The sequence below is a fragment of the Lotus japonicus genome, chromosome 1 (assembly GCF_012489685.1).
Source record: "Lotus japonicus ecotype B-129 chromosome 1, LjGifu_v1.2".
NCBI lineage: Eukaryota > Viridiplantae > Streptophyta > Magnoliopsida > Fabales > Fabaceae > Lotus > Lotus japonicus.
The window spans coordinates 61,650,023-61,722,111 of NC_080041.1; the positions used below are offsets into that span (position 1 = coordinate 61,650,023).

At 36.3% G+C, this 72,089-nt stretch overlaps 6 protein-coding genes across 7 annotated transcripts in view; 2 read left to right on the forward strand and 4 right to left on the reverse strand.

Annotated features, from left to right (window-relative positions):
- Positions 1-4,487: 4,487 nt before the first annotated feature.
- LOC130736289 (pentatricopeptide repeat-containing protein At4g08210) lies at positions 4,488-7,878 on the reverse strand. Of its 2 annotated transcripts, XM_057588133.1 has the most exons (3): positions 5,176-7,878; positions 4,921-4,990; positions 4,488-4,805 (listed from the first exon to the last, which is right to left on the reverse strand). In XM_057588133.1, exon 1 carries the CDS (start codon positions 7,585-7,587, stop codon positions 5,518-5,520), a length of 2,070 nt encoding a protein of 689 aa, XP_057444116.1. In that variant the 5' UTR covers positions 7,588-7,878; the 3' UTR covers positions 4,488-4,805; positions 4,921-4,990; positions 5,176-5,517. The 2 variants fall into 2 exon arrangements, with proteins under 2 accessions (XP_057444116.1, XP_057444122.1); XM_057588139.1 differs by lacking the exon at positions 4,921-4,990.
- An 11,829-nt stretch (positions 7,879-19,707) lies between these two features.
- Positions 19,708-23,203, forward strand: LOC130736308 (auxin transporter-like protein 3). Its single transcript, XM_057588153.1, has 8 exons — positions 19,708-20,011; positions 20,116-20,301; positions 20,516-20,628; positions 20,718-20,901; positions 20,995-21,092; positions 21,431-21,638; positions 21,758-22,015; positions 22,740-23,203. The coding sequence occupies exons 1-8, from the start codon at positions 19,856-19,858 to the stop codon at positions 22,932-22,934; spliced, it is 1,398 nt and encodes a 465-aa protein (XP_057444136.1). The 5' UTR covers positions 19,708-19,855; the 3' UTR covers positions 22,935-23,203.
- A 3,070-nt stretch (positions 23,204-26,273) lies between these two features.
- On the forward strand, positions 26,274-29,100 carry LOC130741148 (uncharacterized). Its single transcript, XM_057593960.1, has 6 exons — positions 26,274-27,087; positions 27,249-27,484; positions 27,581-27,808; positions 28,006-28,495; positions 28,570-28,981; positions 29,070-29,100. The coding sequence occupies exons 1-6, from the start codon at positions 26,274-26,276 to the stop codon at positions 29,098-29,100; spliced, it is 2,211 nt and encodes a 736-aa protein (XP_057449943.1).
- Positions 29,101-46,733: 17,633 nt separating this feature from the next.
- Positions 46,734-47,232, reverse strand: LOC130741177 (uncharacterized). Its single transcript, XM_057593995.1, has one exon. It carries the CDS (start codon positions 47,230-47,232, stop codon positions 46,915-46,917), a length of 318 nt encoding a protein of 105 aa, XP_057449978.1. The 3' UTR covers positions 46,734-46,914.
- Positions 47,233-55,860: 8,628 nt separating this feature from the next.
- LOC130741184 (ATP-dependent DNA helicase RRM3-like) lies at positions 55,861-60,080 on the reverse strand. Its single transcript, XM_057594006.1, has 4 exons — positions 59,684-60,080; positions 58,375-59,592; positions 56,582-58,246; positions 55,861-56,407 (listed from the first exon to the last, which is right to left on the reverse strand). Exons 1-3 carry the CDS (start codon positions 60,078-60,080, stop codon positions 56,583-56,585), a joined length of 3,279 nt encoding a protein of 1,092 aa, XP_057449989.1. The 3' UTR covers positions 55,861-56,407; position 56,582.
- An 11,390-nt stretch (positions 60,081-71,470) lies between these two features.
- LOC130741192 (uncharacterized) overlaps positions 71,471-72,089 on the reverse strand; it is a 1,304-nt gene continuing 685 nt past the window's right edge. The window contains exons 4-5 of the mRNA XM_057594014.1: positions 71,811-72,002; positions 71,471-71,710 (exon numbers count right to left, since the gene is read on the reverse strand). Coding sequence (XP_057449997.1) covers positions 71,471-71,710; positions 71,811-72,002 — 432 coding nt within the window. The remainder of the gene's footprint in view (positions 71,711-71,810; positions 72,003-72,089) is intronic.

The following is a 72,089-nucleotide window of genomic DNA, read 5'->3' on the forward strand; positions in this document are numbered from 1 at the left end:
TCTTCATTTGTCCTAGTCAAAAACATGACAGAAAAAATCATTTTAGGAACTCCATTCATTTGTCTTCTATACCCTATTGATAAAATAGATGAAAAAGGAATAGTCACAACAGTCTTAGGAAAAACTATTACTTTTCCTTTTGTAAAACCTCCTCAGGTAAAAGAATTAAATCTATTAAAGGAAATCTCCACCTCCAAAATAAATATAATCTCTAGAAAAAAGAATCATATCAATTCTTTACAAAAAGAAATAAAATATTATAAATTAGAAGAACAGCTCAAGAGATCTAATATTCAAAAGATTATTGAGGATTTTCAAGATCGGATAGAAAAGGATCTATGTGATTTAAATCCCATGGCCTTTCATCATAGAAAAATACATACCATAACATTACCATACATAGACGGGTTTAATGAGAAAGACATCCCTACCAAAGCCCGGCCCATTCAAATGAATGAACAATATTTAAAATATTGTAGAGAAGAAATAGGAGAATATCTCAACAAGGGTCTGATTCGCCACTCCAAATCTCCTTGGAGTTGCACAGGGTTTTATGTCATGAATGCTTCTGAGTTAGAAAGAGGAGCCCCTAGATTAGTCATTAATTACAAACCCTTAAACAAAGTATTAAAATGGATAAGATATCCATTGCCTAATAAAACAGATCTCATTAAAAGATTACATAAAGCAACAATATTCTCAAAATTTGATATGAAGTCAGGATATTATCAAATTTCGGTCAAGGAGGAGGATCGTTATAAAACCGCCTTCGTTGTCCCTTTTGGTCATTATGAATGGAATGTAATGCCACAAGGTTTGAAAAATGCCCCTAGTGAATATCAAAACATCATGAATGATATATTCTATCCGTACATGGACTTTACCATTGTATATCTAGATGATATCTTAGTGTTCTCAAAAGGCATAGATCAGCATGTTCAACATTTAGAAAAATTTATAGAAATCATTAAGAAAAATGGATTAGTAGTTTCAGCAAAAAAGATGAAAATCTTTGAAACCAAAACCAGATTTTTAGGATATGAAATTCATCAGGGACAAATTACCCCAATACAAAGATCGTTAGAATTTGCCAAAAACTTTCCAAATGAATTAAAAGAGAAAACTCAATTACAGAGATTTCTAGGTTGTGTTAATTATGTAGCAGATTTTATCCCCAACATAAGGATAATTTGTGCCCCTTTGTTCAAAAGACTTAGGAAAAACTCTCCGCCATGGTCTAAAGAAATGAGCCATAGTGTTAGAGAAGTCAAAAGATTAGTTCAAAGTCTACCTTGTTTAGGAATACCAGATCCAGATGCTTCATTAATTATAGAAACCGATGCATCAGAATTAGGATATGGTGGGATACTTAAGCAGGTAAAACCTCAGTCTTCAAAAGAACAAATAGTTAGGTACCATTCAGGTATTTGGCACCCAGCTCAACAGAAATATTCCACAGTCAAAAAAGAAGTTCTTTCAATAGTCCTATGTGTTCAAAAATTTCAAGATGATGTTTTTAATAAAATTTTTTTGATAAAAACTGATTGCAAAGCAGCACCTTCAGTTTTACAAAAGGATGTTCAAAACCTAGTTTCAAAACACATTTTTGCCAGATGGCAATCTTTACTTTCTTGCTTTGATTTTGAAATAACTCATATTAAAGGAGATAGTAACTCCCTTCCAGATTTTCTAACCAGAGAATTTTTACAGGGAAAACATGAGTGATACAAAACCCAAATCAAAGGATCAATATGGACCCCCACTGGGTTCATCAGCATCATCATCACCATCAGGATCAAAAGCAATAGTAGTAACCCCTATCAAGGTTGCTGGATCTTCAATACCAACCACCCCTTCAAAGCCTTCTCAAATACTCACCACAGCTCAAATTGTCAAAACACCTCACCAAAAAACCTCATTAGTCCCATTAACCAATAAATATACAGTATTAGCTCAAAGCCCTTCAAAACCCCCTGCCAAACCCGAGCCAACTGAATATCTGGAAAAACCAGAAGGTGAGCCATCTCTCATTATAGAAAGAGAACATTTCTCTCTAAGTCCTAGAGAAATAGCCACTCAATTATTCCCTACCAACTTTCATTATGTCCCTGGACACCCCAAGAAGACCAGATTATTTTATGAATTCATTCTAGTAGACTCTGACTCCATAGAAGTCACACATAACCAAGATAAACAAGGAGAAATAGCGTTCTCCAAGATCAAAATCCTTAAAGTCCTTACACCCCAGGATTGGAATGCTCCTCTTCATTATTTTAAGCAGTTTTCTAGGCAGTTCGACCCTCCTAGTTATAACTACTTTGATTATACAGATGCCTGGTATTACGCCTTGTATCTTTATCCTTATCAACACTCCTGGTTCATTTGGTTCAAAAAGGGAATCTCTTTAAAGTTCCCTCAATGGTTTAAAGTTTGGTTTTGCAAGGTAGGTCTCGATGAGTCTATCTTTCCTGAAGAAGTAAAACCATTATTCAAGTACTTTGCTCAAAAGTCAAATTTCATTATGGAAGACAAACTCCTCATGTTCACAGCTTCGCAAGCCATATCTTGGATTTTAACCTGGGATTGGAGAACTGTAGAAATTTATGAGGATACAGAACTCTATCAGCTCTATCGCATTTTTAAAATAAAATGGTGGGCAAAATTCAATATCTCTCTAATTCAACAGACAAAACTTGAAGCTTGGATAAAGACTTATCAGCTTACTCAACAAAGCAAGAAACAGCTGTCAACTAACCCTGTTTCTAGTCTCAATCAAGAAAGTTCATTTCTTCAAGAAAGATCAAGGCTCATAGCCGAATTAGCCGCAGCAAGCTCTCCCCAAGAATTTCAAAAGAAGATAGATATGATGAGTCAGAAGTCTGGCTCCGATACTTCATCAGTCAACAGCCAGAACTACCTTCAAGAAAATGAAGATGACTGTTTGGGCATCAACTATCATCCATACACTTAAGGACAAAAGGTCATTATCAGCCCTTCTCATCATGATCAAGAAAGAATCTGCTTTCTAATATTGGCCGACAAGGAATCCACTTTCATTATTGAAGTTACTTTTCATTAACTATAGTTACTTTTATGTAAACCTGAGTTACTTTCGAAAGTAACCATGGTCAAAGCTTGTATAAAAAGGTAGCTTAGTAAGAGTAAGAGGCATCGGGTTTTGACCTACCTCTCTCTCTCTTACCTACCTCTCTCTATGTGTGTAAACCCTGCAGTTCTTTGAATAAAAGCTTTTCTGTAAGTACTTTTCCATCATGTTTTTTAGCTTCCGTAGAACCTGGTATCAGAGCCTTCTCCCGTGAGGGAAGGGTTCTAGAATCAGTAGTTAGTTTTTGTTGGATTCAATCTTTTTTTTTTTTTTTTTTTTTTTTTATAGTAGCTTTGTTTTGGCTCTATTAATCCTTCTAGCTTTTGAACTAGGAGCTTGTAAAGGTTCTACTCCATATTGTTCACAAAAGCTACCTACTTCTTTTCTTGAGATTTGCATATCTCTTTGCATTTTGTTTTGAAGTTTGAAGTCAGTACAAACTTGTATTCCTGTGTGTACTATAGTGTTATGCAATTGTCCAAATGATAGCGAACCAAAATTTACTGGATTTCCTTGATTAAAAAGTGATAAATTATCTAATACCTTTGATTGCATTAATCTAGGTAATCCTGCAATAAAGCGCTCCTTCCAGAAGGCGCTGTTGCCATCTTCTCTTAAGGTTACCTTTGAGAAGAAGGTGTCCTTATACCATCTGTAATCAGACATGGTAGGACAATAGAGATTAGCGAGCTGGCTTGAAGCTCTCTCTCTAAATATGCTAGGATCTCCTATGAAATGAAGTATAATAGTATATATTAATGTTGCTACAGCATCTATATATATATATATATATATATATAAAAGAGTTTAGGGATAGCTAAATAAGGAAAAGATTTATCCTAATAAAAGATAAAATATACTAAATATATTTATCCCTATTTATTTTATCTACATATCTCAACATATACAAACTGGCCCTACTCATTCCTAACAGTATGGCATGGAAATGCCAAAGATGTCGCCGGGTGCAGTTCTAATCACGGCCAAGCCTAATGTATAACATTTAACTCCTGGCATAAATGACATTTTTTTCTTGCTTTTCATACAAATCAGTTCAAGTAAAAACGTAATAAAAGATTTTCGCTTATGAAAAAATTGTTGCAAATCAAACTATTAGGGGTGTTCAATCCTTGTTTGCTTCTGACCAGATAGTCAACATCCTCTCTGGTCAAATATTAAAAAAAGTGGTAGACAGCTCAAGAAAGGTTTATGCCCAACCCAACATAACCCCGTGCAGCCTAGTGGTGTCTCAATCTGTTCTTCCACCTTGGGCAATTGGACAGAGCAACGAAAGGCAAAAAGAGGGTGAAAAGTATCATCACTTCACTGTTAGGTCCAGTTATAAAAAAAATAACAAAAGACAGAACAAGTTCAGAAAGAAGAACCTGGAAACTGAACATTTGGAATTAAAACCAAGGCAATTATTATGTTATATACATCAAAAGCCTAACTATTTTTTCTGTCATCATAGATTAACTATTGTAATTATCATAACATTTTTCAATAAGTCTACATTATTATCATATCTCAAACCCCTTTTAGAAAATTTTATTGACAGAATTCACTATACAAAGGTGAAAGGAAAGAAAAAAAGCTGATCTCACCACATGTGCATCAGAATGAAGCTTGTCAAATAAAAGCTGAAAATGTTAAAAGCTGCTCAACCATGCTAAAAGATGAGCTGAGACCCGATGACTTTCTGCAAACAGCAATGAATACAGCATAAAAAATTCATAAAGAGTAACTTTGTTTAATTACAATACTTGAGCACAAAAAAGCCGAAAATAATTTAGAAGGATAGGGAATTAATATACCTGTTTAAAAATGACATGATCTGAGATGCATTTGCAAGTGGTAAAAAAGCCACCTCTGATTTTAATATACCTATTAGAGTTAACCTCTGGCAATGAGTGCTTAATACAAAAAGTTGCTAATTGGATTAGTTAGTGGTATAAGTTTAATTGTGATGTTATCAATATGAAACTGAAAGTGATTAATTGATGTTTAAAATTAAAACTAGTTCAATTTACAAAAGGGATAAATAGTATTAAAAGTAAAATTGAATTTACCTTTTTAGTTTCTAACTTTATTTGGAGGGAAAGCAAACAATGGATGTGAGAAACCTCGTGACAATTGTAGGCATGGAAAGCTTATTAGATTGAACTGCTGCATTCATTGTACGTAATGTTGTAGTCTTTGATGCAGTTTCTCCTATCTAAAATTCGTTGAAAAATTGACACTTCCACGCTTTTACCTTCTAATTGAGCTGATGCAATCACCATAACCTGAGACGGCCTTTCACAATTCAGATTTCAGTCACATACCAGTCCTTATATGCTAGAAAATGAGTGACTCATCCGGAAATGCCTTATGTATGACGATTAACCTAGCCATTCACAAGTTTAGCATTCTCAACTAGAGATCTCAATCCAGCTTTTTCCAGCTTGTTTTATGCCTACTCTTTTGACAGCTTCTCTTACCTTACTCAAACTATCCCACATTCCAAGGGCTGCATAAACATTTGACAGCATTATATGTACAGAAACATCTTCTGGTGAGGTAGCAAGAAGATGCTCAGCAACAATATTTGCAAGATATCGGTTCTTGTGAATTTCACAGGCACCAAGCAAGGAGCACCATATAGTTTTGTCAGGCTTAAATGGCATGTCAGTGATCAGTTTTTGTGCTTCTTTCAGATGTCCTGCTTGACCAAGTAAATCAACCATACAATTGTAATGTTCTGGGCCTGGTGTCAATCCATACTCTGTTTCAATAGAACTAAATATAGCACATGCCTCTTCAACTAGACCAGCATGTCTGCATGCAGTAAGGACACCTAGAATGGTGACTTCGTTTGGCTGCGTACCAGATTCTACCATCTTATGCAGAAGACTAACTGCCTCAACTGCTCTTCCATTTTGTGCACATCCCACAATAATTCCTGTCCAACACATGGTATCTATTTCCGAAAGACAATGAACCAAAGCCAAGGCGTCCTCAATTTGACCACATTTTGCATACATATCAATAAGAGCAGTTGTAATAACTGTCTCAGATTCATACCCTTTCTTAAGACATAAAGCATGAATTTGCTTGCCACTTTGATGTGATGCCAATCTTGAAGAAACTTTCAGAACAATTGAAAGGACAAAATGGTCTATCTCAAGACCCAAATGAACCATATCCATAAAGAGGGAAAAAGCTAATGTTTCTGACCCAAATCTAGCACAACCAGCAATCAAACTGGACCAGGCCACAACATCTTTATCCGGAAGCCTTTCAAACAATCTTAATGCATTGTTAATATTACCCTGTATCGCATATAGATCAATAAGAATGCTTCCAACAACACAATCTAACTCATGACCACTGGTGATGACCAATCCATGCACTTGAGATGCCAATTTCAAGTAATGGAAGTAGATGCAGACCTTTAAAGCAACACTGAAGGTATGAAAATCAAATTGTACACCAGAATAATGCATACGAGCAATCAGACTGAGAGCATTTGCATAATCCTCATTGGCAACATACCCAGTGATCATAGAATTCCACAGTGCCAAGCTTTCAGAAACACGAGAGTTCCTAAAGAATTGATCAAATATCTTCCTTGCTTCATCCAATAGCTTGCAATTCGAATACATATTAATTAACGCCGATATACAGTAACAGCAAGACTCAAACCCCGACTTGATAATATAACAATGAATCTGTCTCCCTAAGGTTGACTCACCACAAAGACCACAGGCTTTAAGGGCACAGGGGAATGTGAACTCATCTAGTTTAAGGCCCTTCAGGTGCATCATAGAAACAAACTGCAATGCATGGTGACTAGCATTATCTGCCAGACCAGCAATCATGCTATTCCAAGATACAAGATCTGGTTCCAGCATTTGATCAAACAGTTTCAGCGCATCACCCATCAACCCTTGTTTGGCATGCCCCAGAATGAGGGTGTTCCATGAGGTGGAATTTTTACGCGGGATTTCATAGAAAACTCGTTCGGCATCACTCAAGCTCCCACATTTGATGTACATGTCCAACAGGGCATTCATCAAAACAGTGTCAAACTCTAGCTTATCTTCAGATATATGGAGGTGAACCAACTTGCCCAATTCAACATCTCCCACGATACCACACGCCTTGAGAACCGCAGAGTACAAGAATTGATTGGGATGCTCAGTTCTGGATTCCAGCATCTCGTTGTAGAGTGTAAGAGCCTCATGGGGCTTCCCAGAATTGGTGAGTGTAGAGACCATTGTTGTCCAAGAAACAATGTTCCTGTGAGGCATTTCGTCGAACAGGGCTCGTGCATCATGGAAACTTGAACACTTTGCATAGACAGAGATCATGTTGTTTAGGAGAAAAACATGGTTGAAAAGTCCAGATTTTATCATATACGAATGGAGTGATTTGGCATGTTTGATAGCTCTAAAGCGTCTGCAATAGCGTAAAGCAAACTGGATATGATTCAAATCCATTGCACAACCATTGCCGTTGAATTACCAAACTCTGAGCATTGTTGAGAGGACAACCTTCAAAACAGTTAGTGGTATACCGTATACACTTGTTTTTGCCGCGTGATAATTTTGTTGGGCTTAATTTTTGATGGAAAATGCTGAATGGTACGACAAGTTTTTCGTGAAATGTGCACGAGACAGTTTCTGGCGGTTTTAAACTACGAGAAACTTGTAACGTTTGCCGTTTTTTCTGGCACCTAATGTTAGTGGCGGTTTTAAACCGCAAGAATTGTTACAATTTGTGTTTTTTTCCTGGCACCGAAAATTAATGGCGGTTTGAAACCGTCACTAAATGATGCTCGTGCACTCTCGTGCACAATTCTCTCGTGCTCAATAGCACTGCTCGTTTTTTATCCCCCTACTCCCATCGTTATGTGATATTAGTCAGCCACTTTATTTTTCACAATTATGGTCCTCCTAGTTTAGTGGCTATGCTGTTTTTATCCCCATCATTTTGGTCGATAAAGTTTATTGAATCCACAATTTTTGGTTCCCTTCATTTTTTCAATTTTGTAAATATGATATGTTCGAGCCTGAGTATCTGATGTCATCGAATCTCCCTCGACTGTGATGGTGGTTCAGGATGGAATGGTGCAACGGTGATCGTAGAAGGCATGATAGAGCTCCATGTTCCACGACGAGGGGATACCTGTAGAAGACACTCTAACGCTCAAGTCAGTGTTTTAGCTGAGAGAGAATCTCAGAAACTCAGTAAGAACTCAAATGTAAATGTAAAGAATGAATAGCAAGTAATATAAATGAGCGATAGAACTTATATATATAGGGTCATAGACATAGTCATTGGTGGTTGTCATTGCTAGTGCGAGGAAAGCTCTTTAAGCTGCGCGTCTCGAACATGCAAGTGGTCCTTAGCTGCCCTGCCTTGATTCATTAGTCTCAGACCTTTGATGGCCAAGCGGATACTACCGAGCATGAATTTTCTTCCTGAGTCATTCAGCTCGGCCTTATGGCGAATGCTTTGTTGCATGTCTTTTGGTTGGCTGAAATGTCCATAGAGACATACGAGACTCCCCTATTTAATCTTTCCCAATGTACGTGCATAATTTTTTAGCAATCCTTTGCTTGTAATGTTATAGTGGGCAAATTGAGATGAGGGTTAATCCCATCAACCAATACAGTAAGGAGGAAGAGATTGATGAAGGTATGAAAAATGATAAAGGGGGGGGGGGGGTTTGAATAACGTTTTAAAACTAAAAACTCGACCCACTTGAGATTTAAATAAATCTCTTCAACCACCAAAGATAAAAGTGCTAAGATAAGAGTTGAGGAAAGCACACAAATGATTTTATCCTGGTTCACTTGATAAATCCCTCAAGCTAATCCAGTCCACCCGTTAAGGTGATTTCTTCCTTCTTAGAATGAAGGCAATCCACTAATCAGAGTTTGTTACAACTGCACTTGTTACCTGCAAAGTGACTAACAATACACTGACTTAAAAATCACTAAGATTCACTCTCTTAGTCTTCTCTAGGATCCGATCAACCTTGATCTCCTAAAGGAAAATCAAAGAACTGTTTGCAGGTTTTTGGTTTACAAATAAATGCTTCTTGGAAAGCTAATAGTAAACACACTTAGTTCTATTTGAAGAAAGATTGCTAAGAAAATATTTGAAAATTGCTTGCGCGTGAACAAGTTTCTTAGGCGGCAACTTTCAATCTTCAGCCTCTTTATATACTCCAAGGATTAGGGTTTGAACGTTGCATGGAGATGCTACTGTTGGAGGGCAGATCTGGAATTTCCAGGTTCTGCTATGGCTGAATCAGTTAGGTAAGGTCGTCAGGAATGGTACAATTGCTTTTGTACTTTGGATAGCGTCATGACCTTTATCCTTGTTGACTTTTGATCAGAGTGATGCTTCATCTTGGAACTTGTGAAGCTTGATGATCAGAGTCAGAGGGAAGCTTGGATCCTCTGACCTTTGTACCTTCTGCTTCTGGACTCAGAGGAGAAGTACTTGGTCTTCAGAGCCAGCTTACTCTTGGACTTCAGAATCTTCATTACTTAGCTTCTAGACTTTCAGAGCTTCTGATCCTTCAGAGCATCTGATCCTTCAGAGCTTCTAGTGAGCTGAATCCATATCAGAGCTTTATATTCTGCAGATCTTCTGAAGCTTGATCTACTGTTCAGATTGAACATAGTACGTGCGAAAGCGATGCAGAGGTTACTCTTTTAGCATTGTGCTTCTGAATCATGTGAAATAGGACCAGAGTCTTGGCCTGTCATTTGAACACTCAGAAAACAACGTTAGAGTACCATAATTGTTCATACTTAATAGTTAACTTGTAATCATCAAAACATAGAGTTGTACTACTAGATCAAAACTTGATCTTACAATCTCCCCCTTTTTGATGATCTCAAAACCAAGTATTTTGATGAACAATTCTTAAACAATAAACTGAATTCACTCAGAGTTTAGAGAATAGAAGTAAACTTATTATGAGGTGAATGGTTTATGTTGCTCATTCTGAATCCAAGTCACAGCTTGATTCTAAGCTTAGCCCCCCCTGAATCTAGGACTTAATTAAAATATTAGTAATATCTAGATTCTGAGCTAAATAATAAAAGAGTTCAGAGTAAGAATGTATGATATAGATAGAATGAGATAATCAGAGTGCATAAGTATTCAGAGTCATGAGCAGAGTAAAGGTATCAGAGTCAACTAGTATCACTTCAGAGAAAGTGAAGATGTATTCCTTGTATTTGCCCAGTGACACATCTATGGTCATAAAGGTGGAACTCTTAAATTCTCCAAAAGCAATAGAAATCACACTAACACAGCTTACACATCAAAAACTGGGTTATATACTCCCCCGTTTTGTCATAAGCAAAAAGCATGGGGTGTGAAAAACCTAGCTTGAAGTACAAAGTACGCCCCCTTAGAAAGGGTCTAAGTGTAAAAAGGATGGAGAAAAGAAAAAGAAATTAAGGAAAACGTTTTTAATTAATGCATATGCAGAAGATTAAATGAAAGAGTTGAACGTTTACCACCGACCAAGAAGTTAAAGGTAAACATCTGTTACCAATAAACAATCCTTGAGAAACTGCTTCAGCAATAACTTCTGTAGACTGAACTTAGCTTATAAATAGCGGTTAAACCATATCAGTCTTCACGTCTCGTTTTCACTTGAACTTGAAATTGCAATGGCATCCTTCATAGCATGCATCTAGCAGTTGAGGAAGAAGGCCTTTGATGAAGATCTCTTCATCAATGTACGCCATCCAGAGGAACTGAGCGTCTATAGTCTGACAAACCGGCTATTAGGCATGAGCCTGAGTCCGAAAATGGACAACATCCTCAGAAGCTTCCTCAGATTCGTGGAGGAAATGCAAGTTTTCTTCCAGAAGGAGCTGGAGCTTTATGAAGAAATCAGAGCAACAGAGGCGGCTCTGGAGACGGTGGCGGAGGATCCTGAGAGGCAGGAGCTGCGCCAGAGCTTAGTCCTCTTAGAGCATAGGCAGCATCGTCTGGAGCTTGAGAAAGCAGCGATGCGTAGGCAATGTAGAAAGTTGAGGAAAAATCCTCCCTTTTAATTGTAGCAATGCATTGTATGAAGTTTCTTATTAATAAATAAACAGTTTGTTTGTTATTAATAGATAAAGGAACATAGTTCAAGAAGAAGACAAATAAACATAGATAAAGAAAGACAAAAGAAAAGAGAGTTCCTAAAGCTAGGGTTTAGGTGTCCTCCTTAGAAGTTCTGTGCACATCTCTTTCAGACTCTAAAGAAGAACTTCATGAGAATCAAGTCTCTGTTCAATAAGATCAATTCTTGAATCTGACTGAGGTTGAGCAGACGTTGCAGCTTGATCAGAGTGAGGAACTTGAGCAGATGTGAAGGCAACATCAGTAACTGGAACAATTCTAAGTGCTTGATTTCTTAGTGTCTCAGCTTCAGCTTGTAATTTAGCTGCTTGTTCCAGAGCTTGCAGCCTTGCAGCTTCAAGCTGTTCTGCTTCAATCCTTGCAGCTTCTTCTTCTTGTTCTTTCTTCTTTCTTGCTTCTTCAATAGCAGTATAGAGCTGTTCTCTCATCAGCTGTTCATTCAAAACTTTCCTTCTTCTGAGTCGTTTACCAGCATCTTCAACACACTTATTCTTTTCAGCATTTAGAAACCCCACCATCACTGGAATTTGATCAACCATCCAAGAACACAGATGATCCCAGTCCTCAACAACCATGTCTGGATTCTCACTGAGGTCAGTGCGACCATGCACATTGCGAACCGTTAAAGATGCTTCATGATTAAATGAGTTGATGCAATCAAGGAGGGTGTTTGGTCCAGAATAGGTGTAGGGAACAAGAGAGAGGTTTGGTTCAGGGGATGAAGCGTGATTGCTACTAGCAACCTCAGAGGGAGAACCAATCTGCATAGTCTGATGTGCAGATATATTGGTCTCAAGGTTTTGATGAGAGGTTTCAGTCTCAGGGTTTTGTGATTTTTCTGGGGAATGGTTTGAGACTGACTCATCATTCTCTGGAAGAGGAGAATGAGGAGGAGGAGGTGGAGGAGGCATAGCAGCCAGAGGGACCGCTCGAATTAGGGAACCAGGAGCAACCAGAGGTTCTGGCCTCGGTCCAGAGTGGCGGTTTGGACTTGGAACATTTAGAAAATGTTCAAGAATTTCTGAAACTCTTTCTCTAGCAAGTTGAAAGAATCGGCGAGAGGCTTCAGATTTATTGGAAGGAGAAGAAAAAAGAACATTGGTACATAAAGAAATAGTGGGAGAAGGAGAGAGATCTTCTCTTTCAGAGGTTTCCTCATTTGAGTGATCAGAGGGTTGAGACTCAGAGTTGGATTTTTCAGGGTTTGGTATCTCTTGAGCTTGTGTCTCAGAAATTATTGGTTCAGAGAGTTGTGGATTGTATGGAAGAATAATAGGTGAGGTGCAAGCAGAATGTTTACCAGCTTGAAGCATTTTCCAGAGGGGTTCTTCCTCAATAGAAGGTTGGAAGAATGAGGCCCTAGGGGGTGAAGGGTGAGAGGTTGGTTGATTAACTGGTGTGGGTTCAGGATTGGTTTCATCTTGAATTGCATCAAGCAAATTTAAATCATCATCTGAAAGAATAACAAACTTACTTGAAGCTCTAGCTGTAGATCTTGTGACTCTGGTAGAATGTGCGGTTCTAGTAGGCCTCTGAGTTGGTTGTAGATGAGTGACTTGAGTTGCAATCCTGACCTTCTTGACCTTCTTCTGAGGCGGTGGTTCATCATCATCATCGTCATCACCATCAGAGGGGTCCTGCTTCTCAGAGGCTTCAACTTGCTTTCTCTTAGTCTTCATTTTCCTGGGAGACTCAAAGTCTGGAGGATCTTGAAGATTTCTGAAGAATTCATCCACATCAATCTCATAGCCTTGCTGCTTCAGATCATCAAGGTAGATTCTGATTGCCTCTGGATCATCAGCCTTGGACCAGAGAGGGTAGTCCTTCATATGGGTTCTTCTTCTTGGTCTTGCATCAGCAATTTTAACTTCAGCCTTTGATTCTATCAAGCCCATTCTCTTCATAGATGTAGGGGTGAAGACATCCCCAGCAATTATTGTCAAGTCCTCAGTGCATCCTAATTTTTGTAGAGCCTTTATCAGTTTGCTCTCCATGAAGAAGTCAGAAAGCAGTCTGCCAAAAGGTATGTATTTGATTGCAGACTTGGGTGAAGCAGTAGTTCTTGACTTCTTGATGCACTCCTTTAGATAGGAGAAGAGAAAGTAGGGCATGCAGACTTTGCGGTGCTCCTTGATGAAAAAGAGCAACACCTTCTAGGTGAAGTTGATGTAATCTGGAGAGCTTCCCTTTGGTCTTTGATTTATGCAGTTGAGCAGAATCTTGTGCCAGATTCTCAAATCAAGATGAAGATCCTTGGTCTTGTAGTCACTTTTCCCTGGCTTCCATGTAGAAATAAAGAGCCATGTTGACCTTCTCCTTGGTGCTTGGTTTGACTTTTGATTCCTGCAACTGGAATCTGTAGCCATTGCTTGTCTCTGCACCCAGAAGCCTTACAAACGACTTCTCAGAAATGATGATCCTCTTTCCCAGAACAAACGACACCACTTGATGCTCATTGCAGTCAGCGTGCTTCCAGAATTCCTTCACGAGTTTATCATAAACTGGACCATGGAGTCTTTGGAAATACCCTTCCTAGCCTTGAGCTTGAACTTCAGGACGAAGATCGACCCCATTATCAACAATGTTGTCAAGGTCAAATCTCCATTCAGCAAGAACTTGGAGATCTTCTGGAGGGAAAACGCATGTAACTGCACATCTTCTCTGAGATAGGGGAAGAACATCCTCAGCATCTTGGACTTGTTCTTGAGCACCCTCTGTCAATCTAGGACGCAGAACAGGACCCACTTGCCCTGTTGGAAGACCCACAACCATTCTAGGAAATACTCTTCCATCAGCGGAATCGGACCTTTCACCGGAGTCAGCTCTTTCAGAATTCGCCATTGTTGAAGGTAGGAGGTTTGGGTAGAAGAGAGATGAGTGAAAGCGAGAGAGAATCGAAGAGGATGAGGGTTTTACAAACAGGAGAGAGAAGCAAAAGACGTGAATGATGGAAAATGTGTATGCGTAGTGGTTTTAGAAAGTAACCGTTGTTGATTGTAAAAGCCAAAGTAAAATCAACGGTTAAAAATTAAGAACATCATTATGAACAGTTAATACACATATCACACGGTGGAGAAAAAGCACATCAACACTCATTACAACAGATTGTCAGCACGGGCACAAGAAACGATGTATCAAAGTAACTGACACACGCTTACTGTCTCGTCTCAGAGTAAGCACCAATGGGTACTTATCTTCTGACTGAGTTACCTTCTGAACTAGACATCTTCTGATGAGGAAGCATCATAGTCAGAGGTTCTGATCCATCTACATACTGGACAAAAGTCCATATTCAGATTTTTCAGTAGAGCTTCTAGTGAGCTGAATCCATATCAGAGCTTTATATTCTTCAGATCTTCTGAAGTTTGATCTACTGTTCAGATTGAACATAGTACGTGCGAAAGCGATGCAGAGGTTACTCTTTTAGCATTGTGCTTCTGAATCATGTGAAATAGGACCAGAGTCTTGGCCTGTCATTTGAACACTCAGAAAACAACGTTAGAGTACCATAATTGTTCATACTTAATAGTTAACTTGTAATCATCAAAACATAGAGTTGTACTACTAGATCAAAACTTGATCTTACAATTGAAACCAACACAGTTCCAATTTCCTTAAAGATAAGGGAAAGGTTCTACATACAAAAGCATATTTTTGTTTTGGAAGGCCAAATAATTATGCTTTAAAACGAAGTACAAGGGGTACTTCAATCCTAATACAAATGAGTAAATAAAAAGAACAAGAGAAAGAGAAAGAAGAACAAACAAACAACAAACAGATTCCCAAACATACAAACGTATATGTTGCTCCAAGAAATGACATGGACGTGAAAAAAGCATCCAAATGCTTTGTAGAATTAGTTTCTCGAATGTATGACTCTATTTCTATTGGCTTCTTTAAGCCCTTATGCTATGTTTGGTTGCAATGAGATATAGAAGAGATTGAGGGAAGAGAAAGAGATAGGAGAGAGATGGAGTATGTATGTGTGTTTGGTTGTAATTTACTCTAGATGAGAGAGAGATAGAGAGTGGGAAAATCCCATTTTTTTCATCTCTTCGCGTTTTGCGAAGAGATTCAGGTGCAGCATCTTTTTTTTTTTTTTTTTTTCTGATTCGTGTGCAGTTAGTGGTGGTTAGAACCGCCACTGTTATCTTGTTTTGTCCTTTTATTTGCATTTAGTGGCGGTTTAGAACCGCCACCATTTTCAGTCTTTACTTTTTCGTTTTAAAAAATATTATTTTAATCAAAAAGTTGTTTTTTCGCTCTCTTCCACCTCATTATTTCTCACCTCTCTCTTCTCTATCTCTCTCTTCACAACCAAACATAGTGTTAGGGATATCTACTGACTTGATTTCGTCGGAGAAAAGATTTCGTATCTTAGCCAAAATTCCTACCATCAAGCTTAAAGTTGATTCATTACGAGTAATAATTTTTGCATGACTATACTTGCCTTCTTCTTGTCTTTTACGATTTGTTGCTCGCTCATGGTGAACGAATTTATTAATGTGGCGACTTGAGAATCTTCGCCTCTATGTGTACATGTGTGAAACATGGACAAACCTTTCTAGCTCGTGAAGACGATGCTCCAATTGCTAGACAAAATCATCAGGAACTGGGATGTGATTCTCAATTTCCTCTTCTTGGTGAGAAGGACCTTCCACATGTTTTGACTGTGGAATTCAAAGAATTTGTTTTTTAAAATTGAATCTCCATGAGAAATCTCCAATTTTTTCTTCTAGAATCTGAATGTGAAGCAACTCTGAACCAATGTGGTGGTGCAAGGTTGTGAATGCAGTTGTGAGCACTATGAAACAATGAAAATCCACTCAAGGGAAGTATCTTCAAAATGCACTGCGACGTTCAAGTCAAGTCAAGAGAAATAGGAAGCTTAGAAAAATAATATAAGAGAAAATGAAATCACGAATGATAAGGAAATTCTTAATTATGCACACAAAAAAATTACAACGCACCAACCCCATCTTCAGTGTCCCCAAGATCACCACCCTCAACCCATCTTGATCGTCTAATTCTTCACAGCACGCCACCACCCCCATCCCCAACCACATTTTCACTCTCTGGAAATGAGGAAGAAGAAGGTTGGGTTCTGGGTTTGCTGAAGATGAAAGCGTGAGGGAGGAGATGAAGAAGAAAAGAGAAAGGGGAGGGGGGGGGGGGCGGAAGCGTGAGGGAGATTGAGTTTTTTTTTAAAAAAAAAAAGTTATGTTTTATTATTTTTTAATAAATTAAATTAATTTTCTAAATTAGTACGTGATATTTTGTTGGAGTGCCAACTCAATTAATGATGGTCACATCACTCACTTCTTTTACATTTTAGACAGAATATTAACAGATGAATTAAAACTGTTGACGACACAAATATGAGGGATGCTCGTTTTAAAAGAGTGAAATCGAAATCGCACAATGGTATCAGTACTCTTTGTTTGGGAGAGATTATTCCCAAGCTTTTTACCTCTTTCAATATAATGACTTTTGTTTTAAAAAAAATAAATCAAGGATAAAAAGTGGAATTAAGCTAAATTAAAATGTCTATCTATATCAAAGGTGCAATCCCATGCAAATCATTACCAAAGGGAGTTGAAAATCTTTTTCCGTATACGCACTTCTAGCTTCCCTTCGGATCTAGCAACTACAGTGCATGAGCATGCTACATTGAGTGTTGCTTGGTTGGAGGACCCGTAGCTCCAAGCATCGATGTCCATGTCTAAGCCACCAAGAATACTAATTTGATGATTAGCCTTGAAAATTCATCATGCCAAGTTTAAAATTTTCAGATCTCAATGAGTGAGTGTATTTTGCAAACTAAATAAGCTAGGTTTTCACATTTGAAAAGAACTGCTTCTGAAATGAGCTACTTATAGTAACCTTTATGAAATAATAAATGATTTTAAAATATTTCAAACGTGAAATTGAGAAACTTGTGTGAGTAGTTTCTTATTACCAGAATTTGTTCTAAGACATAAACCCCTACAAACATGGTCTTAATTATCATTACATGCTTGGCAATTTTAAAATTACACATGTTATCATCTAGTGAGCAGTGCCTCCTGCCTTGAGGCTGACACTGGCTTTTTTTTTTTTTTTTTTAATTTTTTCCGCGTGCAATCAAAAGAAAATAATCCGATTGAAGATAACATAGAATTGAAGGAAGGAAAAGTTGATGTGTGCATTGCAATTTGCAGACACTTAAGTCAAAGTGGGGTATTTCATTGCTTTTTAACCTTTTGGTATTGGTCCTTAATCGATGTAATCTGAGTCATCAAGCAAGAAGCCAGCGACCTTCTCATGCCTCTCCCATATGCAATGTATGGTAGAACCTGACTATCATTCAATGCCATCACCATCAAAATCAAGTTTCATTCACTGAAAATGACCATCCAATCTTTGTTCACTTCTTTTATAGATTTCTTTTGGTACAAAGTTTTTTTTGTTAAATGGAGGGGCTGAACCCCATCTTTTTGGTAGAGTTGGATTGTTTTACCGTAATTAGGATTATAAAAGAAATTATGATACGAAAGAAGTAACTAATAGACCATGGACATAATAACATATAACAGAACCACAAATAATCCTAGAGGTCATGAATATAAAAAGGACAAGAGGAATTAAGAGAAATACATCTTCACTTTAACCCTAATTCAAGGTATGTGCTTGATAATTTATTTAACCACCGAGCTTGAGTACCCCAGTGTTTAAGGAGAACGATAATGCATAATAACTGATATAATCATATATATTATCACTTATTATGTTGATATTTTAATATTTTTTAATTCTAATTAAATTAGAATTTGATAAGATGTTAAAATATTATGAACATATGTGTTTAGTTCATAAATGTTTTTAAATTTCCCAAAATATCAATTTTGTTCTTAGCATGTGACTGATTAACTAAATTATTAATTATGAAATAAATTAACATTTTATTTTAATTACCTCCAATAAGTATCAACAACAAGCTAGACCTCTTAAAAACAATAACACAAGTTTAATTCCAAAAAAGTTATTTAGTGGAACTACAATTTGACAAACAGATGAAGATGAGGACACATGCCAAATTAAAAGAAACTCCCATAAGTCTTTTCAACTTTGGATAAAAGGTTCTTTAATTTATTTTGGAAGAAAGGCTCTGATATAAAGTTAATTAACTCCAGCAACAAATTATGCATTCTTTGAGCTTTTAACATGAGAAAAAGGAAAGGAAAAGGCTTTTTTTTTAACTAAAAGAGGTCATACCATTCAATGATCCAACAAGTCTCTTAGACTGGGCCTAATGGGTTGGAACTTGGTAGGGCGTTGGGTCATTCTGAACCTGAAATTACTAATCAAATCTGATATAACGCCCATGTCAGGATGCTTTCTGCTTTCCATTTCTCTTTTTATCATATCTTTTTTGACCAGAAGATGAAGATATCTCACCTAACCTAAATATTAAAAGAAATTCCTTTATTATTCATGATTTCATGCAAAAACTTATCAAAATACTCATTGGAAATTCATGTTGAAATATAAAAACCAAGTGTTTTATTACATGCTTGAAAACTTCCAATCAAAGAGTCTTACCTAATGGCAGAATTTCCTTTCAAGTAGAAGCAGTAAAATTGAATTTTCTTTTGGTCCATAAATTTAAATTTTCAAATGCTTGTTTGTAACACATCACACATACCACTACATCCATGGCCGAAATAACTTTATATATACACCTCATTTCTACTTACAGTTAGAGTAAGAAAGAAAGAAAAGAAAGAGAGAGACAAATGAGAGATATGAAGACAATATGAAAAAAAAAAAAGTGAAATTGAGATGATAGACAAAATGAATGTAAATATATCATATTTGATAACTCTTACCAATAAGTGCTTGATTCAAGCGTGACATGTTTAATTTCACTTAAACATATTTTCATATTCGAGTTCTGTAAATAAAGAAAAGTTCCATATGAAGAGATAGCTTGTTCTCGGATCCAACTCTTCACATAAAAAAGTTGATAATGTTTATAATCTAAAATAGCTAAGCTAATGGAAAAAAGTGAATGAAAAGAGGGAGCTAGGGATTTGCCAGAATTTTCTTTTGGTAAAGCCAGTTGGAACTCGTGTGGTAATAATCATGATTAGCACTAAGCCCCTCTTGAGAGCAATGATTCACTCCATGATCTTAGTCTCCCCCACAAAGACACCTTCAACACTCACACATACTCTAAATTTTTTCCTAATTTCCCTCTGCATAAAACTTCTCTCTTTTTCCACCTTCATGATCAATCAATGTGCATGGGCTCTTTCTGATTAAAGAAATGAACAGTCAAATGGTGGGCCAGCCGCTCGTGCATTACTGCAGCTAACTATGGCCCATCACTGCCCAAAAAACTGATGGTGAGGTTGAACCTTCACATTGGTGATTGGTGAGAGAGAATTATTATTCACATTTTCTGCTGACACATAAAAGTTTATATAAGGAAAGGGAAGCTGCATAAGAAGAATGAACTTGAAAGAGTGAAGGAGAGGGTAGTGAAAAGAAGCACTCCTCATTCCTATATCTTTGGCCACTTAGTCTCTTGTCTTCTTCCTCCAAAGGCCTAGCTAAATAACAATGGCTTCTGAGAAGGTTGAGACTGTGGTTGCAGGAAATTACTTAGAAATGGAGAGGGAAGAGGAGGATTCTAAGTCTGCTGCTAGCAAACTATCAAAGTTTTTCTGGCATGGTGGCTCTGTCTATGATGCATGGTTTAGCTGTGCTTCTAATCAGGTACTAATTACTCATGAATGAATCTTAATCATCACTGCTTTGATCATATATGGAATTAACATGATTGATTTACTTGCTTAATATTGTTGGAATATTTAATGCAGGTTGCACAAGTGCTTCTAACATTACCATATTCCTTTTCACAACTGGGGATGTTGTCTGGGATTCTGTTTCAACTTTTTTATGGACTCATGGGAAGCTGGACTGCTTACCTTATCAGTGTCCTCTATGTTGAGTACAGAACCAGAAAGGAGAGGGAAAAAGTTGATTTTAGAAACCATGTTATTCAGGTGATCATACTTTCTTCTCTACTTGCCATTATATCATGTTAAAGTCTCACATGACTAGAAATATGGCCTAATAAATTCTTATAAATGAGAGAGGAATCCTCAACTGTAAGCTAGTTGTTGAGGAAGATTTAGACTTAATCAAAATTATAAGATATCAATCAATTTCTTACTTTAGATTCTTCTAATCTTGTTTCTTTTCACTGTTTGCATGCAGTGGTTTGAAGTTCTTGATGGACTTTTAGGCAAACACTGGAGGAATCTTGGTCTCTTCTTCAACTGTACTTTCCTTCTATTTGGATCAGTAATTCAGTTAATTGCCTGTGCAAGGTAGGTAGTAGATCACTATTTTGAATAAATAATCTGTTTATATATACATTATGAGCTAACATATTCTTTGAATACAATAAATGTTTCAGTAACATATACTACATAAATGACAATTTGGACAAGAGAACTTGGACTTACATATTTGGAGCCTGCTGTGCCACAACAGTATTCATTCCTTCTTTCCACAATTACAGAATCTGGTCATTCTTGGGACTCGTGATGACCACTTACACTGCATGGTACATGACCATAGCCTCCCTTGCCCATGGACAGGTAAAAGAAAAGTAAATCATATATATTGAATGCAACAAGTAAATATGAAATATTTCATGGCTTATGTGTTTTTTAATCTCTATGGTTCTGAAGATTGAGGGGGTGAAGCACTCAGGGCCCACCAAATTGGTACTCTACTTCACTGGGGCTACCAACATTCTCTACACTTTTGGTGGACATGCTGTTACAGTGTGAGGACTCTAAAGCCAATTCAATTGCATTGCATTTATTTTAGCTACATAAAAAGGGTTTCTTTTCCTTACTATTAACATGATTTTATAAAAATTAATATAGAGCTGTGTAATGATTATCAGTGCATCTTTGGAAATCTCTCAATATTACCAAAATCGATTATTGAGATAAATTTTTCTGGGTAGCTTCTAGGTGTTTGAATTGATTATGGGAACAAAGAAGCTAATCCAAACTCTATTTGAGATTATAAAATTGACAACATGCTCAGTAAAAAGTTCAATATATCTTCCTGTGCTATATATGCATCTGACAAGCCTGTAATGATTTTACATTGCAGGGAAATTATGCATGCAATGTGGAAGCCACAAAAGTTTAAGATGATATATCTGATAGCAACACTATACGTGCTGACTCTGACTTTGCCATCAGCAGCAGCAGTTTATTGGGCATTTGGAGACATGCTTCTCACACATTCTAATGCACTCTCATTGCTCCCTAAGACAAGGTTCAGAGATTCTGCTGTCGTTCTCATGCTCATTCACCAGGTAAATTATCTATAATTAAGTCTTCTAGTTGTGCATATATTATTTTATCATGTAGAAACTTAGGCAAATTGTAATTGACACCATATCTAAAATTACTTGCTTGTTGGTGCTTTTTGCAGTTCATAACATTTGGATTTGCTTGCACTCCTTTATACTTTGTGTGGGAGAAATTCCTTGGGGTGCATGAAACCAAGAGTTTGTTGAAAAGAGCTTTGACTAGACTCCCTGTGGTGATTCCAATATGGTTCTTAGCAATCATATTCCCTTTCTTTGGCCCCATTAACTCAACTGTTGGATCTCTCCTTGTCAGCTTCACCGTTTACATTATCCCTGCCTTGGCACACATGGTCACCTTTGCTTCAGCACCAGCTAGAGAGGTTAGACACCCAGAACTACTACTTGTTTCAGAAATTTATATCAATTTCGATTCTTAAACACCTTAAAAGTATGTTCATAACAAACACCTCATTTTTAAATTTGGATTTGGTTCTAGTGCACTTGAATTTTCCTAAATTCACTAGATCAGAATTTTATAACTGTTAGATTAAAGACCTAGCGATTTTGGTTTAAAGAGAAGATTCTATACTTAAAATCATACATTTAAATTTGAGTCGTCCATTTTTATCAGACAATTAGGAAACCTTGATTGTAGTGAATTTCAGAAAAATTCAATGACCAAAAAGATGCATCCCCCCATTTTTTCAAATTTGGATTTAGTACAGTTGAACTTTCCTAAGTTCACTACAGTCCCCGAATTCTGTAAGCGTCAGATTAAGATCGTCGTCAGATTAACATCCGGTGACTTAAGTTTGAAGAGATGATTGTAAAAAATATCAAACATTTAAATCTGAGTCATCCAATTTTGACAGGGTACTTACGTACCTTTTACTTTAGAAATCTGAATTTTTTTTTTCTATCTCTATTTTTCTCTTGATATTACATCACATTATAAATAACATTCATGACTAAATTATCTTCTCTTCCTCTCTCATTCGAATTTGGGAGTCCACTAAGCATTTTCCAATTTCTGTATGCTTGTGTGTATTCATATGGTTACATGTACCAACCTAGTTACATCTTTCTTTTTCTGTTTCTTGACAGAATGCTGTGGAGAGACCACCATCAATTGTAGGAGGGTGGGTAGGATTATACTCCATGAACGTGTTTGTGGTGGTATGGGTTTTGGTGGTGGGATTTGGGTTGGGAGGATGGGCGAGCATGGTTAATTTCATACGCCAAGTTAACACATTTGGGCTGTTTGCCAAGTGCTATCAGTGTCCCCCTCACAAGGCCTAATGAAGTATCTCCCTAGTTTCTTAAGGTCTTACATGTGTGTAAAGAGATTGGCATTTGACAAAAAAATGACTAAAGAGATTGGCATTTGTATTTTTTCGGAGTTCTTTTTTCTATTTATCCCCCTTTATCCCATTTTATATTTTTTTAATGTAACGAGCCTAGTGCTGTTGATTGTGTCAGCTAAAGGTGTGATGGCAATCACAGCCACCCCCAATACCAACTTATAGTTAGAATTTCGTGTGCTGATTAATCATTTCCTCTTGTGCAACTACCTTCCATATGCTGGACTTGCTTTGTGTTCCCTCCTTTTTTCTGAAAAATACTTTTGCTGAGACTCTCTAAGTTTGCTATATGTAGCTTAATCTAACAAAAACAACTAAGGTCATTTTTGAATACTGGTTGGTATTGGTGTAAATTGATATTATTCTTCACTTCCAAATGAAAAATAAACGAAACCCTTTTTTTTAAATGAAAATCTTTTCATATTACACTAATTTAATATTCAAACATACATTACACGAGTGGTGTAAAATTGGCTGATCGTATTTTGCTTGCACTAAAATTTGTTGAGTATATTTAAAAGGGAAAGATTGAAAAGATGAGGTTCAATTTATACATTATTACATTATTATAACTATGGCAAGACAAATTATAGGATTTTCAATACCGACCTCATCTATTATTCACCAGAATTTCAGTGCTTATTCCTTTATCAATTTTCTAAATTTGAAAAAAGTTTTAAGAATGAAATTTTAAAACCGTTTTTCACAAAAGAAAAGAAAAACTGTTTGAACGATATACTTTTCAACATGAAAGATTTACAACTTAAGAACTAAAAATAGAGAGACAGAAAACATCTTTAGAATATATTTTTTTTTCCAATCTTTTTCTATTTTTAAAAACTGAATTTTTTTATACATATTCATAAAATGACATATTCATATGTTGCAACCAAAAAAAAAATACAACTATTATGAGATATTTGTTAATGATGGAAAAGTCATGTTAGAAGATGGAGAATGACAATGACTTACATGGAAGTCTCATGCATGGTGTTGGAAAAGCTAAGCTAGCTTCAAGCTCAAATTTGAAATTTCACACTGATTATGGTATCATCTCATCATCTAATGTCCGAATCTTATCCCAAATCCTTTGCTTGTGAAATTTACAAATGTCCTTTAGTTTCTCTCTTGGTAGGTTTCTTCAAATAGATTGCCTAGCTGTTATGAAAGGTGAAAGTACTGTGAGAAATTAGGCAAATGAAAAATGCAAAATCTAAATAGTACTTTAGGTATGGACCACAAGCTATGCCGTCATACCAATCCCTACCCTTCCACAGTACAATTCAGGCACTTATCTCATAAATTGGCTTTTGCCTAAGTTGATATGCATATCTTCCTTGTGCGTTATGCCAGATGACAACCATAATAAACAAAACAGCTGTTTCTAATTTCGCCAACTAGTGATTGTCTTCTCCTTTTGGGCCCTTTATAAGGGACCTAGTGTTTGTTTGAATGTTTGAGATTATCTTTAGGCATGTGTAAATTGGTAACAAAGATATTTGAATGGATCCTTACCATTTTCAAGGTTGACGTAGGACGTCTAATTTATTGTATAAGCTATGAAAACTAAATCGTGAATTTTAATCATGGATTTTTAAAAATGAAATCCATCAATTAATAAGAATGAATATTCGGAGGGATCTACCCAACCCAAACAGAGTCGCAGAATATTCGGAGGGGCCTATTCAACACCAACAGAGTTGCAGGAGGAAAAAATTTCATAACACGAAAACCTACGACACTATTATCACTTCTATAAACAAAAGAAATACCAATATCTATTGCAAGATCACATAAATATTCCCGCACAATAGTGCTAAGGTAAGAACTATCACTAGAAGACTTCCTCAACACCTAAAATAACTATAAGCAATCCATCTCAAAATTAACACACCGAAAGGAAGCAAAGATCAATAGCCAATGATAACGCCCACCGGAGTTCAAGAGCATCAACTAACATTGGTGGCAAAACCTTTAGCGGAGAAGATGTGGGAGCTACCAACACTGTGCCCAGATGGTCACGCACGACCAACTTAAAGCATGCTATCTTTACGCCATCAAAAGAAGCGTCAAAATTAACTTTAATGACCCCAAGAGATGGCGATCCAAGAAGCAGGAAGCATGACACTTGGCCTAGTAGGATCCCGCAAAATCCATGGAGGAGGTCAAAAGGAAGCAGTTCGCAGTAAAACCTCTTCCATCGTAATGCATCGTTGTTGATAAACAACCTTAGTATACCGCTCCTACAAGCAATATAAAATCGTGAGGAATGTTTGAATTGCATACGCATTAGCCATCAACAGAAAAGATCCCATAAATTCCACAAATTGTTGTTTTTGATTAAGTCGTAGCCCTACAGAAGAAGTGAACCAGATTCTCTTGGCTGGCAGACAAAAAATAAGAGTGCGTTGGACTAATTCAGGATCTTCAGAACAAACCCAACACAAAGGGTCCACCTTCATGCCACGAAGTCAAAGATTGCTATGGATCGAAACAATCTCCAAGCAAGCACGTCGTATGAGTTCTTTGCATAATAGGAGAACTTGAGATTCCAAGTCTTCCTCCAAGAATATCAAATTTGAAGACGACGACACCAAGGACGTGCCTATGTTTTGATGAATGAACACATATATCCTGACTTCGTCGAGTATTGACCATTCGTATTAAACGACCAAATAAAACATCCTCCTGCTGATGGAGAGGAAGTGAGATAGCTAGAATGTTCCAAGCAGTTGCTGGACAAAAAACTAAGAAAATAAGTGAACAGTTCTAGTCCACGGAAAAAGAGGGAAATCAAACTTTAAACAAACTGAGTCATCGCAACAACAACCACATCCTGATGGTAAATAAGAGGAGAATCATGTGGAATCTAACTATTCCAGATATGGACACAAGAGACATTACTAATCTTCCACATGCCCTCTTTTTTAAAAATCCAATCAGAAACGAAGGATACTAGACCCTGTTAAATGATAAGTTAATTTGTAATTGTTGGTTACATTTTGTTTAAATGTCTTTATGCATTTCTTAGGGGTTACAAGCATATTAATGCTTGGTGGTTACAAACATAATAATGTTAGAGGTTAATGTCTTTTATGCAGTTGCATAAGTTACATCTTTTTGTCTTCTCTATTCACTAGTATTAATAGAGAAGCATTGTAAGTTCTTCATTAAGAAAATCAGAAAAATAAAAAGTTCAAGTCTTCTCCTATACTTTCCACTACTATACTTCCGCTGCTCCAACAAATTTGGTATCAAGAGCTCTAGGTACAGTACCATGGCATCATCAACAAATTCAGTTTTCTCATATACAACAAGTCAAATTCCAGTTTTCAATGGTGAACACTATGATTACTGGAGTTCACAAATGGAGACCATCTTTCTTTCTCAAGATCTATGGGATGTGGTTGAAGAAAAGTATGAAGAGCGCCCAGACCCAAAAACAGCAGACTGGACTGATGTCAAAGAGAAAGAATACAAGGAGAATGTGAAGAAAAATGCTACAACATTGAGGATTATCCAACAAGGAGTAAACAAAGCCATTTATCCCAGAATGTTTGGTATTAAAAAAGCCAAAGAGGCATGGGAAACACTGAAGACTGAATTTCAAGGATCAACAAAGGTGATTGCTATCAAGTTGCAGTACCTGTGGAGTGAATTTGAAAATCTCACAATGAAAGAAGGTGAGAAAGTCAAAGAATTTTTCTCAAAGGTGGCTGAAAAAACCAATCAAATAAAAAGTTGTGGAGATGATGTATCTGAAAAGAAACTGGTTGAGAAGATTCTTCGGAGTCTTCCTAAAAAATTTGAACACATTGTTGCTGTTATTGAAGAAACAAAAGATCTCTCAAAGCTCACTCAATATGAGCTTATGGGGTCTTTAGAAGCTCATGAACAAAGAGTGAACGAATACAACAACCAGCCATCGGAGCAAGTCTTTCAAGCAAAGCAGAACTTCAAAAATTCCAAATCACAGCAAGGAGGTCAATACCGTGGACAACCTTCCAGCAGAGGTCGTGGTGGCAGACAATTTGAAAGCAGTGACAGAGGAAGAGGAAGAAGAGATTCCTCATGGCAGCAAAGACCTTCTGGTAACTATGATTCTTACTGTTATGTTTGTAAGAAATATGGTCATGAATATGAGAATTGTCGTTACAAATGCACTAGGTGAAAAATTCATAATCATTCTGATAGGGATTGTTGGCATAAAAGGGAAAATGATGGCAAAAAAATGCTATTAATTATTCTGCAGAAGATGAAACATATAAGTTGTTCTTGTCTGTGACTGATGATATAAAATCTGGTGAGAAATGGTATTTAGATAGTGGTTGCAGCAATCACGTAACTGGTAACCAAAATGCATTTGAAGTTTTGGATAAAAATTTCTCATCTGTGGTTGAACTTGGTGATGGGAAGGAAGTGAAGATTCAAGGAAAAGGTGTCATAGCAATCCACACAAGTGAAGGTAACAAAAAAGTCATTGATGATGTTCATTATTCTCCTAATATTTCTCAAAATCTTTTGAGTGTTGGACAAATCATGAAAAAATGTTACAAGCTGATTTTTGATGATGATAAATGTTAGATTTTTGATAAAATATCTGGAACACAAGTTGTTGTTGTGATGCAGACTCTTAATAATCTTTTTCCTCTCAATATGAATTCCCTTCAATATGCTGCCTTCAAAACTGAAAGTCCAAATGACTCTTATCTTTGGCACTTGAGGTATGGTCATTTGAATGTCAAAGGTCTGCAATTATTGAAACCGAAGAATATGGTTGTTGGTCTTCCAGAAATTCAGAAGAATGATAAAGTTTGTAAGGTTGTGCTTTTGGAAAAATGCATCATCTTCCTTTTCCAAAAACAGCTTGGAGAGAACAAGCTCCTCTTGAGTTGGTGCATGCAGATATTTGTGGCCCAGCAAGAACTATTTCACTGGGTAACAAAATGTATTTTCTGCTCTTTGTTGATGATTATACCAGAATGATATGACTTTATTTTCTTGAGCAGAAATCCGAGGCTTTTACTATGTTCCTGCACTTTAAAGCTTTTGCTGAGAAACAAAGTGGCTATGAGATAAAGACTCTTCGAACGGATCACGGAGGAGAATTTATTCATAAGTCATTTCTTAACTATTGCAAGGAACAAGGCATTCAAAGACAACTTACAATCAGGTACACACCACAACAAAATGGTGTTGCAGAAAGAAAAAATCGCACAATTGTGGAAATGGCAAGGAGCATGTTAAAAGGAAAGGAGCTTCCAAACAAATTATGGGCTGAAGCTGTTAGTAGTGCTGCATACATCCTAAATAGATCTCCTACAAAGGCGGTCCAAAACAAAACACCTTTTGAAGCATGGCATGGAAGAAAGTCAATTGTAAGTCAACTTAAAGTCTTTGGTTGTATTGCTTATTCTCTCATTCCTTCTCAAAAGAGAGAAAAATTTGATGAGAAAAGTGAGAAACTTAATTTCATTGGATATAGTGATGATTCAAAAGGTTATAGTCTTTATAATCCAATGACTAATCAATTGGTGCTTTCAAGAGATGTATTTTTTTTTATGAAAGTGCAGCATGGAAATGGGAAGATGGAGATGCTCATCATGGGTTCGTTGAACTTGCACCTCTTGCTCCTCTTGAACAATCCCCTCAAGATGTTGCTAGCCCATCAAGGAGTGATACTGATGAAGATGATTCAGATCCTGAAACTCCTCCAAGAAAGTTTCGTTCTTTATCTGAAATTTATGAATCTTGCGATATGTGGTTTTTTGCAAGTGAACCACAATTCTTTGATGAAGCTGTAAAAGAAGATGTTTGGAGGAAAGCTATGAATAATGAAATGAGGAGCATTGAAAAGAACCAAACTTGGCAGCTGGTTGATCTTCCAAAAGGAAAAGATTCAATTGGTTTGAAATGGGTTTATAAGACCAAATATAATGAAGATGGCAGTGTGCAAAAATACAAAGCAAGATTGGTAGCAAAGGGGTATTCTCAATTGCTCGGCGTTGATTTTAATGAACCTTTGCTCCTGTGGCGCGTATGGAGACAATCAGAACTGTGCTTGCCATTACAGCTCAAATGGAGTTGCAAGTTTTTCAACTTGATGTTAAATCAGCCTTCCTTAATGGTGAATTGGAAGAAGAAGTCTATGTTCAACAACCTCAAGGTTTTGAAGCAAGGGGGGAAGAAGGAAAGGTTTACAAACTGAAGAAAGCACTTTATGACCTCAAACAAGCACCAAGAGCATGGAATAGTAAGATTGATGCTTATTTCTTGCGAAGTGAATTCATGAGAAGTCCATCTGAACCATCTCTCTATGTGAAGAAAAATGGAGAAGATTTTCTAATGGTTTGTCTTTATGTTGATGACTTGATTTATGCAGGGACTAATGCTAACATGGTGGACTCTTTTAAGGAGAGGCAATGATGAAAGAATATGAAATGACAGATCTTGGATGGATGAAGTATTTCCTTGGAATCCAAGTGAAGCAATCAAAAGGGGAAATCTTTGTCACTCAAGAGAAATATGTTTCAGACATGCTTAAAAAATTCAGAATGGAGAATTCTAATCTAGCTCCAACTCCCATGACCTTGAATGAGAAACTTCAGCTGGATGATGGTGCAGAAAAATCATATCCCAAAATCTATAGAAGTCTTGTTGGTTCCTTAATTTATCTCACTAATACAAGGCCAGATATAGTGCATTCAGTTAGTTTGGTTTCCAGATTTATGAATGAACCAAGTAAGCTTCATTTTGCAGCAGCCAAGAGGATTCTCCGCTATCTTTGAGGAACTAAGAAGCTTGGGATCAAATATGTGAAAGAAGAAGACAACAAGCTTGTTGGATATACAGATAGTGTCGTAGCCTATTTAGATTGTTGAATATGTGATCGAAAGAGCACATCAACCTATGTTTTTTGTCTTGGCTCTAAGCCTATCTGATAGAGTTCTAAAAAGCAAAACTCAATTGCTTTATCATCAGCTGAAGCTGAATTTATTTCAACAAATGAAGCCACCCGTGAGGCTATTTGGCTAAGAAGAATTTTGTGTGACTTGCAACAAATGGTTGAAGATCCTACTCCTATTTTTTGTGACAACCAATCTGCAATAACAATGTCCAAGAACCCAGTTTTTCATGGAAGGTCAAAGCACATTGAGTTGCGTCACAATTACATTCGTGACATGGTGCTAAAGAAGGAAATTTACCTGGATTTTAATACCGGAGAACAACCTGCAGATGTTCTTACCAAACCGGTGTCTTTTGAGAAGCTTCAGAAATTCAAGGATTCTATGATGATTACAAATTAAGAGGGGGTGTTAAATGATAAGTTAATTTGTAATTGTTGGTTACATTTTGTTTAAGTGTCTTTATGCATTTCTTAGGGGTTACAAGCATATTAATGCTTGGTGGTTACAAACATAATAATGTTAGAGCTTAATGTCTTTTATGTAGTTGCATAAGTTACAACTTTTTGTCTTCTCTATTCACTAGTATTAATAGAGAAGCATTGTAAGTTCTTCATTAAGAAAATCAAAAAAATAAAAAGTTCAAGTTTTCTCCTATACTTTCCACTACTATACTTCCGCTGCTCCAACAGACCCTTTGTAGCTTGGTCTACACCCCATTTTACTCTCAAGAAGACTCCAATAAGGAAAGTATACATCTTTAAAATCTCGACTATGCAAAGAGTTCGCGAGGGACAAAGTCCTCCACCATTTTTTTTCCAACAAGAGTAATGGTAAAAGCTCTAAATACATGAAATCCATGACCCAATCCCGTTTAGAATGTTGACATAGCTTCTCTTATTTAAGCCAATGAGTACTCCTCTTAGAGACATCCCCTTGTAAATAAAACTTAATAATCATGCCTTTTATTTATGATCAAATACTATATGACAAAGAAAAACAAGACATGGTGCAAGCTAAGATTGCTTGAGCCATCGCCTTGACTAAAACTTCCCTCCCCGCTAGGGAAAAAGATCTCTCCTACCTCCCTTTTAACTTGTTCCAAATCCTCTCCTTTACAAAATAAAAAATTTGAGCCTTGAATTTGCCAATGATAGCGGGAGGACCCAAATATTTATCATAATACTGCATTGCCAATGTCTATGCTCATTGAATCCAATACTTGGAACATTTCTACTACAGTAGAGTATTGGTTTGTCAAGATTGATGGTTTGACTAAAGGCTTGTTCATAAGAAGCAAGAATTCCTTTAACACATTGATAAAAGGCATGATTATTAGAAGTACAGTTGGTTCGGGAAAGATAATGTAGTCATCTATGAACAACAAGTGAGAGATATTAGAAGTAGTTCATGTACATCAAATTCACGAAGGTAAGAATAAATAATAGCTCAATGAATCAAATTAAGCAAAAAAGGTACCCACATGATGAATAAATATAGTGAGCGTTGATTCTGTTAAAGCGACCCCTATGAGGATCAAAAGGCATTTACAGGTTACCATTAAACATAATAGAAAAATTTACTGTTGATACACGACTAATAATCAAAGATTTTGGTTATAATTGTACAGATGAGGAGAAGTTTTGACATGGTGTACTATTGTGCAGACGTTGTTGCCATCAACCAAATTGTGGCCCAGATTACTTCACATAGGTATTCTTAGGGTAGGAGGTGGATTTTGGTTACTTTTGTTCCGTCGAGGAGGTTGTAGCTACTCTTGTTTTTTTCCCCACAGAGGTAGAATTGTGGCTAGTTTTTTGTGTATTGTGTGGTTCTTTGGTATTGGTTTTGTTTTGGTACCAATTTGTTTGTGATTTTTCTGTTTTGGCTTTTTAGTGTTTTTTTGACTTGGGGGTCGATATTCTCTCTTCTTGTGTGGATGTTTTGCTGAGTAAGTTTTTTTTTTGGGTTGTCCTCGACTTTGATGGCTTTGTTCCCAGCTGTGTATTCTTTTCCATATTCCTCATCTATATATATTTTGCTTTCTAAAAAAGATAATCAAAGACACCCAATTCTTAGGGAAACTTATCTGCATAAACACACTTTGTAAAAAAGACCACTAAACTCTATCATAAGATTTTTATATATCTAACTTCAAAGTCATAATGCCATTATGACTTGGTCCGGTCGGCTCTTAAGTCATACATCACAAAGGCGTTACGGTCAGCTCACAAATGTATGCTCTTAAGAGGACACCATAAGGGCGGTCAGCACGACTTGATTCAGGAACAAACTACTCGACTTAACTGACAAAGAGTGTCAAAGCGATCTTAAGGGTCGAGATAAACTCCTTAAGAAAAACGGAACCAATCCAATCGTACACTCAGAAGCTTCACTTAAAGGACTTCCTCTATACTTGCAGAGACTCTGAACATGGACACTGCAATTATCTATGAAGATTTCTTCATTCATTTATGTAACATTTATTTTTTGTAGTCATTCATTTATGTAACATTCTATTCGTTTTTATCATTTTTTGAGTTTGATCTTCTTAGACTTGAATATTCTCATTTTGCTCCACTAACTTGAGCATCAAAGTGTCTTCTACAGATATTCTGCATATGCTTGAGGCCAGCACCACCGCACTCTTAGGCCAGCCACGAAGAAGCTCTGCCACTAAACACAACAAAAAAATCAATCCAATATCCACGAAGTACACAACTAAAATTAAATTTTCTTTTCCTTTTCTTAAGACCCTTACTACATTGAACCAAATGAGCCTAGACAGGAAATGATATGAACCCTACTACTGGTGGGCGTGCCATATCGTCCTTGGTTTCGTGCCCAAAGGCTAAAGTTATATGGAAAGTAAAATGGCTACAACGTGAATAAAAGCTTAGACAGCAACCTATCCACATGTGATGCTCAAATTACACTTTTCAACTCGAGTTTTGATAAAGTGATGATATTTCTCAATATCGATCTAATTTTACCGAAAATAAAGTGTCATCATGAGTATGCATTAAACTCCTAAGCAGAGACGGCTAGAGAAAGGGAATGCAAGGCCCAAAGTTGTATTGTTTAGATTAAAGACTAAGTGGAATGGCAACTTAAAATTTTGTCCTATAATACAAATGGGGGTAGTGATTGTATCATTTGTATGTTCTTAACAACATGTGAAGGATTGGCAAGTAGGTCTCATAGAGTGTCTCAGTTAATTTTCTCGTGGCCACAAAAACAGATCACTGAATCAAGTGATTCTAGAGAGTTGGTGTTTGCTTTTGACCAACCATCCAATCAGCAAGCAGCAATGGGTGTGGACTAGTGTGCAATAAAAAGTCACTTTAGAAAAGAAAAATGATGGTTCTGTATATAGGATCTAGGAGCAGATATATTATATGAGGAGGATAAGGTAAAGTAAGGTAAGAAGAGCACTTATATATTAAAGAAGGTAGCATATATATGGCCTTCTGTCAAGTTAAGTTGGCCTTCTCTCAAACATTTATTCGTTAAGTTTATCGTAAAAACTTATTAATTGGAATTATGGTTAAAAGTCTCACATTGATTAGAAATATAACATAGATAAAAAAAAATAGATAATTTTTATAAAGTAAAATAATCAAATTCTTGAACTAAATTTTGGGTTCAGTAAGCATCAAATTCAAACATGGTATATGTGGGCCACTCTATAGATGTTAAGTCATGCAAATCTCACGCTCTAAATTTCTCAACACTGGACATGAGGGGGTGCGCTAGAAGCCACACATTGCCTAGAGATATGATATAGATAATCCTCCTAAGAGTAAAACAACCCCAATTTTTGAGCTAGCGCATGAGGGGGTGTATTAGAAGCCACGCATTAAATTAGATATATGAAATAGATAACATTTATACATGTAATCCTCAACTCTTGAGTTTAGTTATTTTTATAAATTTAATCAAATCTCTAATTGAGTGATTATGTTATAAAATATGACTCAATATGCTCAAAAGAAACTTTATCAAACACCCAACCAATAAGGATATCTATAACACAACACATCGTAATTAGTTTAATATCAAATCTGAACCAACAAATATCTCTTTGTAACTGAGACCACAAACATCCATAGCTTGGAGGATAAAACTTGATTTATCACCTTTTAGCTTGACTTAAATATACTCCCTCCGTTCCTATTTATAAGAACCAAATTGAAAGTGCACTTGGTCCTTTCTATTAGAAAAAACTTAGAGTTTATGGAGAATTAATTATTTTTAGACAATAATACCCTTATTTAATTGAATTTATCTCTCTTTTCACTTGTTATAGCATTAATGATGCATAAAAATTAAGAATAATGGGTTGAGGGTAACTTTAGAAAATTGATAGAAATTTAGAACAAATTTAATGCAATTATCTAGATTAACTAAATTTCTTAAAAGGTATGAAGTGGTTGCTTGGTTCTTACATCAAGGAACGGACGAAGTACAATTTTTTATCTAGTTTAGTGACTTGAAAATCACTCTGAGTGACTGGCTCTACGGTGAATTTTTTTTATTTTGGCTCACGGTTGTCCAAATTTCAATTTTGGGTGATAAGACAAAAATGTCACATTTTCCACAATTTTTTCCATGTTTCTCCTTCTCCTCAACCCACTTCTCCATCAGCAACATCATGAATCATACGATGTTGCAGACCTACAATCGAAGAAGCTCTTCAACCCCCTAAAACCGAAGAAGCTCTGCAACCATGCAATCGAAGCCTTGTAACCCAGATTTGGAAGAAGCCTTGCAACCCAGATCCGGAAGACGAGCGACGTCGAAGGGGTTCCAGGACCACCTTCCTTTTCATCTCCCCCGTCCACTCCTTCTACCTTCATAACCACTCGCAGCTAAACCCCGCACGCACCCCAACCCACAAATCTTACGAGAAAAACTCACCACCTTCATATCCATCATCACTGCAACCCGATCTGCTAGCACCATCCAGCCACTAAAAACCCACTCCCTGCAACCATTGTGAAAGCCAACCCCAATCTAACAATCTTCTCCACATAATCTAGCACTAGAACCCACAAAACCCCAGAACCAGATCCACAAAAAATTGTAACCATTAGGGTTGCGATTTGGGGGTTTTCGGTAATTCATGGGAGGAAAGGTGAGAAGTGAAGTGATGTTCAGATCTCTCCTTTTGATTTTCATTACATGCCGCGAAAGAGGGTGGCGGCGGCAATATTCCACTGTTGTTGAAATAGGAATGGTTAAGGGAGAGAAAGGACAAGGATATTTGGGTAAATTAACAAGTTAAATCACAACCAATAATTATTATAGGGGTAATTGCCCTCACCTCATATGAGGTTTGATATAATTACACTAACCTCCTCTGTAGTTTGCAAAATACATTGACCTTCCCTCTTTCATGTATCAGTTTGAAAAATACAGGGGTGGTGGGTGTTAAAAGGATAAATCTCAGAGGAGGTCAGTGTCATAATGATAAACTTTAAAGAATGTTAGTGTAATGTTTCCAAATAAAATAAGGGTAGTTAATGTCTTGTTAATTAATAGAGAGAATGTCAGTGCAATAATGATTAACCTCAGAAAAAGGTGAGTGCAATTACTCCATTATTATATAATATATTTGACTTAAATTGAATTTCACTTACTGTACCACCGTGCATTTCTTTTAAAAGTGGCTCACAATAGGCAAAACCCTCTTTAACTAGGCCAAACAGAATGACAGCTTATCCTACCTTTCAAGAAGGTTTTGATTTTCTCACTCAATTTAACATGCAATAATGATATATTCACACCTCATTTTTTTTCCACTTTATTTCCACATATTTTTATTTTTATTTCTCTCCTTTTATTATCTATCACATCTTATATTTTCTCTCTCTTACTTTTTCTCTTATTCCTATAATCCTATCTCTCTCCTCCTTCATCTCTTTCCACCTCATTTTTTAGATGTGAAAGAATAATTATTCAAACGAAAGTAGACTAGTATAATTTGATTACTTACCACATTGGTTTGCAAACGATAAATACAAGCGTCCAAAGGCTACAAGTTAGACCTTTTAGTTCTTTCATACAGATTTGAGCTGTTGGATTGCAAACCATTTATCAAAGCCAAACACAACGAACAGCACTGCTGGATAAGGAACACATGTGCGGGTCCCAATTCTCACCTAAGATCTTCTGTCCTGATGACTCAGTTTCATTTCCACAAGTGAATTAATTTATCATTTAGACAAATCTTAAATTTTAAAAGATCATTTTAAAAGAGAGAAAAAGAAAAGATTAAAAAAATAAAAGGAAAAATTGGAGAAAATTTCACTAATTATCTATGGAATTACCTACAAATATAATTTTACAAGAATTTTACTCAAACTTGAAAAGAAATTCGCTGGAAAATATTGGTGAAATAAATTGGTAACAAAATTCGCAGGTAATAAATAGTGAGCGGGGTGGAGTGTAATATTTAAGTAAGTTTGAAGTTTAGTGTCATATAGGGAAACCTCAAGTGTCATTGTAATCTATGTGCCTGAACAGTGGCCTTATGCTGGTGAATCTGGTGTAGTATTTCAGATGCCAAGGCGTGGATGGAGCTTCAAGCCACTAGATTTATTGATTTCTATTTTTTATTTATGTAAATATTTTTATTTTTTGACTTCTTGTTTTCACATATGTAAATTTAATCATTTACTATTTTGTACATCTTTTAATCTTTGGTGATTTGTATAAAGGTTTATTTGTTCTGAGATACTCTCCTGTTTTATTCTCACTCCCTCTTGTTTTAATCGAAATCAGTTGATGAATGAGAGAAAAAAAATTAATATTTTATACTAAAAACTCAAAAAACAAAACTGCTTATATAAGAACTGAATTTTTATTTTTAAAAACTAAAAGCTTCATGTCAGCACCTTAAATGGTTAAGTTTTTAGATAGTTCTTAGTTCTTATTTCAGAAATAAGAATTAAGAACTTGCATTAGAGATGCTCTAAGGTTGTTAACTTCCATATGCCGATCCTAATTCAGCTTAGGACGTTTGTAAGAATTCATGAAATTCTTCATCAACAGAGATCTTAAAAGCACGCAATCAATGATCGACATATGCATTGATGGCAGTTTTTGACCCCGGCTAAATACAACGAGTGAAAAAACCATTTAACCTCCAAAAATAAATACATGATCAAATTTGTGGGTCTATGCAGCAGTACTTCTAATTAAGATTTAAAAGAATGTTTTATTTTTCTTTTTTTAGATGCTTTCCAGATTTTCACAGTCAGAAACCAGCTTTTGTATTCAAGTAGTATAACTTAGTTTGGAAATTACAGCTTTGGAGTATTTTTTTTATTTACCAATTTAGTATAAATTGTCACTCAATTTATACTAGATTGGTAAATAAATAAATAAGTACCTCAAAGCTGTAATTTTCAAATAAAATTATACTACTTGGGTACAAAAGCCTCATAAACCACCCATTGTCTGTGTATGTCGATAATTGATGGTCGAAAGTCCTTATATGTCTATGAAATATTACCATTCTTCATCTCCCTATTCACAAGTACTGAATGAAGTGCCAACTGTTTCTGTCTTCTTATGTACGAACAAGACAGTGACCACAAGGCTTCCCCTTAATTTGTTTTCTCCATCGTGGAGGAAGTTAAAAGATCGAGCTTTTCAGTTCAAGAATATTGTAACTGAGATTGATCCATGCATGATGCATTGCAAGTGGGAGAGTGAGTTTACAGTACATACATGCAAAACTCAATAATGGTTTGTGGATAGTAGTAACATGTTGGGATCATGCTTAGAATGGACCATAGGACTCCGGCAAGAAGAATTGGATGGGACTTGTATTGGCTTGTAGTAATAAGAAGTTTTTCATGTTCATCATTGTGGAGTTTCCTTATTTTAAAATGAAAATCTTCTGTCCTATTCCTCCCATTTTTCGGTCTCACTAGCTATTTATTTATTTTGTTGGGAAAGCATACGGAAATTAATATCTTCCGCTGGTGCCCTGCCTCGCGTGGCCTCTAGAACCAGTTCCGTTCGTTACTTCCTCCAATCTGGTCGTTCAGATTGGGTTCTCTACTTGGCTCTATGGCATTTTGACTCACTGACACTGTACTCTTGGCATTGCTACTTTATGGTGGTTGTGGCGATGGCGTAACAACCACGTTTTTGAGGGTCAGGAGTGGTCCCTCAACCAGGTCCTGCATTGAACGCTGCGCGATGAGGAGTTATGGCGCCAATCGCTGCAATCGGGTTCGTTGTAGCGGGGAGAGAACATACTGCCTTCTAGTTTAACTGATTCCACCGCAGTTCAAATTTTTGTCGATGGTAGCTGGAACCCGACAAGGGGATGATGGGTTGTGCGACGGTTATTCGGGATAGTGGTGGTCGTTGGCTATCAGGTGTGTCACTGAGTCAAAAAAATGGTAGTGCTTTTCTTGCTGAACTCTTCGCTGTGGAACTCGGGCTCAACCATGCAATTGAACTTGGACACACAGACGTGATTTATTTAACTGATTGCTTGCAAGTGGTATCTGTCCTTCAACCATCCTTTGATACAGCCCACTACTTGGATCGTTAAGTCATTGATCGTGTGCGCTGCGCCAAGGGAGGTACACAACGTTGTGGGATTAGGAGTATTGCAAGGGAGAGAAACAACACCGCAGACCAACTGGCACGGGAAGCGGTTAGTGAGGGCTCGCATCAACGTGTTTGGAGCAACCCTCCATCTAATGTTTATGCTTTGCTTTATTTAGATGCATCTAGTTAGTTTTGTTCTGTCTTTAATCTTCCTCCTATAACAAAAAAAAATGCATAGCAAAATAAACAACCATAAATAAAAACTATATAAAAATTATTTCCCCAAAGCAAATAGTATCTCATCATAATACTCTAAAGCGAGTATATATAAGTTTAAAGTGTTTGCTTTTATGGTATCTCATAATAGTGACCATAAAGCAAAACTCTCATTTAATATGACGTATTAGACACTACAAAAAAAACGTTATTTAGCGGGGTTTTTTTTTGCATTTAGTGGGGGTTTTCAACCCCCGCAAGTTACTTAGCGGGGGTTTTGAAAAATCCCGAAGTTACACTCCCCACAAATCATTAACGCGCGTTTTTCAGCAAACCCTGGTACATGCATATACATTTAGCGAGGGTTTTTAGCGGGGGTTTTAAACCTCCCTTATCTGCAAGCTTTTTTTAACGGGAGTTTTCAACCTCCCTTAAATGCAAGAGATTATTTACACTGTTTCTATGTCTTAGGGACCTCTAGCATCTTCTAGAAGTCTACTTACTTACTTCTAGGAAAAGTCTGCAAGCTTCATGATAGACAACCAACTTAACTAATTGGTGATAGTAATAATACTCAAAATCAACTAAATGTGCAAAAGAACAGAACCTCAGTAAGAGAGCATTTCTTTGTTATACTACCATGTGCAAACCAAATTCATCTAAGTTAACCAATAAATACCTACAGATATTTGACAGAATAGACTAGAGTTAGACAAATACTCTGCTGAGAGTTTCTTCCAAAATACAACAGCAGCAGTTTGAATACTTCATTTTGTTTCCTCTTTCGATCCATCTAGCTTAAGCATATCTCCATTCATTCACGACCCCTAAATACACGAAAAAGAAATATTGAATGAGTTATTAACCCATTAATTAATTCTTCAGAAACTGATATGTGAAAACTAGTTGTAAAAACCATACCTGGAAAACCAGTGACTTCACCGGTGTTTGCGGCATATCCCACTAAGATTGTTGGTATGTTGTATCAAGGAAAGTGGTAGGTCGTTGAACTTATCGACTAACATCTCAAAGTCTTTCATCTCCATCTCCTTAACCTTCATGAGCCCCTCATCCAATTCCTTCCAAGATGAATTAGATAATGAGATAGTAAACAGAGAGAGAGAGAAGTTTAGAGTGAACTGAATGAACTCTTCTCTTGAATTAACACCATGATTTACAACATATATAAAGTTTTCAACAGTAGCTAACCATCTAACTGCCTCTAACAAATTGATGTCATCATTCAGTTACATAGCCATCCGTACACACTAGACTAACACACTAGTATAAGGTAAGATTTTATAATTTGCTTATGAAAAGTGTCTATCTCATTTTTTAACTAGGCACATGAGCAATACTTTCAGGGCATCTATAATCTGAAATATTAGTAAGAGTTCATTTTGAACTGGTTTTTAACTTGATCGATTTTAATTAAAAACAGTTTTTAAATTGCAGAACACTTTTATAAATGACATGTAGTACTTTGGTCAGAGTTAGGAACTTAGGATGTGGAATAAAAGACTGACAATTGCAAATTGGAACAAAGTGAAGTAGCACCTGAAAACAGGATACACAGTATCCATATAGGCTGGTTCATTACTGGAAGAGAATATACAATACCATACTAATACCAGACAATCTTCCATGCGTCTCCTCATCCTAGCTGTGTTCATCCAACTTATTTGTTAACAAGTCCAAGCAGTCACACATACTATCACAAAGCAATGAGAACTGAGAGAATATTAGGAAAAGAAGCCAAATCATATATACTCTAACATCTAAAAGCTACTATCAAAGCATAGGCATGTAATGGATTCTTCAAAAAAATATGTGCTGATTTGTTTCATTGTTTGTCATTTTTTAGGCAAGTATGATGATAAAGTTAAATTTGTCCCACTAAGCTTAAAGTGGTTCCATCATCAGGAATCTAATTATAATAGTGTATATTGCATAGTTGTTACATGGAAAATGCAAAGTGATATCATCCATGTAACAGGTTTATGAAATTTATGCTCTATGTTTTATGAAGGTAATGAAGTTAACCTGACTCGCAGCCTCAGTTTCACATTTTATACTAATAATTGCATGTCAAGGGTCAAGTGTACATAACCTGAATCCAAGTAAGCAGCATTAAAACAATTTTTACTAATGCTATAAAAGAAACTAAGGAATCATGGAAATTCATGTAGCCATATGCACTAGTGCTCACAACGATAAGCTATTGGCTTTGGAAGACAAATCAACTCGATGAAATTTAAGTAGAAACAATGGATGTACCCAAGCTTCCAATAGACAAAGTCATAGCTTAGAACCTGTTTATCCATCATGGGAAAGTTTCAGTACTCATTATTTTGTGAGTAATAGTATTAATAGGATATGTCAGATTCCATCAAAGCTAACATGTTAACTCACAAGTCTAATATTTCAGCTATTTAAGATTTAACAATCATTCAAGCGACAAATCGACATAGCATATTCAGATTTTCATGTCCCATTACGAGTGACAAAAACCATCAAATCGACATAGCATAAGGAAAGTTAGAATGTTCAAACCCGGAGTCCCATTTCAATCCAGCTTCTCAGCGTTCTCCGAACACCATCAACAAGCATGTCATTTATTTTCGGATTCTAAGCATTCTTGGATATTTAAGTTGACCTTGCTTGCTTATGGGTTAGTTACTTTTCTGTATTCCATATTTCTTTTTTCTGTACTTTACAATTCTGTACTTTACAATAAAATACAAAATAGTTTGTAATTTTATGATTTAGAGATAGGTGAAGTTAAGGGCGTGGTTGATATGCTTTAGAAATTGTTGATTTTATGGCTGAACTAGCATGGTAGCTGATGGTATATAGGAATAAAAGAAAAAGCCTTTTTATAGCGGTTCCACAATAAACCGCTGTAATAGAGAGAAGAATTACGGCGGTTGTATTTATAAAACCGCTGTTAAAGATGTTCACTTACAGCGGTTATTAGATTAAACCGCTGTAAATAAGGATTCTTTTACAGCGGCGAGATCTACAGTGGTTTAAACCCGCTCAAAACCGCTGTAAAAGGGCGAAGTTAAGCGCTGTAAAAGCCCTTTTTTGGTGTAGTGCAAGTAAACAAAAACAAAATAACTTCGAGACATATAAAAAAGTGTGTTGTAATCCTATTTAAAATTATAATTCTAAAAAATGAAGACTTAAAGAAAAAAGAAATTCTATATCAATAATCAAAATGGAATCTTAGTTGGATTGGAGACATCATCAGTATTTTCAGCATTTTCTCCATTGCAAGAGCAGTATAGAATGAGCTGAACAATTCCAGAGATTGTTCCAAAACTGCCGCTAATCTGCAAGAAAGAAAGGTTACATTGTTAAAAAAGTACATATATTTTAGAGCTACGATAATTACCAGAAAAGGAAAAACTTTGTCTATAAAAAAATTAAATTTGATTCATAAATTAAAATAACCTCTCTACAAATTAATTAATTTTAAGGAGTATATTGTAAATAATTACATTATAAAAACACAGGTCGTGAATATATAGACCAACTTTTTACATCACGGTAGTGAGAAATCATACATATGCGAACAATTTGAAAAGTGAGGTATATATCAATTACCAGAACATAAATGTTAATGGGGGAGTTGATGAGAGCATATATTGTCCAGCACACACCGTTGAGGAAGGTAGCCACAGAGAGCCAGAATGGCATGTACTTTACGCTTTTAGTTCTTAGGACCTTTGGCTGTTGATAGCATGTGTCATTAATGTCAAGATTAGTTAAAGTGAAAAAAGTAAAAAAAATATTCAAATTACAACCCTGAAATTTGATTCATGGGCAATTTAAACCTCAAGCTTCAAAATGTGTGTAAAATATCTGCCCTATGTTAACTAATTTGCATTTTCCCCAAATTACATATTATAAAATAAACTTCAATTTATTCATATATGAAACCATGCATACAGTAATTAAGTTGTGAGATAGAAATTAAACCTTACCATGATGGTAAGTGGAGAGGCATACATCATAATGTTGAGGATATCAGACAGAACTCCAAACATGCCAGACACACTAAGATGTTCATAACGGAGTTGGTGATAACAAAGGCCAATAAAGAGTAATAGCACAATCTCGATGAAAAGGCAACATATAATTTTTATCTGAAATTAAGAAAGAGACTGTGATTATTAGAAAATGAATAATAAGCGCGATTTTTTACAACTTTAGGTTATAATTAGGGACAGAGGGAGTATTAAATTAATGAACACTTGTTTTTGTAAAATAGATAAAAAAAAATAGAGAAATTAAGAATATGCAGTACCTCATGATTTTTGTTTGTGAAATAGATGTAGAATATGGTGATATAGACGACCTCCAATACAAGCCCAATGATATGTATGTTGTGCGAAAAAGGCATTCCTTTTCCAAAAAATACCAAAAATGCACAATTAAAGAACGTAGTTAAGTAAGGATAATCGTGGAACTCCTCCACATGTTTCTTCTTCATGGTTTCGTAGATAGTTGGACTGCAATAACAAATAGCTTAATTTGAGAAATTCATGCATATATATAGTTAAAAATATTTTTATTCATATGAATTTGACAAATTTTCATCCGTCTTAAGAAATCACACACTTTGGAAGTCTATGTACATTACAAATCTCATAAAAGAAATACACCAAACAGAGCGAGCAATATAGAGAGATTTTACGCACACCGGTGACAAGAACAAGCCCAAGGAGGTAACATTGCCTGCATATATAGAAGCAAGCAGAACACTAATCAGAACACGAATGCGCGCAGTTGAACTAAATTCAAATAATTAATCATGCTGCTTTCATGGAAAGAAATTAAATTAATGAAAATCAATGAAAATAAAAAATACCCGATGTGAAAAGTTCTAGTAGTGAAACAATCAATGAAAATCAAAACTGGACAAAAGAATTAGGAATATAACAAATTAAAGAGATCAAGTAACGAACCTAAAATTTTGAAAATGTTACGAGCAGCCTTTGACATTGTTGAATACTTTGTTATTCCAGAGATGACTCAACAATATAATGAAAGAGGGAAAAGAAAGACTTAGAGTGTGAAAGGAGCACGGAATGAATTGAATGAGCTTTGAAGCGGTCACTTATTTTTATTTTGGAATATTGATAAGATTAAGAGTAATCATTATCATCTTAAAACTCTCAAATCTATCTTCGACCTTTTTATCTTTTTTTTTTTTTGGAATTAGTTTGAAAATCACGCGTTTGTTTTTAAAGTATGATATGACTTTCTTAATAGAGTTTCTTTTTAACCCTAACTACTTCCTCCAAATCAGGTTTTTTTTTTATAAGCAATGAAAAATATATTGAAAGGAAGTACAAGGGGTACTTCAATCCCAATACATAAAGAGGAAGAAAAGGAGAAAACTAGCAAAGTGTAGAGATAAAATAGTGCCTACAAAGCCTCAAGTCACACACACATAAACCCACCCCTGCAACTACATGGAAAAGATCAAAGAAAATAACCTCATTAAAACCTTACTAGAAAAATCCCCTTGGGAAAAACTAGTGAAGGAAAAAGAGTACTATTTTCTAAGATCAAAGGGAATTCCATGAAGAGCAAATACAGGAAACCCACCCAAAACAAGAGCACCAAGACCAAATCAGGTGATCACACAGCTTATATATATATGTGTTTTAAAACCGCTTTGTTTGGATTGGTGGAGGAGATGAAGCGGAGGGAAGAAGAGATTATTTCATTGTTTGTTTTGTTTAAAATATGAAGTGATAAATTTATTTTGTTCTATCATAAAATACCCAAATAATAAAAAGAGATTTTTAATTTATTCTAGCCCGCTTCGTTGCGCTCTATCAACCTACTAGTTCTCTAATTCTTTTGTTTTTTAATAGTCCTCTAGTGATCACATTAAATTCGAGTTTTTTTATCCTACTTCCTCCCCATCATTATCTCTAATATTATATTGTTTGTGTTTAGATCCTAATATTATTGGATAATTTAAGTTTAAACAAAAGAGTGCGATTGATTCGGCATGAAAGGTACGGTTCTAATTTTGACAATAGAATTAGATAATATTAGGAATTTAATTTGAAATTAAATGGAAAATTAAGAGATTTAAGAGATAATTAGTTTGAATTAGAGGTTTTTATCAATTTCAATGTATATTAAATTTGGATTTTATAGAGACATAATTAATTGGGTTAATCATCATATTGGTCTCTGTCTTTGTCTCGCCGTCTGAAGTAAGTCCCTCCCCAGAAAATTTGCAAATCTGGGTCCTCTCATTTGCAATTTGTGTGGAGCAGGTTCTCGCCTGAGCCCGGAGCTCCGGCAAGTGATGATTTGGAACGCCTACCGGGTTTACTTATCTGACGTGGCAAGTAAAAAAAAATAGAATTTAAATACATATCAGTTTTATTAATGTATATAATTATCAAAATAAAACCCTAATTAACTAACTAATTCTAATCCTAACCCAAAAAATTCCCAATTCATGAAATTACCCCAAATTTTCAAATCATTCTTACGGTTCCTGACCCATCTACTTCTTCTCCTCTCCTTTCACCACAAATGGGGTTGGGTTGTAGACTTGCAGGTGAAGGTGTGGGTGGGTTTCTGGGTGGGGGTGTTTTGTGTTTCTTCCTCAGTGTGTGATGTTGCAGTGAGGTGATAAGGAAGAATAAGTAACTGGAAAAAGAAGGTCTCAAATGGTTGGTTCTAATTTGTGGATTTTGGGGGTTGATTATGATTTTTTATTTTGATTTGGGGGGGTTAGTTTCATATTAAGGAAATTTGTTGGCTTTTAATTTGGGTATTGAAAAAGGGGATGAAGATGATGGGATGAAGAAGATGAAGATGTTTGCCAGATGATGAAGGAGATGAAAATGTTGATTTTTGGGTTTAACCATGAAGATGATGAACAAGGAGATGTTGATTTGAGTTTTTCTGTGTTTAACTTCACTATATTTTTTTTAAACTAATTTTGTTAATTAGATTAGGGTTTGATAGTTAATTAGTTTTTTTAGTTAATTGGATTAATAAATCTGACTTTTATTTTATTTTTTATTTATTTCTAAAATCCATGTAACCATTTTCATCCTAGTCACCATGCATATTCATCACTTGCCGGAGCTCCGGGCTCTGACGAGGGCCTGCTCCACACAAATTGTAAACGAGATGACTCAGATTAACAAATTTTTCAAGGAAAGACTTACTTCTGACAATGAGACAAAGACAAAGACCAATATGATGATTAACCCTAATTAATTTGAGGAGTGCTACCATTTTGAGTTTTAACACTCTTACTAAGAGTCCCTTTTTATTGATTAAATTTAGGTTCCACCAAATTGAAATTGAGAATATATGGAGCTTTAGTGGATCCTAAATAAAATTTTAGCAAATTAAAGAGTGATAGTAAATTGAAATTGAGAATGGAGCTTTAGTGGATGGATCCTAAATAAAATTTTAACAAATTAAAGAGTGATAGTTAAAAAAGTGTGACAAAAAGAGTGTTGCAAGCTAGTGTTTCCCTTTTTAAAGGTAATTTTTTTTATCTTTAGCCTATTACTTATGGAACAAACAAATATATAGTTTTGTTTTACATTGGAGAAATAAATTGCCCCCGCCAGGAATCGATCCTAGACCCCCCTACCCAACTCATATGTCCCTCAGCTCCTACCACTTGTGCTATCTTACAGGGACAAACTCATATATAGTTTACGAAGCAACAATATTATTTTAAATTCTCATAAAATCTTGTTATTATAATGCTTAAATAAATTTATCGTCCTTTTTTATTTTTCATCCTTGAAAAATATTTTCAGTTTAACATCCTTGTAAAATTGCAGTTCTTGTCGTCACATTTTCCATTCAACCTAACTAGAATAAACACAATTAATGTAAGAGTATAAATAAATAAATAAATACAATTTATCCTAAAAGCCACTAAGCAAGAAACTGCATTTAAAAATATCAAAATGCCAAACTAGGCACTAGCTGGCTTTATAATATTAGCATGTACGAATGAAGAAGAACAAGTCATTAGTTCATATCCAGTGTGGTGAAATTGGATTACTGGTAAAAACCTTCAGCCCCCCACCGTTCAACAACTCCCCTTAAAACACAAAAAGTGAAATTTTTAAAATGAAAAAATTAAAGAAACCAACCCCGGCCCTGAACTAAAAAATTCACAAGAACTCATATATATGGCAGGCATATTGATAGCTATTTCCTAGGGCGAGTCTCCTCTGGCTTTGCAACTCCCACTTCTACTTTTGCTACATCCATAGCACTGGCCTCAGGCTTCTTCTTTGCATACAAGACACCATATCCCACAGCACCTGTAATAAGCAAACCTGCTAGAGCCATGGTTGTGAAGCTGAAAGGAAGTGATTTTGTCTGGTGAAGGGTTCCACCAGCAGGACCAGGACCATGACCTGGAGGTCTCTTTGACGCTTCTACCCCTGCTGCTTTCACTTGCTCTGGACTCAATTTGTGTGTGTCTGCCATTTTTCTCCACTGATCTTCGTCTCCACCACCCATGATGATGATAATGGAGCCTTAAAGAGACTGGTTTTTTATAACTTAATAGTTGCTTACACCACTTCAATTGCCTCAAAACATGCATGCAGAAAGAAAGAAAATGATGAAACTATAGTTCATGTTGTTGTTTAGCCACGTCTCACCATGCCTTGTATGTTTCCAACACGTAGTTGCTACGCGTTGTTGTAGCCGGAACGTGGAAACATGAAAACTACCTAGTTGGCAATCTTGATAGCCCTTTTTATATTCCAGTTTTTATCTACTTTCAATGGATACGCAACCAAGCAATGTTGTCAGACTCGCGAGTTAACTCGCTGACTCGGTAAACTCGCAAGTCTAAATAGGAAAAATGAGTCGACTCGCTGTCAGACTCGCGAGTTTGTAGGAGATGTTCATTTCATTTGTGATTGGTTTAAATATAATCATGGTATGTTTTTGTAGGGTACTAGGTAGTAACCCGTGCGATGCACGGTCACTGTTTTTTATGAATTAAAACATGTATTAGTTTATAATCTATAATATATTATGAAATATAATTAACATTTTATTAGATCAAATATACTAAAAATTTGATAATGTAATTGAATAAAATTTGGTAATATAATTGAATGAAAAATGATCATATAATTGAATAAAAATTGAAGTATTTATCTGAAAATTAAAAATCAACTTCTTAATAACATTTTGGCTTAATAGCTCTTTTGGTCCCTCACTTATCATGGTTTTGCACTTTTGGTCCCTAATAAAAAAATTAGCACATTTGGTCCTCCACATTGCTTATTTATTTGCAAAAATGATCCCTATTTAGACTAAAACTGCAAAAGTGTGTAAATGTGAGGGACTAATTTTGCTAATTTTTTTCTAAAGAGACCAAAAGAGCAAAATTGTGATAAGTGAGGGACCAAAACAGCTATTAAGCCTAACATTTTTATCTCCTTCATATTAAGTCAAAGTAAATTAAACTATTATTATAATTCTTGTTTTTAGTAAGAATATTCTAGCAACATTAATATGCAAGTCCTGTATCAAGTTTTGTAGCATTTTTTTAATTCTGAATCCTATACAAATTTAGGTATATATCTCTCAAGCTCTTCCTAGTGTCTTTGGGTCATGGCAGTTGTTAGTATTTTCCAAATCAATCCTTTCCTCTACCTTGAATTCTTCTGCCACACCTAACCTTTCCTCTTCATTTCTGGATTCCAGAGCAGCCTGCAAACATATATGGACAAAAGATTGTACTAAGTTAGATCCTTTTAATGCTAGCAGAGAGGATAGGAATCAGATTCGAAATAGAAGAGTTTCAAAATATTGAAAACTAAGATTAATTTTTTTCCATAAAGGTCCAAGGTAACCTCGTTATCTAGTCTAGTTTGGATTGGAGGATTGCTTGAATTTTTCATCAAAAGTAAAAATAATGAACAATGACAATTGCCTACAGAATAGGTGAGTATGAGATGAAAAACTCAGTTGTAGGGGAATAATCCGGGAGTTAGATTTTTAGAATCAAATTTTCCATACTCATACACTTTCTCTTTCATCATATTTTCACCACTTTTTCTTCATATTTTTTCTTCCTATCCCATCACCTCCTTCTCTCTCTCTCTCTCTCTCTCTCTCTCTTAAAATTCAAAGAACCCAGAAAATAATCCAATAAATGAGCAGAAAAATGAATGGGGAAACAACAAAACCAGACATTCGTTCCCCATATGGACCAAGCAATTGCAGTTGCATGCAAACAGATGACTATGAAAGTATACATAAACCTGAAATATTGAAGTGAATTTGTAATTTGCTCTTGGAAACAATTTTGATTTTAAAAATTAGTTGTTCATTGCAGCATATATACAGGAACAAACAAATAACAGGTTGGTGCAATTAGTCTACACCATTGCATGAAATGATCACAATAGCATAGGAATTTCCCCATACATATATCAGGCTTCCATTAGAATTAGAATTAGATGAATTTGCATATATTGAAGGAGTACATGAATATGCAGTTGATTATTAGTCCATTAATAACTGTGATTGATTATGTAGATAACATCAGATGATTCAATTTCACTGAAGCATTTTTATTAGATTTAAAACTTTCATAGCGCCATTTCACTTTGTTCTACTGTCCTAAATACTATTTAGCAGAATGGATCTCTTCAATTGACAGGTTCTTGTAAGGCATGATGGTTTCTGATCACCACCTAGATTTCCATTATCAAACACTATATTAAAGATTCACATACACAGACTGCTTTGTTATACATATGCAGTGGTAGAGACAAATGTAAAATACGCAGCAAAAACACAAAGAAATAACTCTCTTAGTGTCTCCTTCAAGCTTTTATACCAAATTTTTCTTAGTTATTAAACAAAATTGAACACCAAGAGCGAGAATCATATTAGTTCAAATTAAAGTTTTTTCTTTGATTCTTCAATCTTCAAGATATACACAGAGAAAACAATTAGTAAAAGTTGCAAAGCTTCTCAAATCTTAATCTTGAAAGTATAAACCCTTTTCAAATCATATCATGTTTCTGTTTCACATTCCTATAATATTAACTTATTTTTATAAAGAAGTCAGTTTAAATGATAATACAAGATCACAAGAACATGTCTTCACTCAAATAACACATAATCTGAAATGCCAGTCATGGGAACTTTCCTATCTATTATCATTTTGAATCTATATGAAATAAAATGACAATTAAATTAATTGAGAAACTGGTAATTACCTCCTCTGCTATGTCAGTCAAATTGGTTCTGTACTCCTTTAAAGTTGGCATGTTATTGCTACTGCTTCCGGGGCCAACAGTAGCGACAACACTGGAGACTCAATATAGTTGTGACTTAGAAACTCCAAGGAGTAAGCCCAACTAATTCATCAAGTGCAGATAAAATATTACATTTGAATACACATCACCTGAAAATTAAAGAGTAGAAATCAGAACACAAAAACCAGCCAAATTTCAAGATACTGGGTGCTTACCATTCAGAATCTATATGAAATAAAAAGATTTTCATTTTACACAGTAAAAAAAATTGTCATGCTCAAAGATTGAAATATACTGAAATAAATATAAAAAGTAACATCAACTTTACACAAGCTTAAGAATGGAGAACCAACTTCTGAATAAGTTCCTCAGAACTTCTGAACATCAGAGCTAGAATAGCTTGGGTCTTCAGAACCAACTTCTTACAGGTCTTCAGAACTTGAGTCTATCTGCTTCTGAATTGTTCAACTGGAACATCTAATCTTCAGAACTTCTGACTCTGGTTCTTCAGAGCCTCTTGAGAGCTTGTATCTTCAGAACTTCTGAGGGTTTTGCCACTGTTGAATACGAACATGGTAGGTTGAGAAACTCTCTTTTTAGTAACCCTTGATTCTTCTTCTTCTGAACGAATAGGCTTGGGTCAGATTCAGAACCTGTTTGTCACAACTTAAAAAGACAAACGTTAGGGTACCACAATTGTTCATCATCACAAACCTTAATTGTAATCATCAAAACATAGAGATGCAACTACTGATCAAACCTTGATCTTACAATCTCCCCCTTTTTGATGATGACAAAACAAGTATTTTGATGAACAATTTTTACACAATAAACTGAATACACAAGAGAGAAAAGATTAGAAGTTAAACTTATCCTTGTGTAACGGTTTGCATTAATCTTTCTGAATCTAGGACAGCACCTGATTCTGAGCTAGGGTCTCCCCCTGACTCCCCCTGAATCTATGACTTGATGAATTGGTGAAGAGTTTAGATTCTGAGTCTGGTTATGTGATCAGATTTTACGCTTGAATAGATGTATACTCATCAGAAGTGATGGTTCAGAACTTAGCGTATATCACATAATAGCATATAGTCTCGTCCAGATATAATTAGAATGAGGCGTCAAAATGTATTCCTTTTTGAGATGCTTGACAAAATCTATGTGCTATAAGTTTTTAATACTTATTCTCCTCTACTGGTTTTATATAGTATAAAAGTTTATCAAAAACCATTGTATGTGTACTCCCCCTTTTTGTCATAATCAAAAAGAGTGAAAAATCAACAATAACAATAACACGGAAAGCAAATAACAGACGTTATTATTAATGAACGGAGAAAGAGTACAAAGGCAAAAGAGGAATGAAGAGGACTAATCCTAAATACATAGGAAGGCTCTAGAGTCCTTCATGTAGAGAAGTTGAAGGTGCAGAGGACGTATGTCCTGATCAATTGAGGCTAACTGGGTAGCCAGGTCTTCCTTCAAAGCTTGATTCTCCTGGACAGCCTCTTGATCCGCGGCATGGTGATCTTCTTCATATTCCAGAAGCATGCAAATGCCCTGAAATTGATCTTCAACGTCCTTCCGACGAGCGATCAGACTGAGGAGATCATTCAGAACTTGTTGAAGGTTCTGAAGACAGTAAGTTTGATGAGGTGTGAGCCAACATTTCAGAAGATTCTCAATCTTCTCAATAGCTTGAGAGAACTGAGAAGAAGATAGATTTACGCTCCATGGAAAGACTTGGTCAAATACCATAGTCTTGAGGTCAGAAATTAACTCGACAGTGGTCATTTTTGAACAAGAAGATAAGGAATATTGAAGCGATTGATGGAGAGGTGAATTGCGGTGTGATGAAGAAAAAGGATTGCAGAGATTATAAGGAAGAAAAGTAACAGAAAAACATGCATAAAACTTAACAAAACATAAAGGCATGTGAGTTACTAAGAACGGTGCATTGAATCATAGATAAAGCAATTAACATAGTCAACATAAAATTAATGCACTTAAGACAAATACATGCATGCAAGAAAAATGAGAGGAAATTCAAGGTTTCGAAGAGGAGGGAAGATTCTCAAGCAGGAGTTTCATCATATTTTCCATTCTGCGAGAAGATTCCTGAATCTGCCTGCTCTGTTCTATCTGAACAATCCCTTGCTGCTCAACCATCTGAAATAGTCTCTGCTGATCAACTTGAATGCGGTCAATTCTGGCAGCAAGAGTAGCAACTTCTGGAGCAGGAGCTGAGGGAGGAGCTTCTGGAGCTTGAGTATGAGTAGCAACTTCAGATTCTGAAAACATTGCAGTATCAACTTGAATTTGTTCTTGCTGCTCAACTTCATTAACAACATCTTCCAGAATCACTATCCCTTCAGAACTTTCTTCTGCGGCCTCTTCTGATATTATCTCAGCATCATCTAAAGTACATTCAGAGATGACAGAATCTCTTGTAGCCACAGCTCTTCTCAAAGGTTCACAGACCTTATGCAGCACTCTCTGCCTTTGCTCATATGCTCTTTTAGATGCATTATGAATTCTAATGCGCTTTTCACTGTCCAGCTACTTCTGAAAGTCATAACCTCTGTTCTCTGACCATCTTCCAAATGCAGACCATAGACTATCCACAAAGGAGGCATCAAGCTGATTATCAGTTACCTGATATAACCATTGAAGTCTTCGGGTTGCCTCTTCAGAGAATTCCTGAATAAGCTGAATAAGATTCTGAGGTCTGAGGGAGGTTGCCAGAGTTAAGTCAGGCTGAGAAGTTTTGGCAGTATTTGAGCTTGAGGCATTTGAGCAATCAGGTCTGAGTTGTTCTGAGTGAGTGGAAGCAATCTCATGATCCTTCACTATCCTTGAGTGATCTGATTCAGCCATGTGCTCAGCTTCTGAGATAGTGTCTGGCCTTTGCCTTGAGGTGACAGCCTTCTCAGGTGAAGTGAAACTCAGATCCTGTGAGTTGACTGTTGAGTAGTTGGACAAGGACACATAAGAAGTCTCAGCAGCATCTGGAATCTGATCTTCAAAATTGGAAGCAATTTGCTGAAGAGGCTTCACATTGAAGGGCGGTACAAGGATCTGAACATCATCATCATCCTCTTTTTCTTCCTCAGCATGGATCTCACCAGTCTGGGTTATGAGGAGGGTGTGTGAAGTGGATGCAGGTTTGGGAGAGAACTGTTGAACTAAGGTTCTCAGAGTGGCCTCATGTTGAACAATACCTTGAATGAAGGAATTGAAAGGAGGTATTGGTTCAGTTGGGATGGATGTGGAAGAGGTGTAAATTGGAGTTGAAGGGATGGCTGTGGTAGCTGTTTGGATGGGAGATTTGGGAGCTTGAGGTTCAGCCTGTGTTTGAGGTTGTGTTTCAGGTTGAATAGGTTCTGTTTGGGTTGAGGTAGGCAGAGAGGTAGATATAGGCATAGGTTGCTCAGGTATAACTACTAAAGCAGAATCAGAGTTAATGCTTTCAGTAATTACCTTACTGGGGCTTCTGATGGGTGAGGTTCTGGTGAGACTTGCAGCCCTTGCTGGATCAGAAGTCCGTTTAGATCTTCTTTCCCTCTGTACTTCTGAAGTTGGTTCAGATGCTTGTTCTGCTGCTCTTTCCTTCTGCTGAAGTGGTCCCCTCAGAGGAAGCTTCCTTCTCTTCACTAGGGGAATAGCATCAGAATCAGTGGATTCTTCAGCATCTGAAGCTTCCCTTATACCTTGAATCACATTCTGGATGATCTCATGGTCATCCTGCTCATCTTCCTCTTCCTCAAGAATAATTTTGCGGTCTCTTAGCCAGAGGCATGTCTTCATCTTCAGTCTCCTCACTTGAGGAGCCTTTCCATGTGTCTTCTGAGCTTTCAGAATCAGACATTTGTTGTTGTTGAGCTGAGGTTCTCTTCAGAGGCCTTTCAGGAGATGGTTCCCTGATGATCACAGTTTTGGAAGCAGCCTTCTTCTTTGCAGGTTCCTCTATCAGAATCCGTTTGCCCTTAGGATCTGAGGGCTTGCTGCTTGTTGCTCTCCTAGATTTCCTGGTAGCCAGCTTAGGAGGACTTTCAGGAAGAGTGTTAACAAATTCTGTAAGGGTGATTGGATCACCTTGTCTTCTGAGCATCCTGACATATTCCAGAATGCATGCTGGATTGTCCTTCTTGGACCAAATAGGAAAGTCATCAATGGGATAATCCCTCTGACGGACTTCATCAGAAGTGTCTTCTTTGGGAGCAACTTGAATTTTCTCAATGATCTGCATCTTCTTCAACTTTATGCCATTGAGAGCATCACCAATTATCATGGCCAGATCTTCGTGGAGTCCAAGATCTGATAGAGTCTTGACAAGCTTGTTTTGGACGAAGATGTCTGACAGCAGCCTTCCATACGGAATGTAGTAGATGAACCTCTTGTTCTCAGAACCAGTTGTGGTCCTTGATTTCTCAACACACTCCTTCAGGTAATTGAAGAGTAGGAATGACAGACATATAAGCTCACCAGTTGAAATGTAGTACATGATTACCTTCTGAGTTGCATTCAGGTAATCAGTTCCTCCAGTTATGGGGTGAATGCTGTACATGAAGATCTTCTGCCAAATCTTCATCTCAGACTTCAAGTCCTTAATGCTGTACTTGGTTTTCTGGTAAGACCAGTTATCATAGAGCGCCTTGTTGACCACGGTCCTCATCCCAGCAACATTTGCTTCAACATTCTTGATCCTTTTTCCCTGCTGAAACTCCATACCCAGCAGTTTTGCTATAGATTCTTCAGAGATCACAATTTTCTTGTCCAGTACATGGGAGACGACGTAGTAGTCGTTGCAGACTGCGTTCTTCCAGAACTCGACAACCAACTTGTAATAGATTGGACCACAGAGCCTGTTGAAGTACCCAGACCATCCTTGCAAATTGACTTGGTCCCTAATATCAAACCCATGTTGAGCAAGATTATCAAAATCAACTCTTGCTTCGCAGCACACATTCAGTTCTTCTACTTTCTTTGCACAGGTGACTACATTTGGTGCATTCAGAATCTTCTGTGCTTCCTCGAATCTTTGCTTCTCTTGATCTTTGGCAGTTTGTGTGGTAGAAGCAGAAACATTCGCCTTAGGTTTCCTCGATTTGCCCATGATTCTTAGAGATGGAGGTTTAGGGTTTAGAGAGAAGAGGAAATGTTGGAGGAAGGAATATGAATGAATGCAATGCACACGGATAGTTTCAAAACCGTAAGTGTAAGTGAGTGGGAGATCGTGTGTGACAGTGCATATCGTGGGTTTAATGGTAACCGTTGACAGTTTTAAGAAATTAAAGGCAAAATCAACGGTTATAAAATAGATAGTCTGAAAATAGCATAGTAGAGGAGAGTAGGCATCATCATTATAGCAGATATACCACGCGACTCAAGGAACTATGTCACAAATGAAGTGACACGTGTATTGTTGTCTACCACAGAAGTTTAACCAGTGGGTTAAGTGCTTCTGATCGAGTAACTTCTGAAAAGGGTAACATCCGATGACTTCAGAGGTACCATGGTCAGAAGTTCTGAAGAAAACCTTACTCTGGACAAAAATCCATGTTCAGGTTTTCAAGAATAAATAAAAACCTATCTTCTGCTAACAAGATGAAGATAACAAGATACCAAATCCAATGAGAGAAGTTTGAAGAAAAATGTTCAACAAACTTAGTGCCAAATGGCCTTTCCCTTCAACAAGTTAGACGTACCTATTTTTTTATTAAATGAAGTTGCTTCTTTAAGTTAACAACGAAACCAATGAATACATAATAAGTTCATCTTTAACATTTTACATATAATAAATTAAATAATCAGATACTTACATGTACAAATACCAAAATCCTATAAAAGAAGAAAACTACCCCACCTAATACCCCCTTGAAAATAGACTTAACAAAACATGCCTCATTAAAACCTTTCTAGGATAAAACCCCCTTGGGAAAACCTAGCAAGGAAAAAGAGTACCTATTTTGAAAAGTCAAGAGGAATTTTCAAGGGTGTTTACAAAGAAAACTAATACTCAACCCAAACCCAATTGGTAAGCCTTCCAAAATCAAGACCAAACCTTCCACCAAATTCTTAATACAAAATCTGTACCTCCAGGAAATAACCAGCAGAGGTAGACTTGTGAAAAAGGAACCAGGAAGCAAAAGCCATTCTAATGGGAGTCACGAGTTTGCATCAATCAAAAAAACCAATATCCTCCACCAAAAGAGAGTGTTGCAACACCATCACTTAGAGTACAAAAAACGGCCATCCATACTTCATTTTAGTTGAACAAATCTGTTATTTAACTGAGCAATACAAGAGCACGGCTACAAGATCCATTCAAGCAATGTACACCTAAAATCACTTACCATTTATGAGAATCCATGCCTTCCATTAAATGGTACATAGGAGACCTTCCCCATCTGGAGATTCATTTGAAAATAAAATAACTACCATAAATATTGAGTTAACATAAATCATAAAATTACTATTTATCATAGTATTTGCTTAAAAATTGTCACTATCTAAACCTACCTTATACTAAATTTAAATAAGGGGACCAACATATATAATTAGCAATTGACTCATCTTCATACCTCAGCTTAAATTTTTGAATACTTCTTTGTAAACAACATTTTTTGTGTGCTCCAAAGGCGGAACCTCTGTCTGGTCAACATAAATTTTCAATCCATCCCTTGATTTCACACGCGACAACGCAACATATAGTTGACCATGGGAAAAAACAGGTCTCGGTAAAAAAACCCCCACTCGAGACAACGTCTGCCCTTGACTCTTATTAATTGTCATTGCAAAACAAACACACACCAGAAATTGCCTACGTTGAACTTTAACATGTAGACCATTATCAGAAGGAACAATAGTCATGCGTGGGATGTATGTTTTTGTGCCAGCTTTATTTCCATTTAGCACTTTCCCATAAATCAAATTTGGTCTAAGATCCAACACAATAAGCCGAGTTCCATTGCATAACCCAGCTGAAACATCAATATTTCTCATTAACATAATGGGCGTTCCAATTTTCAAACACAACCTATGATCAGGAAGTCCAGATCCCTTAATGCCGTTCAAAAACTCAATGGTTATCCAATTTGCATCAATGGCTACATCTTCATCAACTTTGACTACACTGTCTGAACTTAAATACACTTTTTCTTTGCCAGGTACTATTGAAAGCACAAACTGGTTCACACTATCAACAATATCCAAAGTGGGAGCAAGAATAGCTTTATCAATAAAATATTCCTCATCAAAAAATTTCCTTTGAATATCAGGGTAGGTGGAATAAACTATACTTGACACAGCATCATCTTTAAAGGGAACCATCAAGTCATGTGGAATATCTAAATCACATTCACCATCATTGTAATCACCCAAATTACCATCACCAATATCAAGTATCCACTTGCTAAATTCAACCAATTTTTCACAATCATGTAAAGAATCATTCCCATGCAAACGCATATTCTCAGTAAATTTTAAGACTTTGCAAAATTTCCATAGTCTTGATGAGTTAATAGTAGCCATTACAATTTCTTCCCTACTTGCTTTCGGGATAATAGGAAGAGTTTGTCTAAAATCTCCCCCTAAAACCACAACTTTTCCACCAAAGGGCTTTCCCCCACCATAAACATCCCCAACTTCCATTATATCACGCAAGGTTCTATCAACAGCCTCAAATGCCCACCTATTAACCATAGGTGCCTCATCCCATATAATTAAACTTGTATGTTTAAGCAACTCTGCCTTGTTACTACCCAGCCTAATATTACAACATGAATCCTCATTTAACACAAGTGGGATACTAAATAACGAATGTGCAGTCCTCCCACCAGGTAACAAAAGAGATGCTATACCACTGGATGCAACATTCAACACAATCTTCCGCTCAGATCTTAATCTATAACTTAGAGTTTTCCAAAGAAAAGTTTTTCCTGTACCACCTGAACCATAGACAAAATAAAATCCTCCATCTGATTTATTAACTGCATCAATAACCTCATCATACACTTTCCTTTGACCATTATTCAACTTCATCAAATGGTCATTATGTTTAACTGACATATCATCAATGTCAAATCTTAACTCGTTAAACAACATGACATTCTCAAACTGAGGGACTTCTTCTGAAATAGGATACGGAATGCCAGGAAAATCCTTTAGTGTTTTCCCATTATTAACTAACATTTTTTCAAGCTCAACCAAACAAAGCGTCTTCAAAGTCTGATCATCCAAACGCAAAGCTAGATAAAATAAAACAATTTATATAAAGTCAAAATAACAATTACTTTAACAACCACAAAAAAATGACATGTAGAAAACATAAATATATACATGTATATAAACAAATACATAAATAAATAAAAAATACCTGGATTGCAAAGTAATTTCCTTCGCTTATAAAGAATTCCATCGGCTAACAACCTCCAAGTTTCCTCAAAAACTTTTCCTGGTGTGACAATTGAATTAGATAATAGCAACACCATAAACAACTTTCTAACAGACATACCACCTGACAATTCAGCACAATCAATTAATCCATCAATAAATTCTTTATCATCCTCTAATAATCCCAAGGCAGAACATGCTTCCTGAAAGCTCACTCGAACAACACCATCAACAGTTCTCAAATCGGCATAACTTGTGCATCCACATTGTAGATTTAACAATAAACGCAAATAATATACCTCCCCACACCCCAAAGGTATAAAATTCATTCTTCCAATGGAAAACCCTCTTTTGCGTGGTCGCCACTCTTTATCTTTAGGATGCCAAACAAATAACTGCGGATACTCAGCATATGTCAAATGCCTACCATGTTCATATATCATATTAGCAACCATCCACCCAGTAAACATTGTTTCAGACATCTGACCTCTTTGAACGACCCTATCAATTGGTTCTTCATTACCATATAATACAACTTGTTTGTTGGGCATATGAAAAGGTAATCGCTGAACGGGAAGCCAATGATCATGAATACGAAATGAAAATGATCTCCAAGCAGCTTCACAAGCAGACAAATAACGACAATCATAATATTGTTGGATCTCATCAACCTCCGGCACATTTTGTCCTTCATTACATTCATTTTTCATTGAAACTGTAACCCGATCAACTCCTTTGTTGATATACTTAAATAAGTATTTGATGCAATTCGATTTGTTACAATATTCAATGTTAATGTGGGCTTGGTACTTCATTAACAATTTTGCATTATAAGGAACAACATACCCATTATCTAATTGAACATCACGTCTTTCAACAAAAACACCAGTGTTCCTCCTTCGATATGTCGGATAACCATCAATGTCAAATGAGGTCTTATCCACATATTTCTTAGGAAAAAATTTGGAACACCGACCATTTACCATGCACGGAGAATTTTTTCTACTACTACCACATGGACCATGGACCATGAACATAGAAACAACTTCAAATAGTTTCGGGCTAGCAACTGGATCAGGTAACTCTGCACATATAACTGAATCAAATTTCTCTGGTGTTGTTAGCTTTGAACCAGGCGCTAACCAAATAAGTATATGGGCATGTGGAAGTCCCCTCTTTTGAAACTCAATGGTATACATTCCTATAAATAAATTAATCACCCATATAATATTTTTCAATGTCTACATATACATATATATATATATATTATATTCAATTGAAATATTACTAACCAGCTGAGACTTTCCCAAAATATTGACCTTTCCTCAAATCACGCATTAACTGCTTCACTTTAATATGAAAAACCCGACACGAGATATCAGGGCGATCATAGGCATTCAAGCCTTTTTCAGAAACACACCTTTGAATTTCAAGCCACTCTGGGTTGCAAGTAACAGTTATAAAAAGATCTGGATATCCAACATGTTTGCAAATTGTCATTGCATCTTGACAATTGTTAAACATATATCTTCTTCCACCAGTAAATGATGAAGGTAGAACTATCCTTGTTCCAACTGATGCTGAATCGACATCACCTTTCTCCATAGCCTCCTCCAATCCAGATAAGAAGTCCCGACGTATTATCTTTTGATTACCCTTGATATATGACAATCTTTGAGCCTCAATCATCGAATAACAATCCACAAGAAATTGTTGGAATAATCTTCTACTACGCAAAATAACTGAATCCTCTCTCATTCTTTCATGAATTCTAAAAGAAATAAATTCTCTCAAAGATACTCATACTCTCTTTTTAAAAACACGACCATCTCCATCTTGGCGAAACAAAATATCTTCTTTATATCCATCTTCTCCATTAGGAAAAAGCAAAGGATATTGCAACGGTAAAAATGAAGTGTGTGTCTCATGAATTCTTCTAAGAGTACCATCCATTGAACTAACAACTATGTCTCGACCACAATCAGTAGAATCAAAATCACCAACAATTAAACCAGCTACCTCATCCACAGAAGGTAAATTGTACACTCTTGGGTCTTTGGGTCTAGCCCTAAACAATCTTAGAGAAATCCTTAACAATGGGTTGATAGAAATGAAATCACTTACCTTTCGAAATGATTTCACCAAGACATTACACTCATCAACCATTGCCAAAAGATCTTCAATTAAGGATTTGTTTAGCTTACAACTTCCATCCGAATTCCTAAACAATAAAACAAAAATATTAATAACATTAAAACATAATATACAACATTCATAAGAAAAAATAGCATTTACGTACCTAAAGTGTGAACTTCGATTTTGGATCTCATTCTGAGTATCATAAACATAAAGTTGGGAAAATTTAGGAGTCTCTCCCACATTTGGAAGCAAGCTACCAATACGATGATAATTTTGCCCACTAATAACAAATTGTGGTGGACCGCCTCCATCATTTAGACCACTTTCAATTTTTCCACCAAATGAAGTAAAAGCAAAAGCACTATTATAACTTCTTATATTTGCCAAGAATTCCCGACTACGAACATCATTTCCCATTATCAAATCCCATAATAAAGTCGGTGGCTTCCTGAAGAAAGGAACTAACACTTTTCCGTTTAGACAACACAGAGAAAAAATTGTGGGAATATTATTCTTTTTCTTTCTAACTCCTTCAGCATACCAATGCAAAGCCCCACAATACTGACACTCATACTTCATGTCTCCAATATCAGAATATTCTGCATTTAAATTCAATAACACTTACATGGAAAATTTTTCACAATCAACCTTTAATTACAAATTTATATCATAAAACAATAATTTACCCTCAAACTCATCTAAATTTTTACTGCAAGGCATATCATCTCGTTCACCATCTTCACTATCTTCACTTTCATCACTTGATGAACAACCACTAAATGTTTGAACTTCATCTACAAATAGTTGCAATTTATTATTATTTCATAAATAGGAAAAATAGAACAAAAAATATAATAAACATTATTCAAAACCTCCATTAAAAAAAAAGCAATTCTACTCTATTGATCAAAAAGTTAAGCGATATGCATAAAAATATTTACTTAAAAAAATAATTGATTTTATTTTAAGTGAATTTTTTGAATAAAATAATTTTTTATTTAAGTTTGTCAATAAGTTTTTTTTACAAAAGATGCAATTTAAAACCATTTGGAGATAAATATTTCAAATATAAATTAGGAGCAATATGGACCATTTAAATTTTTAAGAGTGTGTTTCATTATGTTCCACCATTTTCTAAAGAACAAAAATGTGATATTCCAAGAGCATTTAATTTTCTTCTCTTCTGCTCCATCATAAAAACATAACAATCACAGAACTGAACTCAAATGTGACATTCCATTCACAAATGTCTACCAAACAATACTTTAAATTAAAAATCAAAATCATGGTTGGAAAATGGAAATGAATTGTCCTAGACACCAAAAATTGGCCATAAAATTATTTAAATTATATACCCTGGCAGCTTATCATCTCTACTAATCCAATTATCCACACCAACATCACTCGCGCCATCTTCTTGTACTGGACTTTAAAAAGTATACCTTATATTAATTTCTTCAACTTCAGATTCATATCATATCATATGACACCTAAATAACCTCCATTGTAATATTTTATAATCCACAAAATCATCCCCTTGGATTTAAACTACTAACTCAAAAACAGTCATCTTTATAATCCCACTTTTGATAATTCGTTCATTTGACAGTTAATATTACTTATCTTAAAAATTTCTAAAATCAAGTTATACATTTTTCACTCACTCAAAATTTCACATTATAAACTATTAGAAAAAAATACCAGCATTAGTCGACACCGATGACGAGGAAATATCCATAGCATCATAAAGAGTGTCATTAGCCAAACTTGAGGTAACCCTTGAGCACACTACCAAAAGATAAAAACTAAGGTAAAAAAAACCTTCACAACAAAATAATCACTACTAATTAACATGCTAAGTTAATTAACTCAACTGAATTTCTCTTGGCGCATATATCTTTGGCCTCTCGGAAAACATTTCTTTTTGTTACCCCTTGTTCTTTCTTCAAATAATGAGGGCACCGATCCCTGTCCAATACCTTACCCAAAAAAAAAAAAGGATTAATAAGCTCAGCTCTTCTTCATATATTCATATCAAACACTTTTAATCATAATTCTTTCACACAATATATATAGAAGGAACACATATTTACCTGTTGATTTGCTACTGGACGACATTACTCTTTTATATTTTCTAGGAACACCAGCCATGACAAAGCACCACAAATCTGCCCACACTAATTACCTAAAAATTTAACAAACATGATACTAATTAAATGAATATGCCAGAAAAAAAACCAATTGTTCCTCACTGGTTATACTTCAAATCTTACCTATTCTCTTGGACAACAAATCTAAGGTAAGAGCTTAGAAAATAAGGGCAATAAACAAAACACAATGATCACCTAGCTTACATGCTCTTCACAAATGAAATTTTACAACCTACTTGCACTATATTTATACTGAAAATGTGTTTTTTTTGCCTCCACGGGTGTTAAAGGTATTACCTCTATAGCAAACTAAATCCAATATACTTAGAGTCACTTTTTCATGAAAATGATTCTTCCCAAAAAAGTAACCAATTCATTACAAAAGTCAATACTTCTCTAGTACACAATTTTTTAAAATTTTAATGCGTTACACTTTTTACATGATAAAACAACTCTTCATCCTTATATTTTGTCATCGTACCAATATAGCTTCTAGAACAAACATAAGCTAAAAAAACTTTTCCACGAATGACAAAAATTTACTAATAAATGTTAACTTTTTACAATGCTATGTGAACTGGGAAACAAAGACAAACCAGTCAGAACCAGATCAGCCTTCAGACCCTCTGAAGAGACCTTGCTTAGTCTGAAAGGATTGGTGTCCTTAATTGAACCCAAGTCCATAGATGAAGCCCTTCAGGACAAGGAATGGATTCTGGCCATGGAAGAAGAATTGAATCAATTCTCCAAGAACGATGTTTGGAGCTTAGTGAAGAAGCCTGAGAGTGTCCATGTAATTGGAACAAAATGGGTGTTCAGAAACAAGTTGAATGAGAAAGGAGATGTAGTCAGAAACAAGGCGAGGCTAGTTGCTCAAGGCTACAGTCAGCAGGAAGGAATAGACTACACAAAAACATTTGCTCCAGTAGCAAGACTAGAAGCAATCAGACTGTTGATCTCTTTCTCAGTAAATCATAACATAGTTCTTCATCAGATGGATGTGAAAAGTGCCTTCCTAAATGGTTATATTTCAGAGGAAGTTTATGTTCATCAACCCCCAGGTTTTGAAGATGAGAAGAAGCCAGACCATGTGTTCAAATTGAAGAAATCACTCTATGGTCTGAAGCAAGCTCCCAGAGCATGGTATGAGAGACTCAGCTCATTCCTTCTGGAAAATGAGTTTGTAAGGGGTAAAGTAGATACAACTCTCTTTTGCAAAACTTATAAAGATGATATCTTAATTGTGCAAATCTATGTTGATGATATTATATTTGGCTCTGCTAATCAATCTCTATGCAAAGAATTTTCTGAGATGATGCAGACTGAATTTGAGATGAGTATGATGGGAGAATTAAAGTACTTTCTGGGAATACAAGTAGATCAAACACCAGAAGGAACATATATCCATCAGAGCAAGTACACTAAAGAACTTCTGAAGAAGTTCAACATGCTGGAATCTACAGTGGCCAAGACTCCAATGCATCCAACATGCATTCTGGAGAAAGAAGATGAAAGTGGTAAAGTATGTCAGAAGCTCTATCGTGGCATGATAGGTTCTCTTCTATACTTGACTGCATCTAGGCCAGATATATTATTTAGTGTTCATTTATGTGCTCGTTTCCAATCAGACCCAAGGGAAACCCACTTAACTGCTGTTAAGAGGATCCTAAGGTATCTGAAAGGCACCACTAACCTTGGCTTGATGTATAAGAAAACATCAGAGTATAAGCTTTCAGGTTATTGTGATGCTGATTATGCTGGAGATAGAACAGAGAGAAAAAGTACTTCTGGAAATTGCCAATTTCTAGGAAGTAATATAGTCTCATGGGCAAGCAAGAGGCAATCAACCATTACACTATCCACTGCAGAGGCAGAATATATCTCAGCAGCAATATACAGCACTCAGATGCTCTGGATGAAACATCAGCTGGAGGATTATCAGATCCTTGAAAGCAATATCCCAATCTATTCTGATAACACTGCTGCAATCTCATTGAGTAAGAATCCTATCCTGCATTCAAGGGAAAAGCACATTGAGGTAAAGTATCACTTTATTAGAGATTATGTACAAAAGGGCGTACTTCTTCTGAAGTTTGTTGATACTGACCATCAATGGGCAGATGTCTTTACAAAGCTCTTAGCAGAGGATAGATTTAATTTTATTCTGAAAAATCTGAACATGGACTTTTGTCCAGAGTGAAGATGGATCAGAACCTCTGACTATGATACTTCTTGATCAGAAGATGTCTAGTCCAGAAGGTAACTCAATCAGAGTGTGTGTACCCATTGGTATTGACTCTGAGTCTGAGACAATAACACGTGTGTCAGTATCTCTGATGCATAGTTCCTTGTGCCCGTGTGACAGTCTGTCATGATGCGTGTAGATGTGCTTCTCTCCTGTGTGTGATACGTGTATTTACTGTTACTATCATGTCTTTAATTTTTAACCGTTGATCTTAAAATGCTTTTTGAATCAAATACGGTTACTTAATAAAACCCACTATACACACACGATCTCCTACACTTTCGGTTTTTACTCTCTCTCTCTTGTATTTTCAAAACCGCTTACCCTCGATTTCTCTCTCGCTCTCTATTCATCTTCAACCTTCATCTTTTACCCAAAACCTTCAACCTCTTCAACAATGGTGAGACAAACCAGAAGAGCTACTGCAGAAGCAACCCAGATCCCTCATATGGTAGTTGGTTAAGCTACAGGCCAATTGGGCCCTGAAGCTCCTGTTCAAGATCAAGCTCAAGAGCAGACTATTCCGATTGCAGAACAGGGTTGTGTCGTTCACTGCGTATACGCTCCTGAGGAACTTCAAGTACTGGCAGAATGGAGATTTGACCTCGACAATCTTGCTACAAATGGGTATGATCTTCGTCCTGAAGTTCAAGCTCAAGGCTGGGAAAACTACTTCAACAGGCTTCGAGGACCGGTGTATGACAAATTGATTAAAGAATTCTGGAAGCACGCCGACTGCGATGATACTCAGGTGGTATCTCACATTCTTGGAAGGAAGATCATCATTACTGAGAAGTCCTTCGTGAATCTGCTGGGTCCAGAAACTGCTCGTGGGTATCGATTCCAATTCACTGAATCGAAGCTGAAACCCCAAACAAAGGATAAGACCAACAAGGCCCTGTACACCAACTACAAACCGGGCAAGACTAATTACAAAGTGATGGATTTTCATCCCAAGCTCAGAATCTGGCACAAGATTCTGCTGAACTGCATCAACCAGAGGCCAAAAGGCAGTTCCCCAGACTACATCAATTTCTGCCAGAAGGCAATGCTGGTCTTCATCCAAGACAAGAGGAAACTATGCCTCCCTTTCTTCTTGTTCTCTTACCTGAAGGAATGTATCCGGAAGTCAAGGACTACTGCCTCCATCAAGTCCGCAATCAAGTATATCCCTTTTGGGAGAATGCTGTCTGATATCTTCATTGAGAGCGGCCTCATTCAAGATCTAGTCGATGCTGGATGCACAGAGGATCTGACCACTATTGTCAGTGATGTCTTCACTGCAAATTCTCTGAAGAAGATGGGTCTTGTCCAAAAGAAGATTGCTCCTGCCCATGAAGACACATCTTCTAAAATCAGAAGAAGAAGAGTCCCTCTGAATGACTTTCCCCTGTGGACCCAGGCAGACAACCCTGAAGCTATCAGGTGTTTCGTTGAGGATCTGAGGAGTCAAGGCTTTGAGATTGATGTTGATGAATTCTTCAGAATGCTGCCTCCTGCACCGGAGTTTGATCCTCCTCTCACGAAGAAGGTTCAGAAGAAGATGATCTTAGAAGAATCCTCTGAGGAATCAGATGTCCCTCTGAACAAAGGGAAGAAGGCTGGTCAATCCAAGAGAAAACATGATGAAACCAGCAAGCCTGATGATGGTGACGATGGTGATAATCACGATGGTCCTCCTTCTCCCAAGAAGCAGAAGAAGCAGGTCAGAATAGTGGTGAAGCCTACCCGGGTGGAACCAGCTGCTGAAGTGATCAGAAGGGTTGAAACTCCTGCCAGAGTGACTAGATCATCAGCACAATCAAGTAAGTCTGCAGTTGCTTCTGATGATGATTTGAATTTATTTGATGCACTCCCCATCTCTGCCTTGCTCAAACAATCTTCAAATCCACTCACTCCCATTCCTGAGTCCCAACCAGCTGCACAAACCACCTCTCCACCACATTCCCCAAGGTCTTCATTTTTCCAACCTTCTCCAAATGAAGCACCTCTCTGGAATATGCTTCAGAACCAACCCACCGGACCCTCTGATCCAACCTCACCCATCACCATCCAGTATAACCCATTAACTTCTGAACCCATCATCCATGAACAACCAGAGCCCAACCAAACAGAACCTGGACCCAGAACCTCTGATCACTCTGTCCCAAGAGCATCAGAACGTCTGGCTCCCAGAACTACTGATACAGACTCTTCCACAGCCTATACACCTGTATCCTTCCCAACTAATGTTGCTGACTCTTCTCCCTCCAATAACTCTGAATCCATTAGAAAATTCATGGAGGTCAGAAAAGAAAAGGTGTCTACCTTAGAAGAGTACTATCTCACTTGTCCAAGCCCTAGGAGATATCCTAGCCCTAGACCTGAACGTCTAGTAGACCCAGATGAACCTATCTTGGCCAATCCTTTACATCAGGCAGACCCTTTGGCTCAACAAGTTCAACCTGCCCCTGACCAACAAGAGCCAGTTCAACCAGAACCCGAACCAGAACAATCTGTGTCTAACCACTCTTCGGTTAGATCACCAAATCCTCTGGTTGCAACTTCTGAACCACACCTTGGAGCCTCTGAACCTCATGTCCAAACCTGTGACATTGGCTCTCCACAAGGTGCCTCTGAAGCTCATAGCAGCAATCATCCAGCCTCTCCTGAAACCAACCTCTCTATAATTCCTTACACTCACCTCCGACCCACATCTCTCTCTGAGTGCATCAATATTTTCCATCATGAAGCTTCTTTGATGCTACGCAATGTGCAAGGTCAGACTGACCTAAGCGAGAATGCTGACTATGTGGCTGAAGAGTGGCACAGTCTGAGCACTTGGCTAGTGGCTCAAGTTCCAGTTATGATGCAGCTCCTGCATGCAGAGGGAAGTCAGAGGATCGAGGCTGCCAAGCAAAGGTTTGCTAGAAGGGTGGCTCTTCATGAACAAGAACAGAGACAGAAGCTTCTTGAAGCTATTGAAGAGGCCAGAAGAAAGCAAGAGCAAGCAGAAGAAGCTGCACGTCTAGCCGCAGCTCAAGCTGAACAAACCAGATTAGAGGCAGAGAGACTTGAACCTGAAGCTGAAGCCCGTAGACTGGCACCAGTGGTTTTTACTCCGGTTGCTTCTGCTTCCACTCCAGCTAATCAAGCTGCTCAGAATGTTCCTTCCAGCTCTACTCATTCAAGCTCGTCCAGACTCGACACCGTGGAACAACGTCTTAATACTCATGAGTCTATGCTGATCGAAATGAAGCAAATGATGATGGAACTTCTGCGTCGATCTGATAAACCCTAGCTTTAGGATCTCTTCGCTTTTATTTTTTCTTTAACTTCGTTTTATTTCGTTAATTTCTGTTTCTTTCTTTTTAATTACTTTACTTTGGTCGTTTGTGATTATCTATACATATATATATCTGACATTATGGTTGCAAAATTTTCTTTATTCATAATAAACTGCGTTTACATCATACATTTTTTTCTTTTTCCTAAAATCCTAGAATGGAGGATCCCTCCTCATTCTTCTGCACTCTTGGCGCTGCTCTGACCTCTCCTTCTCCAGACGATCCAGTGAATACTGGATGTGGTTAAGATTGACGTTCAGCTCATCCCTCTCCAGAATTTCTTCTGAAGTCTTGAGCTTCTTCTCTATAATTTCCTTCTCTTCCAGCAGCTTCAGTTCGAGCTGGCTGAGTTCTTGCACTTCCTCCACGAAGGCAAGAAATTCCCTCAAGTCTTTCTTCAGCTCTGGACGCAAGTCCTTCTCCAACAGTGTCCGTGTTAGCTCTGAGATGGTTGTTGTACCCTATGGATGCCTAATGTTGAGGAACAAGTCCTCCTCAAAGGCTTTCTTTCTCAGCTCTTCTAGTGCTACCATGTATGATGCCATATTTCCTTTGTTGAAAGTGCTCGAGTTGTGAAGCTTACCCCTTTCTCCATCGCTTTATATAGGCTTCACTTTCTCTCTGAAAGTTAATGCTCCTACGGTTTCTCGAGGTTAAGTTCTTGGTAACTGACCCTTTTCTTTACTCCCTTGGCCGGTGGTAAACGTTCTTCTTGTACATTAACTCTTCTATTTATTTCGCCTAACTCTGATTCATGCATCGTTTTGGTTTTCTTCAAACTTAGACTTTCTCTAAGGGGGAGTACCTTGTACTTCAAGCTAAGTTTTTCACACCCCAAGCTTTTTGCTTATGACAAAAAGGGGGAGTACAACCCAGTTTTTGATGTGTAAGATCTGTTAGTGTGATTTATTTTCTTTTGGAGAATTTAAGAGTTCCACCTTTATGACCATAGATGTGTCACTGGGCAAATACAAGGAATACATTTCACTTCTTCTGAAGTGATTTTAGTTTGACTCTGATACCATGTCCGTTGACTCTGATTACTTATGCGCTCTGATTACTCTATTTCATCTATGTCATAAGATTTTCACTCTGAACTCTTATATTATTTAGCTCAGAATCTAGACTCTTCTAACGTTTTCATCAAATATTAGATTCAGGGGGAGCTAAGCTCAGAATCAAGCAGTGACTTGAATTCAGAATGAGCAAGATAAACTATTCACATCAGGATAAGTCTTATTCTATATCTCTAAACTCTGAGTGAATTCAGTTTAATGTTTAAGAATTGTTCATCAAAAATCTTAGTTTTGTCATCATCAAAAAGGGGGAGATTGTAAGATCAAGTTTTGATCTAGTAGTACAACTCTATGTTTTGATGATTACAAGTTAACCTTTTGATATGAACAATTATGGTACTCTAACGTGTTTTTCTATGTGTGCTAATTACAGGCTCTGACCTCAATTCAATTCCACACAAATCAGAAGCACTGTGCATAAAGAGTGACCCAAGAAACGCTTTCGCATTGACCATGATTAACATGAACAGTGGAAAAGCTTCAGAAGGTCTGAAGTCTTACAAACTCTGATATGGACTCAGTAACCAGAAGTTCTGGAGATCCAGAAGATCTGGCAACCAAAAGACTCTGAAGACTCTGAAGACTCTGAAGACTCAGAAGCTCTGATGGTGTAGAAGACTCTGACAATCCAGACTCTGAAGAGTGAAGACTCTGAAATTATAATTTCAATGCGCAAACCATACACAACTTATATAACTTAATTTACTTTATTCCTACTCACCCTCTTTTATTATTTGGACAACAAAATTCCCACAACCATTCCCATAATTCTATAATAGAAAACAGCTGTTTCAACATAACGAAATTATATAATTTTAGAAAACAGAAACATTCATAAATGAACATAGGTCAAGAGAACAAACTCTCCCTTGTGACTAAATAAAAGATCAAGACAACAAAGCAACAATAGGAAATAGACCAAGCAAGACCAAATAAAAAAAAATAGATAAAACATGTATTCAGCTTTTGTTTCAAAACAAAATTTAAGCAAATAAAAATCTGGTCAACAAAGAAATAAATTATTTTACTTATACTAAATTACGGTCAAAAATCTACATGATATATCAAGTTTTTTTACTCATTGATTCTGAAATTGAGAAGGAATTAAAAAGATTAATAAATACAATAATGATTTGTTTTTTAAAATAGTTGGTGGATATAATATTTTAATACTAATCAGTAATAGAATAAAAATCTTATCATTATGCTGTTGAACTCAATCAGTTTTCATGTGCACCCCATGTAAAGCTGTTTTCATTGTGGCAGTGAATATACTTGAAACTCAGTGATACTGGTCAATACTTCATTTTCCCATGGTTATCACAAACATTTTGAATTATGATTTTACTCATAACTATCCCCCAATACCCGTGCATGCAAGGCACCGTCCAACTGTTTCTGTTTTTTTTCTTTTGGTCAAAGTCTCATTGCCATTAAAAGAAGCCCAAGTGCACTCGAGGAGTAACCTTTTCCACAATGCAGCAGCAAAAACAGTAGAAACACAAGCCACAGTACAAGTTAGCCTCTGCTCAAGAGAAAAATATATAACAAACAAGATTGGAACAAAGGAGGATAGTTTGTCAGTCACAAATAAAACACTTGAAGCTTGACTTTTCTCTTTAAGCCAGTTCCAGAACCTAAATAGTATCAGATCATGAACACTGAATACTTACATATAACAAAAGAAGTTGAAACCCTGAAATCATTTTACTCTTAATGATACAAATTCTATCCCAAAAAAAACTTTCACATAAAAAGTACTTAAATAACATAAATTCCAAAGTCAATAAAAACCCAAACACAATACAGCAAAACTATATAACATGTATATGACAAAATAATAACTCGATATTCAAAGAACTATACAAGATCATCAACTTATATATAAACATGGATACATACATTCATTACATTAACAATTTTAGTCATCAAGTAGTTAACAAAACAAGACTACAAATTGCTTAGAGTAAGCCAAAATAAACATTAACCTACAAACACTACCTAATATTCCAACTGATTAACCTACCAACTTCTTAGTTTCCTTGATATCAAATAGTGCAACTATGGTCTACAAAAAAACTACCCATAGTTATTAACTTGTTTTCAAAACAAAGGAATAAACACCCCCACTTTCACACAAGTACTAATCTGTTCCATACTTGCACTCCTTAAACTTCACATTCTGAAATTCTTCCTCCACAACAAATTCATCCTCTAGCTTTCTCTTGAATGATTTTGAGCAACCACCATATTCTGTAGTGCTCCTTTCAATAGCTGGCTTCACAATCACAGGGACCACTAAATCAGGAGGGCTTCCCAATAACTCCATAGCTATCTCATAATCATCAAGGTTCAACTCAGAAAATGAACTGGGGAACTTTGCCTACAAGATATCAAATAAACAATTAACTATTTTACCAAATTGTTGTTTCCAATACTAACCCAGTAGAACAAAATTAAGCACCAAAATAACATAAACAAACCATAATGGGAGTCTCAACAGATGAATTTGCCATAAACACTTCCATAAGATCAAAATCATCACAAACACGTTTCACAGTATATGGATCCTCAAATTTGTACACATTAACCAAATTCTTCTCAACCTTAAATAGCAAATCCCTTCCAACCAACCCTTCCTGCATAACAGTGGTAGCACGAGTGCAGTTCGGATCCTAAACAATTTAACAATTGATGAATACATATTTAGAGATATTTAAACTCATCAACTAAGGCTAAATTAGACAACAAAATCGAAAATA

Excerpts from the sequence above, each read along its gene's own strand:
- LOC130736289 (XM_057588139.1), bottom strand. The coding sequence starts at position 7,587 with ATGGATTTGAATCATATCCAGTTTGCTTTACGCTATTGCAGACGCTTT.
- LOC130741184 (XM_057594006.1), bottom strand. The coding sequence starts at position 60,080 with ATGATTGAGGCTCAAAGATTGTCATATATCAAGGGTAATCAAAAGATA. Across the intron at positions 59,593-59,683 it reads TTTTGGGAAAGTCTCAGCTG|GAATGTATACCATTGAGTTT; the intron begins GTTAGTAATATT and ends ATTTATTTATAG. Across the intron at positions 58,247-58,374 it reads GAAATTACTTTGCAATCCAG|CTTTGCGTTTGGATGATCAG; the intron begins GTATTTTTTATT and ends TATTTTATCTAG.
- LOC130736308 (XM_057588153.1), top strand. The coding sequence starts at position 19,856 with ATGGCTTCTGAGAAGGTTGAGACTGTGGTTGCAGGAAATTACTTAGAA. Across the intron at positions 20,012-20,115 it reads TTAGCTGTGCTTCTAATCAG|GTTGCACAAGTGCTTCTAAC; the intron begins GTACTAATTACT and ends TATTTAATGCAG. Across the intron at positions 21,639-21,757 it reads TTCTCATGCTCATTCACCAG|TTCATAACATTTGGATTTGC; the intron begins GTAAATTATCTA and ends TGCTTTTTGCAG.
- LOC130741148 (XM_057593960.1), top strand. The coding sequence starts at position 26,274 with ATGGCATCATCAACAAATTCAGTTTTCTCATATACAACAAGTCAAATT. Across the intron at positions 27,485-27,580 it reads ACAAAAAAGTCATTGATGAT|ATTTTTGATAAAATATCTGG; the intron begins GTTCATTATTCT and ends GATAAATGTTAG. Across the intron at positions 27,809-28,005 it reads AAATTCAGAAGAATGATAAA|AAATCCGAGGCTTTTACTAT; the intron begins GTTTGTAAGGTT and ends TTTCTTGAGCAG.
- LOC130741177 (XM_057593995.1), bottom strand. The coding sequence starts at position 47,232 with ATGGGTGGTGGAGACGAAGATCAGTGGAGAAAAATGGCAGACACACAC.